The following is a 71,757-nucleotide window of genomic DNA, read 5'->3' as shown; positions in this document are numbered from 1 at the left end:
GCAATGAAAATAATTTTATGGTTGTGGCTCACCATAACATGAGGAACTGTATTAAAGGGTCGCGGCATTAGAAAGGTTGAGAACCTATCTCCATTTCTAAGTGTATACCTTAAACATTTTTACATATATGCACAGGGAGAATAAAAGGTTGAAAGCATTCCAGAGTCTATAGAGTCTATAGGCTTGCCTGCTCTGGACATCTCATATAAATGGACTCATTTGATATGTGGCCTTTTGTGAATGGCTTCTTAATGTTTTCAAGTTCAACAATGCTAAATACGATTCTATTTTATAGATATACCACATTTTTTTATTGCTTCTATTTTTAAGCAAAGATAATGAAGATAATTTAGTCTTTTTAAGCTGGCATCTGGACCTTATCTTTTTTTAGGATTGAGAGTAAACCTATTAAGAACAAACTCTGACTCTGACTATATATCATGGAAATTCCTCCCAATCACCAAAAGGTTTCTTTTTCTCCCTCTTTCAAAGCCAATGTTGAAGAGTTATTCTGCCCAATAAGTTCCTGTTTTCTGTCTGAGAGTAGTTTCAACCTTAAGCGAATTTTCAAAGGGCATGAGCTCTAGGCCATGGATGGAACCAGTACTATAATGTCTTCTTTCCTTCCAAGGGAATGGTTCTGTAGTCTGAGTGCTATGTGAAAATTACTTTACAGATTTTGTATACATGTTTTTGTAAATACTAGTACATAGAATATGTATGGAAATCCCATGTACATGGGAAACACAGAGACCCCCCCCCCCCACACACACACACATGCAGGACAGATTCAGAGATAGAAAGGGGGATTAAATTATATAAGGGGGATGAGTTTGGGATGAAGTAAAGTGCCTAGGGGCTTCAAAGGGTCATTGCAAGATAAGAAGAACAGATATCTATATATATAAAAAGCCAGCGACTGTAACAGCCATAACGACCATAATGACCGGTCGCTATGACACCACTGTGGCCAGTGAACAGGGGGTGGGGTTGGCCGGCCAACCTCTCGGCCCCTCCCCCTTGCTGGCCTGCCCCTGATCAGACTCTCCCACCCCAATCAAGAGTTGGCCTCCAGCCAAACACACCCTCCCTTCCCCCGGGCCAGCCCTGCCCCCTATCAGCCTGCCCCACCACAATAGGCCTTCAGCACCTCCCTCTGGCCACCTGCCCCTGATCGCACCCCCCACACCAGTAGGGGGTGGGGCTGGCCCACCAACCTCCTGCAGCCCCTCCCCCCGCCCAGCCCCACCCCAGATCGGCCCCCCCACCCCATCAGGGGCAGGGCCAGCTGGCCAACCACCCCAGGCTGCTGACCTCCAATCGGCACCCCCTACCCCATTCGGAGGTGGGGCCGGCATGCCCACTGCCCCTCCCCATGGCCAGCCCTGCCCTGATCGGCTCCCCAACCCTAATTGGGGCCAGGCCGGCCGGACCCCACCAGTGCATGAATTCGTGCACTGGGCCTCTAGTTTAGTAAATAAAAGCTTCCCTGCCATATAGGTAGGATCAAAATGGTTACCACTGATAACATATTATGGATAAGCCCCTAATTCAAGCTCTTCTGGGTAAAGAAGTTTCTCCTGAGGCTGAAGCTAAAATTGCCTTTAGCTCAACAATCTGCATTCCACAGAAACACATCTTTAGGTAGCTCATTCTGAACCCCCACACTAGTTAATCTGAAATGTGCTCTTAATTTGGCTCAGGATAAACTGAGGATTAGTGCTCATGATATTGTCACATAATATGGTCTATACCTGCAGAGAGTTTTTATAAGAATTTGCGTCAAACTGATGCCATATGCCAGGGAGCAAGATCTCAAATGCTCCAGAGAATACGTTCCGTTTATGCATTTAATTAAGGAGGGAACTAAGAACAGTTACAAGGATGTAGGAGAAAGCAATGTAGGGATTGGATTACAGGGTAGTTAAGACTGTGTGCTCTCTTGAGGGTGACTACTGCTTATTTCAAAAGTGTGTTAACCTAGATGCACAGAAACAATGGGCAGGCTTGCTTAAAGCAAATACAAGCCTCTACTAAAAAGTTATATGCCTGGGGTGTGACTACCCACCTTGAGTCGCCCGGTTAGTAATGTACAATCAGATCACCCTATTAGTTACTTTCTTTTTTCCCTCCAAATATTAAGAATTGATTCCCAAGAAAGTAGGCTCCGCTAATACAAGCCTCTGCATTCCCCAGCAGCTGGAGGTTTCCTTGCTTGCACTTCTCCATCCCCTCTCCCTCACCAGCCCTCTCCTCCCTCCTGGGCTGGGGCCTAAGCGATGGATCCCTAGGTCCCAGGACCTCCAAGCCAGCCAGGACCCGGCTTCTGCTCTCAAGAAAGGAACAAGGAGCCCCGCTGGTGTGTGGCTCAGTGGTTGAGCGGCCACCTATGGACCAGAAGGTCTCGGCACACGCCCAGGTTGCAAGCGATCTCCAGTAGGGGGCATGCCAGAGGCAGCTGATCAATCATTGATGTTTCTTTCTCTCTCTCCCTCTCTAGAATCAATAAAAATATAAATAAGTAAAAGAAAGAAAGGAACAAGGAACAGGCCTGGAACCGGCCTCCACCTGGGCCCAGGGTGGCCACCTTGCCGCCTGCAAGGAGTGGTTTAGGGGCCTGAGCAGCAGCAGGACCAGAAGGGAGGGGGCTGCCCGGACTCAAGATGGCGGCCTTGGTGGGCGTGGCCAATCGCTCCGAACGCGGAGAGGCGCGGTATCGGCGGCCGCGGTGGGCGTGGCCAATCGCTCCGAATGCGGAGAGGCGTGGTATCGACGGCCGCGGTGGGCGTGGCCAGCCACTGGGGGCCGTGGGGGAGGGTGGGATCATGGCCGCTGCCGTGGAGCGGAGTCCCAGGGACGGGGAGGAGGAGGTAGGGGAAGCAGTGAGGGCTACGACGGAAGCCTGTGCGAGGGGCGGTGGCGGCGAGGGCTTCGCTGGCAGCGGGAGGGGAAGGGAATCGGGTGCGGAGGCGGCTCGGAGCCCCCACGGGCGCCTCCCCCGCTTCTTGCCCCTGGGGTTGCAGGCCGGGGGCTGGGGGCCGGAGGGAAGGGGTGGAGGGGGTCGGGGGAGCTGGCCTCAGCCCTGACTGCAGCAGTCTGGTCTGAAGGGGGAAGTGGAGGAAGTTGCTTTGGGAAAGGGCGCTCGCTTCCTCTCCTTGAAAGCAAGACCTAGTGTTCACGGAGGTGGGGTCGTTGCCATGGGGGTGTGGGGGTGCCTCTTCCTGCACAGCACCCGCGTGCTAGCATGTTAACCCCTCCTTCTCCCACCAGGAGCAGTTGGTTCTGGTGGAATTGTCAGGAATTATCGATTCAGACTTTCTCTCTAAATGTGAAAATAAATGCAAGATTTTGGTGAGTCTTCTGGAATTGGGGAGTGGTTGTAGATTTTCATAAACTTAGAACAAGAATGATTGGTGAACTTTGGGGACTGATACATTAATTCCACGTTACAAAGCAGGGAACTCTAAAGACTATCGTAGAGGTACCGGGGACTGGGGGAGCAGGTGGGAGAAGATGCCTAACTGCTTGAGTGTCTGGATGTATGGCCGCAGAGAGTTGAAGATTTGGAGGAAGTGGCATTTTGATAGATATTTTGAAAAAATGCATGGTTTTAGATAGTGAGGTGGGAGAGAGGATAAGGAGATATGCACACACAGGTGAAATGTGGAGAAGGGAGAGAAGGTACCTATCAAGAAAAGACTTCAAAGACCTCATACTCTGCTGTCTTGAGCTATGGTATTCTATGTTACCACCTGTTTTATCACTTCGCTTTAAAATCTTGGAGCAACTGTTGACCAAACTTCCTCTGTTCTTAGGCTGACTTGAAGAGCATGTTGACTGAAATAGACCTATTACTTGGGTAGTCTTCAGGCTGGGCCTGCTGGAGTCAGAGCAGTGTCAGTGTATCTTGTGCTTGCCAGGACAAGAAGCTCTCCAGGGGTGGGCAAACTTTTTGACTCAAGGGCCACAATGGGTTCTTAAACTGGACCGGAGGGCCGGAACAAAAGCATGGATGGAGTGTTTGTGTGAACTAATATAAATTCAAAGTAAAGGAGCGGAGGGGAGAGCAAGAGAACCGGATTCAACAGCCAGATCCGGCCTGTGGGCCATAGTTTGCCCACGGCTGCTCTAGACTCTAGCGCAGGCGTGGGGCACCTTTTTTCTGCCAAGGGCCATGTGGATATTTATAACATCATTCGGGGGCCATACAAAATTATCAACTTAAAAATTAGCCGGCTATATTTGGTCAAACATTTCACTAACTCACCCTAAGTCTTGGCAGGGCCAGATTTCGAGGGCCCACCATCTGGATGTTCCCTACCCCTGCTCTTGGTAGCAAGGTTACATGTGGAAGGCTTTTTCTTTCTTTTTTAAAAATTGAGATATAATTAACATACAACTTTATATTAGTTTCAGGAGTATGGCATAATCCTATGTAATAAAACCCTAATATGCAAATCGACCAAACAGCAGAATGACTGGATGCTATGATGTGCACTCACCACAAGGGGGCACGCTCTCAATGCAAGAGCTACCCCCAGCCCACAGGCCCCGACCAGCGGGGGGACACTGGGGGACGGGGCCAGCAAGCAGGCGGCTCCAGGCCAGCAAGGATCACCCCAGTGGTCGCCCCACAGATTGGCCCTGATCGCTGGCCAGGCCTAGGGACTCTACCCATGCAAGAATTTCGTGCACTGGGCCTCTAGTGATTCAATATTTGTACGTATTGCGAAATAATGATCACCCCCACTAAGTCTAGTTAACATCCGTCATCACACATAGTTATAAATTTTACTTTTTTGTAATAACTTTTAAGATTTATTCTCTTAGCAAGTTTCAAAGAAACAATAGAATATTATTAACTGCAGTCATTATGCTGTACATTACATCCCCAGGATTTATTTATTTCATAATTGGAAATTTGTATCTTTTGACCACCTTCCCACATTTTACCCAACCTCTAAGGCTTTTTCTAATGATCTTTTATAATCCTGTATTCTGATGTAGGGAATTGACACTGAGAGGCCCATTCTGCAAGTGGACAGCTATGTATTTGCTGGCGAGTATGAAGGTAGGAGGATGTCAGATAGATGAAACTCCTTTTTAAATATGCTTTTCAGAGAATGTAGCTCTGTTATTTCTTAACAAGTTATCTTTAAATTTTTCCACAGACACTCTTGGGACCTGTGTTATATTTGAAGAAAATGTTGAACATGGTAAGTGATTACTGTGGTAACTCTTTTTACGACGAAATACTTAAAACATATGTATGTACAGTGAATATTAAAATTAAACATTTTATATACTCATTTTCTAGCTGTATAAAATTCTACCATTTTGCCAGATAGTTAGAAAGCATTCCAGATACTCTTGAAGCCCCTTGTATACCCCTCTCCAAATTTATTCTCTCCCTTCTGTCCTCAGACAATCATTTACCTTAAGTTGGTGTTTTTCTTCCCTATACCTGATTTTATATTACATATGTATGTATGCACAAAAATAGCATTTTTTGTATATTTACAAACTTTATATAAATTATGCCATATTATGCATATCAGTCTATAATCTTTCAATTAGAGATATGTTTTGAGACTTACACATACTGATATATATATATATATAACTCTGTTTTCCTTGTTTCTTAGTATTCTATTTGTGACTATACCACAATTTATTCTCCAGTTAACAGACACATTGGTTGCTTCCATTATTATCAGTTATTATTAATAACTTATTGAATGCCTTCTCTATATATGTCAGGCACTATTCTAAACGTTACATGTGTTAACTCATTTAATCCTCACAAGTTTACGAGGTAGATCTCATTATTATCTTCATTTTATATTAAAAAAAAAAACACCCACAACAACCTGAAGCACAAAGAGATAAATAACATTCCCAAGGTCATATACAAAGAGGCAGAATCAGGATTTGAACCCAGATGGTCTGCTCCAGAGTCCATGTTCTTAATTATGCATATTAACTCACTACAAAAATGCTGCCATGAATATTTTTATTCTCCCTGTGCATATATGTAAAAATGTTTAAGGTATACACTTAGAAATGGAGATAGATTGATGACTGTGTTGGGTTCAACAATATGAAATGACTTATTTGGGCTGAATATTGACAATTTCATGTAGTTCCACTTACTGTCTTGCTTTCTAACACATGTCAGTTACACTTCTAGGAGCAGTGTATGGAAATTTGCAGTGTGTTTCACATCCTTAGCTCAGATCCTCATCCTCCCTCCTGCCTATGCCCACATCTATAAAGCTGTAACACCAGACAGTGGGGTTGGCAGCATGACTTTTCTCATCCTTCTCTCACGATTGATAATTTTGTGTGGTAGAATTTTATTGATTTTTAATATATATTTTTTATTGATTTCAGATGAAGGGAGATAGAAAGATAGAAACATCAATGATGAGAGAGAATCATTGATCAGCTGCCTCCTGCACACCCCTTACTGGGGATCGAGCCCGCAACCCGGGAATGTGCCCTTGGCTGGAATTGAACCCAGGATCCTTCAGTCTGCAGGCTGACGCTCTATCCACTGAGCCAAACCGGCTAGGGCAAGTGTGGTAGAACTTTAGACCTCGTTACCCTGTAAAGCCAAGTTTCTGGCTTCACTTTCTTACTCCAGGGCTGGAGCCTAGTAGGCCCATATCTTTAATTTCACTCATAGTTCTATCTGGCTGTCCCCTGGAGTTGTTTGTTGTTTTGAGTCCAGTTGTTATGTAAGTATTTTATCTGTCATTTCTCTATGCTTGGACAGGAGAGATGAGTTAAATCTTGAACTTATTCCACTATCTAGACAGGAGGTAGTGTAACTCACTAAATTGGAATTATTGAGGCTTAACATGATTATTTTATTTGTACTATTGTATTATAGTATAATAATTGAGTTTATTTTATGTTCTAGTGGATGCAGAAGGCAACAATAAAACAGTGCTAAAATATAAATGCCATACGATGAAGAAGCTCAGCATGACAAGAACTCTTCTGACAGAAAAGAAGGAAGGAGAAGAAAGCATAGGTTAGTTAACCTAGTTTTCTGAAAATGGGTGATTTAATATTGGTTTTGACAGTGACACATTGCTAGCAGGACATTTTTTGTACTTCGTAGTAATGACTATGTGACTATGTTAAGTATATTATTGAAGATGCTCCATGGAAAGTACCAAACATAGATTTAAAATTCTGTTGAACTCTTATGTAGCAGAGGGTGCTGGGGCAAACAAGAAATCTCTATCTGCTTTGCATTGGAAATAGTTGTGGGGAGTTTGTCAAGAAACCTGACATGATTTCTGATTCCTAGGGAAATCAGCAGTCTCCTTTTTCTTCCTTCCCCTTCCCCATCCCCTTCCCCATCCCCTCCCCCTCCCCCTCCCCCTCCCCCTCCCCCTCCCCTCCCCCTCCCCCTCCCCCTCCCCCTTCCCCTCCCCCTCCCCCTTCCCCTTCCCCTTCCCCTTCCCCTCCCCCTTCCCTTCCCTTCCCCTTCCCCTTCCCCTCCCCCTTCCCCTTCCCCATCCCCTCCCCCTTCCCCTTCCCCTTCCCCTCCCCCTTCCCCTTCCTTATATTTTTATTGATTTCAGAGAGGAAGAGAGGGGGAGAGAGATAGAAATATCAATGGTGAGAGAGAATCATCGATCAGCTGTCTCCTGCATGCCCCCCACTGAGGATCAATCCCGTAACCCAGGCATGTGCCCTGATAGGAAATCAAACCATGACCTCCTGGTTCATAGGTCGACACTCAAACCACTAAGTGACACTGGCCAGGCTCTTGTTATTTATTTTTTTAATTAAAATTCTTTGTAGGTAGAGAAGGTATGATAATAGCTGTTCTGGATTCCCAAGGTGTAAGCTCAGAGGATTTACTGGAAACTTTTGGCAGCTGCAGCAATCTTTCCCAAGAAACTTACAGCTGGAAGAAGCTGGCTTTATATGTGAAGGAGGAACTGGAGGACTATAGTTGATATTCCTGAGTCTAGTTCCTAGTTAGCATTCATTTAGCCTTCTCTAGTTGCTGATTGTCCCAGACTAGACTTGAGACCAGTGCTTCTTGCACCTACAGCAGGCACATATTTGTAGAGATGAACAAATAACCACCTGATGGTTTAAAAGCTCATTGCTCAAAGACATATTTGAAACCCTTGTAAATATGACTCTAGTGATGAATATTCATGGCTTGATAGATTTATTATATTTTAAGGAATAAACATTTGAAGGTACACTAATCATGTAGAAATTAATTATATCAACTATCATAACTACAGAACAAATCTTTGTTCTTATCATGTATACCCCTAAACTATCCCCTTTTTTAGGCACTCTGAAAATAACGGGAAGAAGGAGGTACTTGAAGTTCTAGGGAGAACTTGAAAAAGAGATACATATTAGAGAAGCTTAGCTAGCATTTAGATACTCATTAAAGCAGATTATAAAATTTCCTCTCCTGTAGTCTTTAATAATCTGGTCTTTGAGAAGATTTTGGTGTTTTGTTTAATCAAATAAATTAGTAACCAAGTATTAGTTATCTATTGCTGCTTAAGAAATTACCTGGAACTTAATGGCTCAAAACAACAACAAAAACCCCCAACTCTCTTACACAGTCTCTGTGAATACAGATTTTGGGAGTAGCTTAGCCACGTGGTTCTGGCTTGGAACTCCTCATGAGGTTGCAGTCAGTATGTTGGCTGGGCTGCAGTGTCTGAAGACTTGAGCAAGGCTGGAAGATCTAATTAGATAAGATAGCTCAGTCACATGGCTGGCAAGTTCGTGCAGGATATTAGCATGAGGCCTCAGGTCCTTGCCTCCTTATAGTACTGTTGGAGTGCCCTCCTGAAATGGCAGCTGGCTTCTCCCAGATCACATGGTCCATGATGTCGTTTATGAATAGCCTCAGAAGTCATTCTGTCATTTCTGCAGTATCTTATTCAGTGTGGGAGGGGACTACACAGGGGCTTGAATACCAGGAAGGCGAGGATCATTGGGGACCATCTGGAGGCTGGCCACCAAACACGGCAATATGCTGGAGGCAGAACCGAATAGATAGGAGGTGTGGCCCCTACTTTTTAGGAACTTGCATTCTAAAAGTAAGTCACATTGAAACATATGGCTCAGTGTAACAACACCCATTTCATTCACCTTATTTTAAGTATCTGTTAGGTGGCAAGTATCATACAAAGTAGGAGTAAAGAATGGCTTCAATACTTGCCTGGCAGGGGAGATACCATGATCACGAAGGTGGTTTTTCCAGGGTGAGGCTTATTTATTGCACTCTGGATGTGCTGACCCCTTGTGATTTCCTCAAATGTGGGAAATTCTACTGCATAATTTGTGGTAGTGGGGGACTGCGTGATCTCCCGTGGGGGTGGACTGGGGCGGTGCGGGGGGGATGGCTTCAAGGTTTTGAACCTGGGTGAGTGGTAGAACAGTGCTCTTGCAGAAAAAAATATAAAAGCCAGTAGTTGAAATTGAACTGTAGAGAAAAGGACTAACAAATTTTTGATGGAGACTTTATAGACATAACGTATAAGAAGACATGGGATCAGTAATTAGGAAGTGTCAACAAACAGTTACAAAAGAGTTAGTTATGGTGAGGAACAGAGCAGATGGAAGTGTGAATAGGTTGGGGTATCTTAATATCTATCAGAATTTTGAGGATGAGACTGAACAGCTTGGGCTTGCTATAGAAATTAATGAGGCTCCAATAAATTCAATAAAAAGGGGGGAAAAGAATGATGCAGATAACTGCAAAAAAACTGGATTTTGTTGCAATACTGGGGGGAAAAATCTTAAGCTTAAACTTTTTCAAAACAACTCAGAATACTGTTATAACTATCAAAGATTTTAAGCATTAAATATTAACCATGAAACTATAAAAGAAGAAATGAAAGAGGATCCATTGAAAATATTTGCCTGAAAGGGTAATAAGAATAAAAAAAGTTACCATTATTGGAGTAATTTTTTTTTAGATTTTAAGCATTTTTTTTTAATTGTTTAAAGTATTACATATGTCTTCTTTTTTCCCTGATCGACCCCTCCCCTGCCAAGGCTGACCAGCAGACCCTGAGCGATGGATAAATGGATTACTCTGACATATGTTTCTGTGAAAGAGAGGGCTAAAGGTTTGCTTGGCTATAGCAACCAAGCAGCCCCGTTTGCCTGCCTCCTTAGGCTTTTATTGTAACAACAGCTTGAACTAAAATTAACTATTAGATACTATCAGCAGGGTAAGCATCCTTGAGAAGACACATGCGTCTGTAGTGTCCTTTAAGCAAGGGCGTTTTAAAGTCTAAATATAAAGATTCCAGTGAAACACCCGGGGGCTTAGACTTGTTTGGAAAAGGCAAGGCAGGGTTTGCTGCCTTCAGCAAGGTCTTCCTAGAGGTCCCCAACCTTTCAGAGATTCCTCCTTACAGACTTTCCAACCAAGTCCCATGCCTCCCCACACTCCCCGGCCACTCCCACCCCCCAGGATAAGCCCCTACCACCCCAGTGTCTGTGTCCATTGGTTATGCTAGTATGCATGTATACACGTCTTTTGGTTGATCTCTTACATCCCCCCACCCCCGCCTTCTCTCTGAGGTTGGACGGTCTGTTTGGTGTTTCTTTGTCTCTGGATCTATTTTTGTTCATCAGTTTATGTTGTTCATTATATTCCACAAATGAGTAAGATCATGTGATATTTATCTTTCTCCGACTGGCTTATTTCACTTAGCATAATGCTTTCCAGGTCCATCCATGCTGTTGCAAATGGTAAAAGTTTCTTCTTTTTTATAGCAGCGTAGTATTCCATTGTGTAGATGTACCACATTTTTTTAATCCAGTCATCTGCTGATGGGCACTTAGGCTGCTTCCAAATCTTAGCTATTGTAAATTGTGCTGCTATGAACATAGGGTTGTATTCTAGTATGTCCTTTCTGATTGGTATTTCTGATTTCTTAGGGTATATTCCTAGAAGTGGGATTACTGGGTCAAATGGGAGTTCCATTTTTAACTTTTTTAGGAAATTCCATACTGTTTTCCACAGTGGCTGCACCAATCTGGGAGCAATTCTTGATTGTAGGGGTTTATTGAGGGGTTAGGGCTTTGACTATGACTATGGAAAGGAACAAACATTTTTCAAGGTTTTCGTTTGTTTGTTTTTGAGAAGTGTTTTATTTGACAATTGGATGTCCCAACTCAGAGGACATATATGTGTTGATTTGAGATGATAGAGTAGAATCCTCCATGGTATTATGAAAACTAAGTGGGTAAGGAGAAAATGGTAGAGAAGTGATAGTTTTCTTTACTCTAAGGTATGAGATAGCAGTGAGAGCTCAAATTATCTCTCAGAATGAGTTGGGAATTGAACTGTGGGAAGAAAAGCTTGGAGCAGTAACTGAAGCAGATTTAGTGATTTTGATGATGCGTACCCTATAAGCATAACAAGGTCTCCATGTAAGATGGAAGTTTGGTGATTATCAGTAGTTATAGGAACCATGATCCTTGGTTTATGTTAGAGTTTCATTTTGACATATATTGATGGGATGACAATTTAAAGAAAAATATATTTAAGTAACTAAAATTTCTTTTTCATGTTTCTTTCTTGGTTTGTCTTCCCACCTTTAAACAACCCCTATACTCCCATTAGGTGGTGTGGAATGGCTGCAAATCGAGGATAATGATTTCTCCAATAGACCCAACATGATTTGTAACTTTCTACATGAAGATGAAGAGGTTGTAGCTCCAGCCCCAGATAAACCTTTGGAGTTGGAAGAGCAAGAGATTCAAATGAAATTTAATTCGAAACTGAGCTATGAACAGGAAAAACCACCGCATTTGGAAACAGAGGATTCTGGTCCTCTTATTGATACTCCTTCTGAAACAGAAAGTTCTGTGTTTATGGAAACTCAAGATGCTGCCTTAGAAACCACTCCTAGATAAAATGTTTTTAATACTAGTTAGAATTTTTTAAAGTTTTTATATAAAATAATTGACTGCTTAGCTTTTGTTTGTTCACTATTTTATTATTTTTATTGGTTGTATACATTTTCAATTACAGCTACAACTTAATATACCAGAATCATTAAGGACCAGATATAAATAGAATTTTTAAAAAATGTGGTTGTTTAAAAAAATATAGTTAGCCCTAGACGGTGTGGCTGAGTTGGTTGGAGTGTCCTCCTGTACACCAAAAGGTGACCAGGTTTGATTTCTGGTCAGGGCACATACCCTAGTTGTGCGTTCCATCCCTGGACAGGGCAGGTACAGGAGGCAACCAATGGATGTTTCTCACATCTATGTCTCTCTGTCTGTCTCTCTCTTCCTCCCTCCCTCCCCCCTTCCTTCCCTTCCTCTCTAAAAAATTGATATAAAAAATGTCCTCAGATGAGGATTAAAAGAAATATGGTTAAAATGACTATAGGGAACTTTCTCTGATGGTTCTTCATTTATTTTATTTTTTAAATATATTTTTATTGATTTCAGAGAGAAAGGGAGAGAGAGAGAGAAACATCAGTGTTGAGAGAGAATCATTGACCAGCTGCCTCCTGCACGCTCCACACTGGAGATCAAGCTCACAACTCAAGCATATGTCCTGACTGGGAATTGAACCATGACCTCCTGGTTCATAGGTGGATGCTCAACCACTGAACCATGTTGGCTGGGCTCCGAGGAGTCCTTTAAACTGGAGGTTTTACTAAGGTAGGTGTATAAGTTTTCTGTTGCGGTCATCACAGATTACTACAACTTAGTAGATCAAAACAATAAAACTTATTTTCTTACAGTTTTGTGCGTCTGTCTGACGTGGGTCCCAACTGGACTAAAATCAAGGTGTTGGTAGGACTTCATTTTTTAAAAAAATATATTCTTATTGATTTCAGAGAGGAAGGGAGAGCGAGAGAGAGATAGAAACATCAATGATGAGAGAAAATCACTGATCGGCTGCCTCTTGCACGCCCCCCACTGGGGATCGAGCCTGCAACCGGGCATGTGCCCTTGACCGGGATCGAACCCGGGACCCTTCATTTCATTCCGCAGGTCGATGCTCTATCCACTGAGCCAAACTGGTTAGGGCAGGACTTCATTCTTTTCTGGAGTGGGAGGTAAGAGGTAAGGGTGGAGGATATTTCCTTGCTCATTCATTTATTGGCAGAATTCAGTTCCTTGGAATGAAGGAGCAGAGTCTCCTTTCCTTGCTCTCAGCTAAGGGTCATTCCCAGCCTAGAGGCTGCCTGCATTCCTTGGCTCATGGTCACCTTCTCTTCAAAGCCAGCAATGGCAGGTCAAGTTTCCTCTCCTGCTTAACATCTGTTCTGCTTCTATTCTTTTGTGTGTGTGTTAATTCTCACCCGAAGATATTTTTCAATTGATTTTTTTTTTTTTAGAAGAATGGAAGGGAGGAGGAGAGAGAGAAACATCAATGTGAGAGAGACACATTGATTGGTTGCCTCCAGCATGCACTTGGACCAGGGCCAGGGATTGAGCCTGCAACCAAGGTATGATGTGCCCTTGACTGGAATCGAATCTACGACCCTTCAGTCCTCAGGCCGATGTTCTATCCACTGAGCAAAACTGGCTAGGGCTTGCTGCTTCTATTATCTCTGACCAACCTTTCTTGCCTTCCGCCTTTAGTGGTCCATTTGATTACATTGGTTCCACCTGGATGACCTCACTATTTTAAGGTGTGTAACCTTACTGATCTGCAAAGTCCCTTTTGCTATGTAATTTAACATAAACAAGTATAGAACTGAGCAGTAGAGCATGAGAACCTTTGAGGGGTGGCATTTTCCAGTCTACCCCAGTAATTATACATCTGGGAAAAGAAAAATAATTCAGAAGTGCTTAAGGATAAAAGTAAGATTCCTGCTTTTTCAGCTGTAATTCCATTCCTTTCCCACTTGACTCAATTATTGGAATTCAGTTGTAACAGCCATTCTGTTGTGATGACCTAGATCTGCTCTAATTTGTATTTTTTTACATAAAATATTCACAAACTTTAATACATTGTTATAGATCATACTGTATGAAATTGCCAATATTTGATTGTTTCTAAGTATAAAAAGGAGACAATTTCATGTGGTACTAATAAGTTAAAACACATCTTATAACTTGGATATAATTTTATGTTATGACAGGTTAGATAACTAATGTTATATAATGAGGAATTTTTCTTCAATAAGTTTTGTAATTTAAAAAACACACACCAGTTTATCTTGATTTAAAACATTTCCAAACCCTAAGCATGTATATCTTCCCAATTTTTATATGACTTTGGTCTCAGCTTTTGTTTAATAAAAAGCTTATTTCCCCATCATATGTATCTGTAGGAGAGACTGCTAATTACCTGACCCAGTATCTGTTCTTCCTTTTCTTCTTTGTAATAGAACACCAGAATTTATTCAGGTTATCAGTGTGCCCAGCTTTTCTTGGTATATACATGGCCATATCACTAAGCTCTGGCCAATGATATGGAATTAGAAGTGTTGAGTGATGAATGATTCTGGGAAGTTTCCTTAAACCTTAAGGTGTAAAAGGAAATGGGCCCAGTCATCTTTCTTGCTGCTACAACCTGATTGTGATGGCTAGAGCTCCAGCAGGCTTCTTGGACTATAAAGTAACATTGGAAATAAAAGCCATGAGCGGCAGAGCAAGAAGATAGAATATTGGGTCTTAATTTTATGATGCTACCCTAGATTGCTTTGAATAGAGTTAATCAAACTCTCCAATAAAACGACCTCAAGTTTACCTTTCAGCATGGTTTTCTCTGGAAACAGACAAAATATTAAAAGAACATCAGCTGTGATGCTAGGCAATATTTATGATTAAAAATGACCCTTTACTAGTAAATTGTACCTGGGCTAGGAAGACTCTGACAAGAACTATAAATTGGAAAACATGGGCTTTGGGCTTTCTTACGTGCTGTGTTTCTTATTACAAAGACCCCTGGAAGCTACACTCATGGGCTATTTCAAGAGAGACTGGTTCTTAGGCAACATGAAGCTTCTATGCCAGCATGGCTTCTGTACCCACCCAATGATCTTGTTCCCTTGCCACGTTGCTGACACTTGGGCAGCTGGAGGAAAGACTCCTGCTGAAATAAGGCACATGCTGTTGTGCCGTTTCCTAGCTCTCGGCTGGGTCCCACAGGCTGAGTCCTGTCAGTGTGAATGTCATTCCAAACCGGGACTACTGCTGCTGTTCATTGCAACTGCCCGCCTCTCATCTTTACCTGAGAGAAACGACTTGTTTAAATCACTCTGTAGTAGCCACATTTATTTATTTTTAAATATATTTTACTGATTTTTTACAGAGAGGAAGGGAGAGGGATAGAGAGTTAGAAACATCGATGAGAGAGAAACATCGATCAGCTGTCTCCTGCATGCCCCCCACTGGGGATCAAGCCCACAACCAAGGTACATGCCCTTGACCGGAATCGAACCTGGGACCTTTCAGTTCGAGGCCTGACGCTCTATCCACTGAGCCAAACCAGTCAGGGCAATAGCCACATTTAATCCTAATTGACACATGCATTTCGGCAAACTTGAAATATTTAGAAAAGTATAAAGAAGTTGAGTGGAAGATTCCCGAGATTTGTAATCTTGTAAAGGAACGTCTAGAATATGAGGTAAGTTATACCTTAAATTGAGGGAAATGAAGTCATAAGTTCTGAAGAGAACATGGTGTGTTTAGCTCCATATCTGTTAATAAGATTAAATGTTTCAAATTTAGTAAAATAAAATCTTATTTTTCAACTATGAAATATTTTGTAAAAATAGGATTTCTACACCATTGATCTGCCTTACTAACTTACTATGATTACTTAAAAACTAATCTTGGAATCAGTCTCTATGTAGCTGTCACATTTAATACTACTGACAATGAATGCAATGGTTGGGTTTTGCTTACAAATAATGATATTCTACTCAAAAGGACCGTATTGTTTTTGTTTGTTTTTAAATATATTTTATTGATCTTTTACAGAGAGGAAGGGAGAGGGATAGAGAGTTAGAAACATCGAGGAGAGAGAAGCATCGATCAGCTGCCTCCTGCACACCCCCTATTGGGGATGTGCCTGCAACCAAGGCACATGCCCTTGACCGGAATCGAACCTGCGACCCTTCAGTCCCCAGGCCGATGCTCTGTCCAGTGAGCCAAACCAGCTAGGGCAGGACCATATTGTTAAGCTGCCTTAAGGGGCATTATTCCTTCAGGCCATTATTGAAATGTTTGAAAATCTACCCATTTGTTCTTTATGTAATACATGACTGATCATAATTTATTGACAGTTTAGTGAAACAGTAGATATATGTTTTTCTATTTATTCAGCAGCAATTTAACATTTTTAAGAATTTACTGTTCATTTCCTTTTGTTCCATCAGCTTATGTGAAACTGAACATGCTTCTCAATGTGTCAGGCTCACCTAGAGTAAGTAGTCTTTCAGAAATGCTTTTATTGATTTTGGAAATAGATTTCATGACTCTCTTTTATGATTTCTACCAATATTTTCTTGCAGAATAAGAAAATCCTGTTTATAAAATTGTCTAGAAGTACACTTTACATTATTAATTCAATGCAGAGTGAATATACCTTTTTTTTTTTAAATCCTCACTTGAGGATATTTTTCCATTGATTTTTAGTGAGAGTGGAAAGGAAAGGGAAAGACAGAGAAAAACACATCAGTTGGTTGCCTCTTGCCTGGGGCTGGGGAGGAGCCTGCAACCAAGACAGGTGTCCTTGACCGGAATCGAACCCAGGACCCTTTGGTTTGTAGGCTGATGCTCTCTTCACTGAGCCAAACTGGCTAGGGCGAAGATACCTTTTTAATGACAATTTGTAGTTTCTTGGTACTGTTTTTTTTTTTTTTTTCAAATTTTTATTAAGGTATTATATGTGTACATATCTTACCATTGCCCCCCCACCCCACTCCCATACCTGCCCTCACCCCCCAATGTTTTGCATCTGTTGGTTACTCTTATATACATGCATACAAGTCCTTCAGTTGATCTCTTATTTCCCCCACCTCTCCCTAACCTTACCGCTGTAATTAGACACTCTGTTTGATGCTTTACTGCCTCTGTAACTATCTTTTGGTTCATCAGTTTATAATGTTTTTCATTATCCCTAAATGAGTGAGATCATGTGGTATTTTTCTTTCATTGACTGGCTTATTTCACTTAGCATAATGTTCTCTAATTCCATCCAGGTGCCTACAAATGGTAGTAATTCCTTCTTTTTTATGGCAGCATAGTATTCCATTGTGTAGATGTACCATAGTTTTCTGATCCAGTCATCTGCTGACGGGCACCTAGGCTGTTTCCAAATCTTAGCTATTGTAAATTGTGCTGCTATGAACATAGGGGTGCATATATCCTTTCTGATTGGTGTTTCTGGTTTCTTAGGATATATTCCTAGGAGTGGGATTACTGGGTCAAATGGGAGTTCCATTTTCAGTTTTTTGAGGAAACTCCATACTGTTCTCCATAGTGGCTGCACCAGTCTGCATTCCCACCAGCAGTGCACGAGGGTTCCTTTTTCTCCGCATCCTCGCCAACACTTGTCGTTTGTTGATTTGTTGATGATAGCCATTCTGACAGGTGTGAGATGGTATCGCATTGTCGTTTTGATTTGCGTCTCTCGGATAATTAGTGACTTTGAGCATGTTTTCATGTGTCTCTTGGCCTTCCTTCTGTCTTCTTTCGAAAAGATTCTATTTAGGTCCGTTGCCCATTTTTTTATTGGATCATTTATCTTCCTTTTATTAAGTTGTATAAGCTGCCTGTAGATGTTGGAAATTAAACCTTTATCAGTGATACCATTTGCAAATATGTTCTCCCATACAGTGGGGTTTCTTGTTGTTTTGTTGATGGTTTCTTTTGCTGTGCAAAAGCTTTTTATTTTGATGTAGTCCCATTTGTTTATTTTCTCTTTGGCTTCCATTGCCTTAGGGGCAGTATCACTGAAAAAGTTCTTTTGGCATATGTCTGAGATTTTGCTGCCTGTGGATTCCTCTAGTATTTTTATGGTTTCCCGTCTTATATTTAAGTCCTGTATCCATTTTGAGTTTATTTTTGTGTGTGGTGTAAGTTGGTGATCTAGTTTCATTTTTTTGCATGTATCTGTCCAATTTTCCCAACACCATTTATTGAAGAGACTGTCTTGACTCCATTGTATGTTCATGCCTCCTTTGTCAAATATTAATTGCGCATATTGGTTTGGGTCGATATCTGGATTCTCTATTCTATTCCATTGATCTATATGTCTGTTCTTGTGCCAGTACCAGGCTGTTTTGAGGACAGTGGCTTTGTAATACAGCTTGAAATCTGGTATTGAGATCCCTCCTACTTTATTCTTCTTTCTCAGGATTGCTGTGGCTATTCGGGGTCTTTTTTTTATTCCAGATGAATTTTTGGAGAGTTCTTTCTAGGTCTGTGAAATATGCTGTTGGTATTTTAATGGGGAGTGCATTGACTCTATAGATTGCTTTGGGTAGTATGGACATTTTGATGATGTTGATTCTACCAATCCATGAACATGGTATGTTCTTCCATCTGTTTACATCTTCCTCTATCTCTTTTTTCAGTGTCCTGTAGTTTTCCGCATATAGGTCTTTTACCTCCTTGGTTAGGTTTATCCCTAAGTATCTTAATTTTTTTGGTGCGATGGAAAATGGGATTGCTTTTTTAGTCTCTCTTTCTGTAAGTTCACTGTTGGTGTATAGAAATGCCATAGATTTCTTGGCGTTAATTTTGTATCCTGCTACCTTGCCAAATTCATTTATTAAGTCTGTTAGTTTTTTGATAGAGTCTTTCGGGTTTTTTATGTACAATATCATGTCATCTGCAAATAAGGACAGCTTTACTTCTTCTTTTCCAATTTGGATGCCTTTTATTTCTTCTTCTTGTCTAATTGCAATGGCTAATACTTCCAGTACTATGTCGAATAGGAGTGGTGAGAGTGGGCATCCTTGTCTTGTTCCTGTTCTTAGGGGAAATGGTTTTAGTTTTTGCCCATTGAGTATGATGTTAGCTGTGGGTTTATCATATATAGCTTTTATTATGTTGAGGTATGATCCTTCTATTCCCACCTTGTTGAGAGTTTTTATCAAGAAAGGGTGTTGGATTTTGTCAAATGCTTTTTCTGCATCAATTGATATGACTATGTGATTTTTATCTTTCAATTTGTTTATGTGATGTATCACATTTATTGATTTTCGGATATTGAACCATCCTTGCATTCCTGGGATAAACCCTACTTGGTCATGGTGTATGATCTTTCTGATGTACTGCTGGATCCGATTTGCTAGAATTTTGTTGAGGATTTTGGCATCTACATTCATGAGGGATATTGGCCTGTAATTCTCTTTCATTGTGTTGTCTTTATCTGGTTTTGGTATTAGGGTGATGCTGGCTTCATAGAAGGAGCTTGGAAGTGTTCCTTCCTCTTGAATTTTTTGGAATAGTCTGAGGAGGATAGGTTTTAGTTCTTCCTTGAATGTTTGGTAAAACTCTCCTGTGAAGCCGTCTGGCCCCGGGCTTTTGTTTGCCGGAAGCTCTTTGATGACTGCTTCAATTTCTTCCATAGTTACTGGCATATTGAGCTGTTTAAATTCTTCCTGATTGAGTTTTGGAAGGTTATATTTTTCTAGGAATATGTCCATTTCCTCCAGGTTGTCCAGTTTGTTGGAATAGAGTTGTTCGTAGTATTTTTTAACAATCCTTTGTATTTCGGCGGGATCTGTTGTTATTTCACCTCTTTCATTTCTGATTTTGTTTATTTGGGTCCTCTCTCTTTGCTTCTTGGTGAGCCTGGCTAGAGGTTCATCAATCTTGTTTATCCTTTCAAAGAACCAGCTCTTGGTTTTGTTGATCTTTTGTATTGTTTCTTTGGTCTCTATGTCGTTTATCTCCGCTCTGATCTTTATTATTTCCTTCCTTCTGCTTACACTGGGCTTTTCTTGTTGCTCTTTTTCTAACTCTTTGAGTTGTTGGGTTAGGTAATTTATTACCCCTGTTTCTTGTTTTTTGCAGTAGGCTTGTAGAGCTATGAACTTCCCTCTCAAGACTGCTTTCGCTGTGTCCCATAGATTTTGGATTGTAGTGTTTTCATTGTCATTTGTTGTCATGATGTTTTTTATTTCTTCTTTGATCTCTCTGGTAACCCAGTCATGGTTTAATAGCATGCTGTTTAGTCTCCATGTGTTTGATTTCTTTGGGTTGTTTTATTGTAGTTGATTTCCAGTTTTATGCCACTGTGGTCTGAGAAGATGCTTGATATGATTTCTATCTTCTTGAATTTGAAGAGACTTTGCCTATGTCCCAACATATGGTCTATCTTTGAAAATGACCCATGTGCACTTGAGAAGAATGTATATTCTGTGGCTTTGGGGTGAAATGTTCTGAAGATGTCAATTAATTCCATCTGGTCTAGTGAGTCATTTAGGATTGATGTTTCTTTGCTGATTTTTTGTTTAGAGGATTTGTCCAATGGTGATAGTGGGGTATTAAAGTCTCCTACTACGATTGTATTGCTGTCAATCTCTCCCTTGATATCCTCCAGGAGTTTTTTTATGTATTTGGGTGCTCCTGTATTGGGTGCATATATGTTTACCAGAGTTATTTCTTCTTGTTGGATTGCTCCCTTTAGTATTATGAAGTGGCCTTCCTTATGTCTTGTTATGTCCTTCAGTTTGAGATCTAATTTGTCAGATATAAGTATTGCTACCCCAGCTTTTTTTTCAGTTCCATTTGCCTGGAAAACCTTTTTCCATCCCTTCACCCTCAGTCTGTGTGCGTCTTTTTTTCTGAGGTGGGTTTCTTGTAGACAGCAGATATATGGGTCATGTTTTCTTATCCAATCCATTACCCTATGTCTTTTGATTGGGGCATTTAATCCGTTTACATTTAAAGTTATTATTGATAGGTACTTATTTGTCGCCATTCCTATTCTTTACACCTGTGTTCCTTCTTCGCTTCCTATTTCTTTTTTTTTTTTTTTACAGCAGACCCTTTAGCATTTCTTGCATTGCTGGTTTGGTGGTAATAAATTCCCTTAGTCCTTTTTTGTCTGTGAAGCTCCTGACTTCACCTTCAATTTTGATTGACAGCCTTGCTGGGTACAGTATTCTTGGATTCAGACCCTTCCTTTGCATGACTTTGTATATTTCATTCCATTCCCTTCTGGCCTGATGAGTTTCTGTTGAGAAATCAGTTGCTAGTCTGATGGGGGTTCCTTTGTATGTAACTTTCTGTCTCTCTCTGGCTGCTTTTAAGATTCTTACTTTGTCGTTGGTGTTTGCCAATTTAATTATAATGTGCCTTGGCGTCGGTCTTTTGGGGTTCATTTTGCTTGGGACTCTGTGAGCTTCTTGGATTTGTGTGGGTTTTTTCTTCTCTATATCAGGGAAATTTTCTGTCATTATTTCTTCAAATAGGTTTTCTATTCCTTGCTCAGCTTCCTTTCCTTCTGGAACCCCTATTATGCGGATGTTGTTTTGTTTCGTGTTGTCCCAAAGTTCCCTTAGGCTCTCCTCCTGCCTTTTAATTTTTTTTTCTAGAAGTTGCTCTACGTGGGTATTTTTTCCCATCTTGTCTTCTAGCTCACTGATGCGGTCCTCTGCTTCTTCTAGTCTACTCTTGATGCTTTCTATTGAGTTCTTTACAGCAGCGATGTCATTTTTCATTTCTTCTTGGTTCTTCTTCATTTCCTCTTGGTTCTTGCTCATATTGTCGAATTTGTCTTCCATTCTTTTCAGCCACCTTATGACCATTTCTCTGAATTCTTTTTCTGGAAGGTTGCTTGCTTCCATTTCGTTTACTTCCTTTTCTGGTGATGCCTGCTTTTCTTTCATATGCGGGCTGTGTCTTTGTCTCCCCATGGTCTCTCTTCTCTGGGTGTCTGGTTATGTAGTTCTCTCTCTCCTGCGTCGATTTAAAGGCACAAAATACAGCACTACCAGGTACAACACACAAGGCACTGAACAGAAATGTATTCACGATATTAATAACCTCCAATAAAGGTGACCACCAGAGAAAGGCAAATTAGGGGATAGTAGAGAAAGAAGAAGAGGAAAAAGAAAGAAAGAAGAAGAAGAAAAAAAAGGGGTGTCAAAATGAAATTGGGAAAAGGGAAAAAAAGAAGAAAAAAAAGTAAGAGAGACAAGAAAGAGACTAAGAGAGAAAGGGAAACAGACTATATATATTGGGGATAAAACTCCAATAGAACAATCACTTATCCCAGCAAATGCCAGCAATAAGTACCTGGGGATTAATACAAACTACAACACCAACTAATATTGAGTGAGGCAAGGGAAAACAGAAGCACTAAACAAACAAAAAAATAAACAAAAGAAGAATAAGCAAAACAATCTCACAAAAAAGCATAAAAATTCGATATAATCTACATTCAAGCAAACAACAACAAAAGGACAGAGAGAAAAACAATTTTTTGGATAGTTAATACAGCGAAGAGAGAGGTGTATGGACTTGGAGCACGGGATTGGAGATTAGATATATAAGTAGGGTGAAATTTTAAAAGGGGGTAAACAGAAAGAATAGGGAAAATCTAAAGCAGGAAAGGGGTAAGATAAACAGGACACTGAAAAGGGAAAAGTGAGGAAGAGAGTGATGGCATAAAGGTAGATTTGAGATAGAGTAAAATGATGCTAAAGGAAAGATAAAAATAGAATGTAGAACATTAATCCCAAAACAAAATGAAGAGAAAATAAAATGACACTTAAAAAAAAAAAAAAGATAAAATAGCAGTAGTAATAATACGGATTGAAAATAAAAATGTAATAATTAAAAAGGTAAAATCAAATGAGGAAAAAAATTAGTTTCTTGAGTAAAAGATGCAAAAAATGAAAATAAAAAAATAAAAAATAAAAATAAAATGTGGAGTAGTGAAGGTCATTCACTTCCTCTGTTGTTCTGTTTGGCACGCCTGTTTCTCAGTCCGGACAGTATTGCAGTTCCCTGCGTTCCACTGCTCTTCAGTGATGTAAGCCAGTCCTGATTTTAAGCAGGCGGTGTGTCTTAATTCGTATTCCTTTATTTTTGATTACACAAGAGTCAATTTGTGATTCAGCCCCTGGGTGGCAGTGTTTCTGGATTGACTTCCGGGTTTATCTATGGCCTCTCTAGGGAGTGTTAGAGCCTTCTTTCCCTGTGGCACTCACTACCGGTTTGTGGGAGTGGGCTGCCTCAGAGCTGGCTCTCCGATGGTCACTCCCCGCTCCGATCCCCAGGTTCCAGAAAAACAACTTTCCCCTGCAGTCTCCCAGGGTGTCCCCAACTGGGTGAACCTATGAATTGTGCTTAGTAATCAGAAGCAAGAATTTCAAGAGGAAAAAGCCCAAGTGTGCGCACTCCGTGGCTGCGCGCAAGTCCAGCACACCCCTGAAATTCTTAGGGTGTCCCTGTACTTCAGATCAAAATGGGTTGCTTTCTAGAGAGCCCTTCCGTTAGCAGCTCTGAGGACCCCCTTCCACATTCACAGATCACGCCAGCCCCAGCAGCCACCGATTTTTCTAGGCACAGACTTCCCTGGTCCTCCAGCTCCCGCAAAACGCGCGCTCCTCTCTCGCGCTGGGACCAGAGACCTCACCTTATCCTAGGCGAAATCTGACCTTTCCGTGGTGGAGTGTAGAGCTCCTCTGAACCCGTGTGTTTGCGCCAATTGGGGAGCGTTGTTCTGGGGCTCGCAGCTGTTCCGTGGGTGTCGCAGTTGTGGGTTCTCAGGCTTCCTATAAGCTCCACTTTCCGGTTCCAGATGGCGGCGACTCCGTGTCCAAGCCCGCAGCTCCGGGAGGGGACCCAGCCGCAGTGGGAGCTGCCAGGTCAGGGGAACCCCGTCTAGCAGTCTCCCACCTTCTTCTGGAGTTCAGCCGTCCCCCAACTTGCCAACAAACACTCCTAGTGCGACCCTCAGCTGTTCTTTCTTTCTGCTCCGGGACAAGGCTCGGAACACGTCCGTCTATTCCGCCGCCATTTTTCTCCCCCCCTCTTGGTACTGTTTTTTGTTTAAAAATGTTTTTCTGTTGTTTATATTTGGGGGGGGGGGAGTGGTTACTGGTATTTTGTATCTGGGTTTAATATAGCCATACTCGCATATCATTAATAAAAATGTCCAGTATGCCTCAGTTGATTGAGCATTGTCCTATGCAACAAAAGGTTTCTGGTTTGATTCCCAGTCAGGGCACATGCCCAGATTGTGGGTTCCATCTCAGTTGAGGTAAATACCGGAGGCAGTCAGTGTTGCTCTCTCACACCGATATTCCTCTCTCTCTCTCTCTCCCCACCTTCCCTCCCTCTCTCTCTAAAAAAATCAATAAAAACATATCCTCAGGTGAGGGTTAAAATTTTTTTTAATATCAAGGTAGTAGAGGTCCTAGTCTTCTCAAACTCAAAATAAGATTTTCACTCTCATGTCTTAAAAGCTCTTATTTCCTATTCATATTCCATGCTCCCAATTTATTTATTATTAAATATATTTTTTTTTATTAATTTCAGAGATGAAAGGAGAGGGAGAGATAGAAACATCAATGATGAATCATTGACTGGCTACCTCCTGCACACGCCCCACTGGGGATCGAGCCCACAACCCAGGCATGTGCCCTGACCAGGAATCAGACTGTGACCTCCTGGTTCATAGGTTGATGATCAACCACTGAGCTATGCTGGCGAGTGCAAGAATGGCATAATTTTTAAAAAATGATGGACAATAGCCCTAACCTGTTTGGCTTAGTGGATAGAGCGTTGGTCTGCGGACTCAAGGGTCCCAGGTTTGATTCCAGTCAAGGGCATGTACCTTGGTTGCGGGCACATCCCCAGTAGGGGGCGTGCAGGAGGCAGCTGATTGATGTTTCTCTCTCATCGATGTTTCTAACTCTCTATCCCTCTCCCTTCCTCTCTGTAAAAAATCAATAAAATATATTTAAAAAATTAAAAAAAAATGATGGACAATAGCAAATTTTGGTGAGAAATTGGAATCTGTGGTTGATAGACTAAAGTTCCCCTCAAAAGAGGTCCATTCCTAAACTCAGGAATCTCTGAATATGTTACCTTGCATGGCCAAAGAAAATTTGCTGCATGAGATGGGTTCATTATCATGAATTATCAGGTGTGCCCCATATAATCACAGTGGTCTGATAAGAGGGAATCAGTAGTGTCAGAGCCAAAGAAAAATAAGATGTGACTATGGAAATAGGCTCAAGTGATGCCCTTTGGAGATGGAAGAATATGAAGGAGTGCAGACAGCAAGAATCTAGAAAAGGCAAGGAAACAGATTATCCCTTGGAGCTTTCAGGGGGAATGCAGCCCTACTGACATCTTCATTTTTGAACTGCAAAACTAAATTCAGACTTTTGACTTTCAGAACGGTAACATAATAAATTTGTGTTATTTAAGCCAGTAAATTTATGGTAATTTATTACAGCAGCAATAGAAAAACCAATACCAAACACATTACTAATGGAAATGTAAAATGGTGCAGGTTAAAATAGTTTGCTAGTTCCTCAGAATGTTAAGTACAGAGTTCCATATGACCCAGCAATTGTATTCTTAGGGAAGTGAAGATAAAAGTTTACTAAAAAAAACCACACTTGTACAGGAATGTTTAAAACAGCGTAATTCATAATATAGGTACTCAAAAAATGGAGACAATCCAAATGTCCATACAGTTTTTTGAGAATTTTATGAGTTTATTTGTGCCAAACTGACATGATGGAAGCAATATCTCAAATGCTCCCCAATAACTTTTTGAGTGGATATACAAATGTGGAATATCCATAGAATGAAATATTATTCAGTCCTCAAAAAAAAAGTGGATTACTGGTACACACTACAACATGTATGAACCTTACACATGAACACATATGATCATGCAAAATGAAACAAGCCAGACACAAAAGGCCGCATGTTATATGAATCCATTGATATGACATGCTCAGAATATGCAAATCCATGGAGACAGAGATTACTGGTTGCTAGAGGATGGCAGGAGGGGAAAAGGGAGAGTGCTACTGGTTTACAAAGGTGAGTGTTGCCTTTTGGGGAGATAACACATTCTGGAGTTAGTGTTTAGTGGTGATGGTTGCACATCCTTTTGAGTATACTAAAAACCACTGAATTTACCACTTTACAGGGGCAAATTCAATGGGACGTTACGTATATGGCAATTCAAAAATTGGGGAGAAATAATCAGCAGTATGATTTTAGGCACACCTTTTATGTGGCTGGTAGTTATAAACTTGTCTCACTGATCTCACAGTGGAGTCAATAGCGCACATTTCACATTGATATTTTTAGTGACCACCTGAGTACCTGGAGGGTTCCTAGAAGAAAAACACCTGCTCCCCGAATATGTGACTCAGGTTACACACACAGGTATGCACGTGAAGCTGCTAGACGCCTTGTTACTTAGAGCTTTAATTTCCGGGACAGAGGCGCCGCAAAATCCCGCAACCAAGGAAACAACGCGATTCCATCCCCAAAGCCCGCCAGCGCCTTCCGGCGTCCATGGAGCGGCGGCCGCGGGAAGTGACGTCACCGCAAGTTCCGGTCCCGCCTCTTCCGGGCACCGACCTGTCTTACGGAAATCACACGGTGCACGTGTGTTCGCGCAGCTCCGGGTGCGGTAGCGATGGACGCTCTGGATCGGGTTGTGTAAGTTCGCCGACTCCCTGCTGCGGGGAGCGCAGGGTAGAAGGGCCCCTGCGGAGGGTGGGGTGCTCTGGTCACTGCACCCCGCTTCTGGTACCCCTCTCCATCCTCACACCGCTGCCGATGGGACCCGCGCGGAGGCCGATCCGCCCGCTAGTCTGGGTCTCCCGGGTAGTGCCTGGCGGGGAGCGGGAAGCCCGCCGTGGCAGCCGCGGGGGGAGGCTGCACAGTGGAGTCGCCGCTTTTTATCCTAGCGGGTTAGCAAGGCTCTGGTTTCCGAAGTGCGAGCGAGGTGGGAGAAGGGGGGTGACGAGCACAGGCCTCCGAGTCTGACAGATCTAGATGACAAACGGGGCGCGCCAACTGAAGCGTTGTGACATTGGGCCACTTAATTTCCCTAAGTCTCACTTTCTAAAATAGAGTTCATAGTCGTACCCCGTGGAGCTGTGAGGATTATTTGCGAGAATGTATGTAAAGCCTGTGCTACAGCACGTAAAAATGCTCATTAGCGTTTTCTTGTCCTCCCACCCTTGTACACTTCTGAGTTATCATTGAGTGATGTCTGTTTTAGATCCATTGGAGCAATATTTGTTTGTCTCTTACATAGCCCTGCTATTATTTGCTGTGGTTTTCTTACAATTTACCTGGGTTAACATGTAAACAAAATAGTTTTCTTTTAGTCATTAATTTAGAGACTTCTTAAATGCATATACCTCTAGATTTAGGAACAGCAGAGATGAGTAAGACTAGTTTACAGTCTGATTGGGGGACAAATAGCAAATAAAACATATAAGGTGTTACTTACATTCTTGCTGTTTAGTGAGAAGTAACAGTCCACATTGAATGTAGAGCATATAGCATTTATATTGCTATATAGACACACCAAATATCTCTTGATTTGATTTAATAAGTAATGTGTATGTCGTTATAAACCAGTAAAAAATTAGAAGCTTTATACGTGCTTGACATTTAGCTGGAGGAGAATTTTTAAAATATGCATGGTAAAAGAAAGTGTGTTCCTCCTTCCTGAAGAGTCCATGGGCCTGGAAGAAGGAGGGAAGGTCAGTTATTTAAGAGAGGAGGAATTCTTTCAGTAGATGACAGAGAACTGTTGGGAAAGCAAGATCTCACTGTAGTGGAAGCAGAGGAGAAGCCCCTTTTCTGAACAGAAAAGTATAAAAGCATTCTACTTATGTCACATCATAAAATCAGAATAATGGATTTGTTTTCCCTTTGTATTTTGCAGGGTGATTGGTCTAGATGAGTTTTAAAATCTAACCCATTTTGAAGACTTGCCTACTTATAAGCTGTGTGATTCTGGGCAGACAACCTCCCTGGCCAACTTGCCTCATTTATAAATTGAAGATTATAATTGTACTTGTCGCATAGGGTCTTGGTGAAGATTAAGCCTTAATAGAATGACTCTATAAAAGTGTTAATCATTATTCCCCTTTGGTGACCATAATGTGTGACATTTCAGTAGTGAAGTTGAAGTGGGATAATGTATACTTCCTGGCAGGTATTGTGGTCTTAAACCTAGAGGAAAGATAAGCAATAATTAGCCTCCTTGTATTTAGTAACAGCCCACACGTTGACCAGCAGTTGGTGTGCAAATCTTTGTGTTAGGTTACAAGTTATAGTTTGACTGTTTTAATATTGAAAAAAAAAATGGAGTAAAAATAGCAACAGTATTCACTTGAGCCCCTCTTTCCCCTTTAATAAAAAAAGGTTTGATAGAAGTAGTAATAAAATAATGCTGGAAATATTAAAATGAATGCCTTTAAAAAAAAACAAAAGCAGGGCGGTGGAGATGGGCTAGAAGGGGTCAGTGGGGGGAAAAGGGGCATAAGTAATACTTTCAACAATAATTATTTAATTTTTAAAAAAGAACAAAAGCTAATAAAATTAACTTATTTAACATTAATAAATGAATATTTTTTACTAATTATTTCCCTAAAAAATGAGATTTTGTTTAAGGGTGGAATCCTAACTGATAAATGTCATATAATGTTTCTTTTGACTTCTAAGATTTTGCACATTAGTCAAGTTACAGATTTATAATAGGAAAATGTTTTAAGTTGTTATAAATTGTGATTTTTCTGAACAGAAAGCCCAAAACGAAAAGGGCCAAGAGATTCCTTGAGAAGAGAGAACCGAAACTCAGTGAAAATATTAAAAATGCCATGCTTATTAAAGGGGGAAATGCAAATTCAGCAGTCACACAAGTACTTAGAGATGTGGTACGTATATAAACTTATATTTAAAATAGTTTTGAGCCTTGGCCAGTATGTCTCAGTAGGTAGAGTGTCGAAGTTGGCCCAAACACCGAAGGGTCCAAATAAATACATGGATAAGTTAGCCTTAAGAATGATTAGCATTAGAGAAAAGCTCAAATTGGAGGTTATTTGCCTTGCCAAAGCACTGAATATTGGTTTTCCTTAAAGCAGCTGGTTTCAATTACTAAAATTTGGTTTACTCACATTTAAGGAACATACTGATCTAATTTGTAAAGTGCAATAACTGTATATTCCTTCACCAACACCAGTTATCATGTTAGATGCTGGGGATTTATCTATAATAATAAAAGTGCAATATGCTAACTGACAGCCGAATGACCTTCCGGACGAAGCCAGGGCTGCGAGGGCCGAACTCCTTGCACGAATTTCGTGCATCGGGCCTCTAGTAGTTAGATTAAAACACTGAGCTCCCTTCAGTGAGCTTAGTGGGAGACAGACAAGTAAAAGATTATAGCACTGTGAATTGAGTGCTATGCTAGAGCCATGCACAGGGTGGGACGGGAAGCAGAGTTGGAGCAAGATCGGGGAGGCAGGAGAATGGCTTCCAAGGCTGAGAAAAAGCTTGTTCAAAGAAGTGTGAAGGAACAGGATGCATTGGGGAACTGCAAAAATTGGGATGGCGAAAGAAGAGTGGGCTAGATGAAACTAGAATAGGCAAGATAAAATAATAACATGGAGTTTGAGCTTTATTCTGAAAGCTCAGTGCAACAGTGGAACCATTGAAAGATTTTAAGGGAGAGATGATCCTTTTAATCAACTTGACTAGAGAGGGTTGAAGCAAATGTAAGAAACTATTGAAGTCTTTGCTGTCAGCAAGTAAAGAGCATTTGGAATCCTGTGGTGGCAATGAAAAAGAGGATCAGAGAGAATAGATGTTAAGAGTAGAAGATTTTGGGCATGAGTAAGAAGTAAGACTTACCAGGTTTCTGGCTTGGATGTCTGATGAGCAATAATGCCAATTAAAAATGTATCATGTGGAGCATATTTTGGGGGTGGTGGGGAAAGTGATATGTTCAGTTTAGGACATATAATTTAAGTAGTGAAGTTAAAAGCTTTATGTACCTCTATAGCTTGGTGTCTAGCCCAGTGTTTAGGCACATAGTAGGTGCTCAATAAATAATAAATGTTTAACAGTGAATGAAAGGCATAGTCTCTATGGATGTATAGTAGGTAGTTGAATATTTAGGCCTTGAGTACAACAGATAGATTCTTTGCATTAAATCAAGTAAATAATTGAGTAGATCTTAAACTTGACTAAACTCCCTGTGCTTGTTAAATACAACAGTCAATTCAGGTATCTGAATGTCATTGTGTTAATGGGTTACTGTTCCTGTCCTTTCCAAATCCTTTCAACACAATAACCTAATTTTAAGTAATCTCTACGAACAGCACAATATTGCAAATTATTACAATAGTTAACACTCATACTGATAACTCTTGAGTTGCCAAGAATGGGTAGTAATATCTGTTCCACCAAGGCAGGGAAAAGTGGTCAAGAATCATAAGTGTTAGTGCTTACAAACATAAATTTTGCTGGTGAATTTCTTTTGTTTGCCAGCTCAAATAGTTAATGAATGATCATTTCACCTTATTTTTTATTGTTTTCCTTCATTTACCCTTTCCTCTGATGCAAGATAATGCCTTAGATCTTTGCTATTCCCTATGGTAGAGCAGTAATGATCATGTAGGTAATAAATGACTATTAGTGAATGGGTGAAAAGTAGGAAAAAAATGAAGAGAATTGAGTAACAGGAACTTTTCATGTTTTGTTGTTGTTTTTGTTAATCCTCACTTGCAGATATTTTTTTCCATTAATTTTTAGAGTAGAAGAGAGAGGGAGAGACACAGAGAGAGAAACATCAAAGTGAGATAGACACATTAACTGGTTGCCTCCAGTTAGCATTTGCCACCGAGGTACATGTCCCTGACTGGAATCGAACTAGTGACCCTTTAGTCTGAGGGCTGATGCTCTAACCACCGAACCAAACAAACTAGAGCTAACAGGAACTTTTTCTTTTTAACAGGAAATTTTTAAAGGGCTATGTTTTAACCCGCTAATATTCTGATTGTCGTCATTATGACTTTTAGTTCTCTTATCTCCAGACATTATTTCAATTTTATCAGTATTTCCTCATAGGATGTATTTTTTTGGTTTTCTGCTCTTCTTTCTATTCTCAAATTATTTCCTGGAAAGAACATAGTAGAATTTAAAGGAATAAAGAGAGCCAATTAATTTGGGTAGACTATTGAAAGGGCATATAAAATTGTAATTAGGATGGTTCAGTCTAAATTAGAATATTAAGCTTATGTTGAAAGTTGTTATAAGTGATCAAAAGGTAGCCAAGCAGAAGACATCAGAATAGGATTTAGGGACTAGAATAATCCTGTATAATGACTGTCTTAATGCTTTATTTTTACCTCTGTTCTTCAGAAAGAGTTTTGTTTTGAAATCCTTAAATTATTTTCTTTTACAGTATGCATTGAAAAAACCATATGGTGTTCTGTATAAAAAGTAAGTCATGATTTCTTTTTTTTAAACTATATTTTTATTGATTTCAGAGAGGAAGGGCGAGGGAGAGAGATAGAAACATCAATGATGAGAGAGATTCATTGATGGGCTGCCTCCAGCATGTCTCCTACTGGGGATCAAGCCTGCAACTCGGGCATGTGCCCTTTACCGGAATCGAATCTGGGACCCTTCTGTCTGCAGGCCGATGCTCTTATCCACTGAGCCAAACCAGCTAGGGTAGTCATGATTTCTTTTACTTTATATTATACTAGAGGCCTGGTGCACAAATTCATGCATGGGTGGGGTCCCTTGGGGTGACCTGCAGAGATCGGGCCCCAGCTCACGCCCCCAGCCTTGCAGTCACAGCTTGCACCCGCAGTCCCGCCTGGCACCCCGCCTTGGCCTGGTGCTGCCTCCTTACCTGCTCCACCATCCTGCTTGTAGGACCATCGGCCAGGGCCAGGCCCCCCGCCCGGCTCCCTCAGCGCCTGGGAGCTGGGCTGTGGCCCTCCCCTTCTCCCCCAACCCCCCCATCCCCGCACTGGTCACTGTCTGCGGGGTGATTGGTGGGGTGATTGGGCCCCTGCTTGCACCTGCCTTGGTCTGGTGCCATCCTCTCACCTGCTCCACTATCCCGCTGTGGTCCCGTCTCGTCCGGGCCCATTGGGGTCAGCAGCGCCTCCACTGCCGCCCACTGCCAGCGCCGCATCGCTGATGCCTGCCATGTTCCGCGCCACCTCCTGGTGGTCAGCACACATCATAGTGAGCAGTCGAACTCGTGGTCTCCTGGTTGAACTCCCAGTTGAACAGTCACCCGAGGGGACAATTTGCATATTAGGCTTTTATTATATAAGGATTACTCTGTCCCTTCACTCTCAACCTGTGTGTGTCTTTTGTTTTGAGGTGGGTCTCTTGTAGAAAGCATATAGTTGGGTCATGTTTTTGTATCCATTCAGCTACCCTGTGCCTTTTGATTGGAGCATTTAGTCCATTACATTTAGGGTTATAATTGAGAGGTACTTATTTATTGCATTTTAATTCTGTATGGCTAGGTTTCTCTCTCTCTCTTCTTTTCATTACAGCAATCCCTTTAGCATTTCTTATAATGCTGGATTGGTGGTGATGAACTCCTTTAGCCTTTTTTTGTCTGGGAAGCTCTTTATTTGACCATCTGTTTTGAATGATAGCCTTGCTGGATATAGTAACCTTGGTCTCAGATCCTTGCTTTCCATTACCTTGAGTACTTCATGCCATTCCCTTCCGGCCTGTAGAGTTTCTGATGAGAAATCAGGTGTCGGCCTTATCGGAACTCCTTTATAGGTAACGGTTTTCTTTTCTCTTGCTGCCTTTAAGATTCTTTGTCTTTAATTTTTGGCATTTTAATTATGATGTGTCTGGGCATGGGTCTGTTTGGGTTCTTCTTGTTTGAGCTTCTCTGTGCCTCCTGAACTTGTGTGACTTTTTCCTTTACCAGGTTAGGGAAGTTTTCTGCCATTATTTCTTCAAACACCTTCTCTATGCCTTTCTCCCTTTCTGCCTCTTCTGACACACCTGCTATTCTAATAGGAATCAAAACCTGACCTGATTCCTAGGTTGACGCTCAGCAATCCTTAGGTTACGTCGGAGATCCGTTCCTACGGCGCGATGTAACTCGATTAACTCAATTTTTGCCGTAAGTCGGAACCCACCTACATAAGCACCTACATCACTCACATAGAGCACATACACAGCAGTAATGAAGTGAAACAGAAAAAAAAATTTAAAAGATAACAATTCCTGACCTTTACTTGTGGTAAATAAATAATAAAAAACATAAAGCACATATGTACATACATCAAAGTGACGGAACTCCCCCCCCCCCATAAATACTGTAAATGGGAGATGGCGACATAACCACGAAACAATGTAAGTCGAGTCCCACGTAACCCGAGGACTGCCTGTATTAGGTAGATCCTCAATCTCTAGTGCAGGACAGTGTTAAAGGCTGTTTCTGACTAATTGGATCAGGCATAGATTCAGAGCCTCCAGAGACCACCTCTGCCTACAGTCTGATAGGATTCCTTTGTGAATTGCCCCCCAGGCGATTGTCCTCAGATATGGCCAGAGTTTTTTCAACAGGGTGGGGTGGTTGCTTTTGCCTGGAGTCTAATTGTTACTTTTAATCTCTTAAGTGACCTCAGGGCAAGGTGTTTTCCAGTAGGGACATCTGTCCAGGCGAGGCAGATGTCTATGTGGGAAAGATGTCCTGCTGCGTGAGGGAATGACTCAGCCCAGGAAACTTGGGTATCTGCCTTCTGAGCTCTAACCCCCAAGTTCCCAATCCTGGCTTCTGCTCTCACAGCTCCAGTCCACTTCTCCCTCCCTCTGCCAGAGCACAAGGTGGGTGGCTCCACGGGGAATTTTGTGCATTGGCCCTTTAAGAGGGTGCCTGAGTTTTCAACTGTTACTCCCTGGCAGACAGCACCCCACTGCTTTTCACAGCCAGATGTTATGTGGGTACCCTCCTCAGTTTTGGTGCTTTCTGCTCGGGAGCCCAGCTTCAGGATTAAATCCCAGAATTCTCAGTGGCACCCTCCACAGCTGAGATATCTCTCCGGGACTTGGGTTGCTGTCTGGGGCGCCCAGCCAGCCTTTTCTCGCCTCCACTACTCCTTCCAATCTCTATGCGGTCTCCATTTTCAGTCCTTGGGTGTCAGGATTCTCTCCTGTGAGTTTTCTGTTGATTATTCAGAAAGTTTTTCTGTATTTTAGTTGTAATACCAGTTTGTTCCTGGGAGCATGTTCATTATATTACCTTACTCTGGTATGAAAGTAACAAGCAACCACTCTATGAAAGATTTAGAAAATTAAAAAACAACAACAACACTATAAGGAACTACATGTAGCTATTTGTATTTTTAAATTTCTTTCCATTCTGTCTTTATTTGTATTGAATATTCTTACATCGTTGTAATAGTAGCATGTATATTATTTTGAAATAATTATAGACTTACAGAAAAGTTGCAAAAATTGTAGCATTTCTATATGTCCTTTACCCTGCTTCTTTCTCTTTCTCTCTTTTTAAAAATAAGTTTGTATTGATTTTAGAGAGGGAGGGAGGGAGAGAGAAACATCAATGTGAGAGAGAAACATCCATCAGCTACCTCCTGCATGCCCCCTGAAACCCTGGCATGTGCCCTGACCTTGAATCGAACTGTGACCTCCTGGTTCATGGGTCGACACTCAACCACTGAGCCCCACTGGTCAGGCTGTGTCTACATCTTTAGCCACCTTTATCCTTTGCTCTTTAAGCTCCAGTGACACTTGCTTCTTTCTGTTTCTTGAGTAGTCTAAGCTTGTTTCCATCTCAGAATCTTTGCTTATTCTATTCTCTCTTTCTGCAGCATTCTTTTTTTTTTTTTAATTGATTTCAGAGAGGAAGGGAGAGGGAGAGAGCGTTAGAAACATCAATGATGAGAGAGAATCATTGATCTGCTACTCCTGTACGCCCCCAACTGGACATCAAGCCTGCAACCCAAGTATGTGCCCTGACCGAGAATCAAAACCTGACCTGATTCCTAGGTTGAAACTCAACCACTGAGACACACCAGCCAGGCTCCTGCAGTATTCTGAACCTGAAAACTTTTCTATGGCTAACTCCTCATTTTTCAGATCTCAGCTCAAATAGTCATTTTCCACTTTCACACTGACACAATACCCTATTTTATTTTTGTGGGGTTATTATTTTTTGAAATTGTTTAAAGTTTCCACTAGAATGTAAGATCCAAAAAAAGCAAGGCTCTTGTTTGACATGGTATTATAGTACCTCTAGCTCCTAGAACAGTGCCTGGCACATAATAGGCACTAAATAAATATTTGCATGAATGAATATCTGTCTAGCTTCTTTTTTTGATCATCTGAATGTAAAATTATATTTGCTTATATGTTAATTGTCATGGGCAAATTACTTATTAAGATTATTAAAATTAGTCTCACCTTTTAAAAATATTTGTAGGAAAAATATTACAAGACCATTTGAGGATCAGACATCATTGGTAAGTATGAAAATTGATTTAAGAGATGCTGTGATTACTCAGACTAATTTATTTGGTACTCATAGATGAGCTTTTAAAATTAGAAATCATCCTATATGAAAGAATTTTGATGTAAATGGAGGGGAAATAAGACTACTATACTCAATATGACTATAGATATTACATTTCACTATACCTAGTACATATTAACTTTTTGCCAGTCTGTTGATAGAATTTTAAAAAATGTAATTACATTTTAAGTGCATAATTCATGGATTGTCAAAAGCTTGTTATGAGTCTATTTTTATAAAGCAAGTTTGATTTTTTAAAAATCTGACTGGATATTTTTAGAACAAGGAACTCTACTTGAATTTCTATAAAGATCCTTAAATATTCACTCTCTGGCTTTTTGCACATAATTTGACAACCCTTGCTCTAGAACAGTGGTTCTCAACCTTTTAATGCCATGACCCTTTAATACAGTTCCTCATGTTGTGGTGACCCCCAACCATAAAATTATTTTTGTTGCTACTTCATAACTGTAATTTTGCTACTGTTAATGAATTATAATGTAAATATCTGTGTTTTCCGATGGTCTTAGGCTCTACAGCAGCAGTTCTCAACCTGTGGGTTGCGACCCACAGGTTGAGAACCGCTAGCGACCCACAGGTTGAGAACCACTAGCAGGGTCACCTAAGACCATCGGAGAACACAGATATTTACATTACAATTCATAACAGTAGCAAAATTACAGTTATGAAGTAGCAACGAAAATAATTTTATGGTTGGGGGTCACCACAACATGAAGAAATATTAAAGGGTCGTGGCATTAGAAAGGTTGAGAACCACTGCTCTAGAATTTTAACAAAAAGTGGGTTTTATGGAGAAGAATAGTAGCGGTATTATATGTATGTAAAGGTAATTATGGAAAGCTTGGGGTGTTAGTCATAACATAAGAATATTAAGAAATATTTTAAGAATGCATTTATTTCGACTTGGCCTTTATTTTATTTTTAATATATTTTATTTATTTTTTTACAGAGAGGAAGGGAGAGGGAGAGAGAGTTAGAAACATCGATGAGAGAGAAACATTGATCAGCTGCCTCCTGCACACACCCTACTGGGGATGTGCCTGCAACCAAGGTACATGCCCTTGACTGGAATCGAACCTGGGACCCTTCAGTCCACAGGCCGACGCTGTATCCACTGAGCCAAACCAGTTAGGGCTCGACTTAGCCTTTAAAAAACATTTTTGAATACCTACTTTGTTCCAGACATAGTATAAGGTACTTTGACATCTGACAAATCATGTAGTCCTTGCAGATTTTTGCAGGAGGCGTTACTGTCCCTGATGTATACATGATAAGAGTAATTCTCAGAAAGGTGACCAGATCCCACTGAAAATGGCAGAGCTAGAATTCCTGGACTTTCTGACTCCATCCTCCACATGGGGAGTGGATAGGTAATAAACACTGGAATGAATGATAAAGTAGGGGCCCACATCTTTGGGAGTCTTGCAACCAATAAAGAAAAGCTGAGATCGTTGGAAACGCCTCATAGAGTAAATACATGTTGCTTACTTTATTCACAGAACTGTGTGTTAGATCTGTGGAAAGGAATTACAAGACAGCTGCTAAAACTGTGAAAGACCTAGTAATCTAATTTTTTTTAATCTTAGGTACTTTGTATATCCCGAAGATCTGTACTATTCTAGGGCAATGGTCGGCAAACTGTGGCTCGTGAGCCACATGTGGCTCGCGAGCCGCAATTTGCCGACCACTGTAATCTAGGGGGTGATAGCTTAGGAGTGAAAATGATTTGAACTTAATATTTAGAGGGTGTCTGAAATGAAAAAACCAGGCAGATCCATCTGCTCCGACCCTAACCATGGCCCTAAAGTAAATTGCTTGAAGAAATTGGTTCCCAACGATTATAGGTGGAGAGTTTTTGCAGTATGTCCATATTCAAGTGTAGATCAAAGAAGCTCAACTAGAAGGATTGTGGACTGACTGAAATGACAACTGTATTGTGCAAAAAAAAGGGATTAAGACTCAAACTCAGTAGGAACTAAGGCAGTGGAAGGACTCAGAACATGTGAAATTCCTTAAATAAAAATTTATTAATTTTAAATAATTGTGCCTATGTTACAAATAATAAAAGCCCTTTATACTTAAAAAAAAAACACACGTTGAGGATTATCATTGTTTTATCTGTTCTTTAATGTTTTGTCATTAAGAAGGTTTTCCCACTATACTAGACCACAGTGAATCTAATTTTTGTGCTGAGATTAGGCATCTCAGTAATCAGTCAAACTATGTGAGATGTAATGAGCATGTGTATCAGTCAGTATAAAAGGAGCTGTCTAGGATAATTGTTTCCACTCCTCTCAAATCTGTAATGAAGTCAATATTTTGGAGAGCCAAATGGGAGAGAGATTTCTTACTGGCAGGAGCAACATAGGTTTGTCAGTCAGCCCTTGCCGGGTACACAAAAGGGAACTAGTCACAGTTGGGGTGGGGTGGAGAATCTAGGGCAAGATTCCTGTGTGGATGAAGTTTGTAATAAAAAGTAGATATATACATTGTAAGCTCATGAGTCCAATTATAAATACCTAAAAACACCATGCTGATTTATGATAGTAGTAATGTCCTATGAGTAAAGGCATTTCTTTAGCAAATGAAATACTCGGTGTGCTATTTCAAAATAACTGTATAGCTAAAAATATAAATGGTCTCTATTTATTAACTTAATAGTTTTTATATATTTTTAGTTTTGAACCTACATCTTTCCCCTACAAGCCCCAAATCAGAAAATTTGACGTTAAAGGTAGAAATAAAGTCCTTTTCATTTGTTTATTCCCATATAGTTCATTAAATCTCCATTAACTTCTACTGAAAAAAACAACAAAAAACAAAACACAAAACTGATACTTTTTTTTAGTTCAGAGGTATAATTCTTAAGTTTCTTATACTTATTCATTGATTAAATGGGATTTCTTTGGTTTCATAGGAATTTTTTTCAAAGAAGTCAGATTGTTCTTTATTTATGTTTGGCTCCCATAATAAGAAGCGGCCAAATAATCTAGTAATAGGTAAGTATCATTTACTTTTTAGTATTTTTATTTATAGAGTTATTTCTGTGACAGTTAATTGATGATGTTGAGGATTCAGGAGTAACTAGTAAGCTCTACACTAGTATTTTTCCCATGTAATTTTGAATAAAAATGTTTTGTCTGCCAGTCCTCAGGTAAAGAAAGAATGGGCATATAAATATTACCCTACCTCAAGTTGTAGATATTTCTCTAATATAAAACTTAGAAATCCTAAGTCAGTATTAGAGTTAGAAAAAGAAAACACTAAGTAGTATTCCTAGCTGCATAGATTAACCCTTTCCTAATAAATATCTGTTTAATGGACACATTTGGGAAAAAAAACCCTTGCCTGGCTTCTTTTTTTTTTTTTTTTTGGCCTGGCTGTTTTGAGACTTGGTTTGGCATGCTCAGTGGCTTAGGCAAGCAAACCCTCTGTGGGTCTTTATTTACTCTTCTGTAAAAGATCCCTTCCAGAACTAAGATTGCAACAATCTATCCTAGGTAGCCTTGAAAATTTAAAGAGGGGACGTGTTTGAAGGGTATAAGAAGTAAGATAAGAAGCCGATATTAGGATGTTTTGAACATTGAAGATAAGCTGTTTGGGAAAAATAAATGCTCAAAAAAATGTGTTTTCTTTCTAGGTCGTATGTATGACTACCATGTGCTAGATATGATTGAATTAGGTATTGAGAAATTTGTCTCTCTAAAAGATATTAAGGTAAGATACTGATAAAAATAAGAAACATTTTGGCCAAAACCGGTTTGGCTCAGTGGATAGAGCGTCGGCCTGCGGACTGAGGGGTCCCGGGTTCGATTCCGGTCAAGGGCATGTACATTGGTTGCGGGCACATCCCCGGTGGGAGGTGTGCAGGAGGCAGCTGATCGATGTTTCTCTCTCATCGATGTTTCTAGCTCTCTATCCCTCTCCCTTCCTCTCTGTAAAATATCAATAAAATATATTTAAAAAAAAAAAAAAAAGAAAGAAAATGTTTAAAAAAAACAAAAAACATTTTGTAATGTTTCTTTTGGGCAATAGTGACATCTTGTGGTGAAGAGTGTTGATAATAGTTTGGTAGCTTAAGTAAGAAAGAACTTTGTTTTTATACTAGTGTGGTCTAAGATAAAAGTACAATTTCATTTTACCTTTATTTTAAACAGTGGGATATATTTAAAGTATATAACACATGTGGGTCTTCTAGTAATTAGCCTTCAGAGTGGTTACTAACTCTTGTCTACGCCCATGGTTTAAATGCTGTCTCCTCTCTCTGCATTATCACAGCATTTATTTTATAGAACTACAGAAATACTGGAATTTTTAAAGTGAGCCCTGTTCCAAACCTAGGAAGCTTTAACTGATCCTACAGTATTTTGGTTCCTAACTAACAAATTGCTAGTTAAGTCCTCCCCTTAAGGACTTGCATCTTTGTGTCTCTTTTATTTGAATGGGATTAAAAAACAGAAAATATTAAGTAGTCTTAGAGAGGCAAGAGAACTGTCCTAGTTCAGCTCCTGGGTCCAAATTGGGCTTCTGTCCCCTCAGAACTCTCCTTTCTTGGCGTAATCTATTCCATCAAATGCATGATTTACTTAGACCTCATAGCTACCCATGGAAGGCTGAAATTATTTTCCCTAATGTAGAGATTTAGAGATTGAAGCCGAGAAGAATTCCATTGGTGACTTAGAGTCATATATAGTAAATGTATAACCAATTAGAACTCAAGGACTTTGGAAGAAAGGATATTGAAGTTTGTAATTGGAAGTTATATAATTATTCTCAGTTTTTGCGTCTTTGATGGTCATGGTATACTGAAAGAATTATAGCAAATATATAATAAATACTTTCCCCAACCTCCTCTGAAAAAAGGACATGCCTTCCAGGTTTCCTGTGGGTTTGAGAAAAGGCTCTTACCAGATCCCCCCATAGCTATACAAGTGTCTTCAGGTACAGTGTAGAACAGTGGCCTGAGATTGGATTTAGAGGCAGAACACTTGGCTCTGAGGCCTGTCATAGCCATTAGGATGATTTGTGACCTGACACAGTCAGTTACTTCCCTGACCCTCAATTGCAATCAAGTACTAAATAGGTATAACAACACCAAGTGAGAGAATATATGTGAAAATGCTTATCATTGAAAATAACGTATTGGAAGGCATTTTGGAAAGTGTATAAACAATGATGTTTATTATGGTGGAAACCATGGCTTTTTACAGTTTCTTTTTGGGGATATGCACAAATCCCTGGAGATGAGCAGCATGTCCCCATTTTACCTTTGCCACTGCTGCTAGCTTTCTGGCTTGGTCACCAGTTAGTGGGCTTGAGCATTGGCTATTGCATGCATGCCAACTCCTCTACTCTTTCCACTTCACTTCCAAAGCAAAGAACTACTTCTGTCACTGTGCAGCTTGTGAACTGGACCACAACTTGTTTTTCAGGTCTCTCTCTCTCTTTTTTAAATATAATTTTATTGATTTTCTTTCTTTAAATATTTTATTGATTTTTTACAGAGAGGAAGGGAGAGGGAGAGAGAAGAGAGTTAGAAACATCGAAGAGAGAGAAGCATCGATCAGCTGCCTTTTGCACACCCCCTACTGGGGATGTGCCCGCAACCAAGGTACATGCCCTTGACCGGAATCGAACCAGGGACCCTTCAGTCCGCAGGCTGACGCTCTATCCACTGAGCCAAACCGGTTAGGGTTAATTTTATTGATTTTAGAGAGGAAGGGAAAGGGAGAGATAGAAACATCAATGATGAGAGAGAATCATGGCTTGGCTGCCTCCTGCATGCTCCACAATGGGGATAAAGCCCACAATCCGGGCATGTGCCCTGACCGGGAATGGAACCCAGGACCCTTGGGTCCACAGGCCGACATCGACGCTCTTATCCACTGACCAATACCAGCCAGGGCTTCGGGTCTCCTTTTTAAAAAATATTCTCACCCAAGGATATTTTTCCCATTGATTTTTAGAGAGTGGAAGGGAGGGAGTGGGAGAGAGAGAGAGAGCTATCAATGTGAGGGAGACACATTGACTGGTTGCCTCCTGCATGTGCCCTGACTGGTGCTGGGGATCAAATCTGCAACCAAGGCACCCTTTGACTGGGTATCAGGCCCGTGACCCTTTAGTCTGTGGGCCCACGCTCTAACCATTGAGCAAGGGCTCAGGTGTCATTCTTAACAAGAACCATTTAAACTGAATACTAAATTTTTATTCATGGAGCATATCAATAATTACAAAATTCATTAATTGCTGAGTGTATGCTTATATTGGTAATCCTGCACAGACTGTTAGTCAGCCCTTCACTTTTTACCCCATTATTTGGTTACAAGCTTATATTTTTAGTCCGTTTTGGATTGCATGCTTTGTTCTACTTTGTCTTCATGTTTATTTTTTCTTTACTCTGACTCCTCATTTTTAAGGCATCTTCACCAGGTATTTCTTTTCTCACTTGCTTACTTTTATTGCCAAGCCTCATTCCTCTGTTAACTCTTAAGCAACATTAGATTAGACTTTACCAGGAAATAGAGTGATTATTCTAGGTGCCTGTTTTCTAAGATGGCCAAACTGCTAGGTGTGGTGTTTCTGCATAAAATAAACCTTAATGAGTGAGATGTTTAAAATTTAAGGCTAGTTGATTTTATATTAGGTAGTATAAAATATATCACAATTTCCTGGGATATTTTACTTGAAAAATTTGTGTGTAATTTATAAGAATTATTTTTTTATTTTTTTCTTTGTTTAAAAACACTTAAAAGGTTATTCAAGGACTTCATAATTATAGTATTTTTAGTATACTATATCATAGAATTTATATATTACTTAGAATTTTAGTACCTTTCAGGCTATTGGAATAAAGCTCTTTTGTTGTAGTTTCTTCTAGTTCAGGGTTTTCACATTGTGAAAAATATCAGTGATCTACATGACAAGTACTGTTTTACATAACTTGTTTAGTTATATTTTTATGATGTGTATACTGGGTCATGGCTTCAAATAATATTTTTTATTACTATGCATTGTGGTCAGAATGGTTTGAAAGCCAAAGTTGTACTTGGGTTGCCTCACTTTCTCTTAGTACTTGATAGCCCCCGTGGCCCTAGGGGTAGCAGTAGGAGGGTCAGGTAGGACAGTTGGAGCACAGCGGAGTCTTGGGATCTGGAAAGTCCATTTAGGCCCTGGATCAGACAGACAGCTTAGGCACATTTCCTAAGTGTAGACAGTTAAGTCTCAGGATTTGGAAGCAGAGAATGCCTACTAGAGTGGTCATGGTGAACAGGGAAGTAGCAGGTGACTGCTGATCCTACAACAGAGGATGTTTGTTTTTTTTGTCCTATTTTGTTTTGTGGGGTTTTTTTCCTGCTAAATTTGGATAATCTTGATTGATGTCAGAGCAGTGGTATTAGAATCAGTGGGAAGCTCAGACCAATAACCATTTACCTTCCTCTATAAATTAATCCTTCAAGTTAAAGAATTTTTTTCTATTTGATTTTCTTTAACTTTAGTGGCTTTTAAATGTAAATCCTCTTATTACTTACATCACATTCTTCTTGGTATAAAACATCTAGAACTGGACAAAATAATTTTTCCAGTAAGAGCTTGAACCCTGCTGAGTAAGGATTAGCACATACTTTCTATAGCTTGTATACAATTATTGGTTCCCATGTAAATGTTTAGTTGGTAGTTTAATTGAACTTTCATTTAAAAACACTGTTTATGTGATACAGTAGGAAAGGCACAGCAGGACAAAAAAATTCAAAGAAATTTAATTTATTTTGAATCTGGCTGTTAGAGGGCTATGTTTGTTTTTGTTTTTTTAGCAAGTTTAGATTTTTATTTTATTCTTACATAGAATAATGTTAACAAGTAGCTTATATCATTCTTTGACCACATATTAATTTGGTAGTGTGAGAGAGTGGAATGAAAAAAATAATTTTTAATATAAAAATCTCTAAGTTTAAAAATCCTAACTCTGGTTTTAAGTCTAAAATTAGCATGCATAGAGAGTTTTAGGACAGTTTAGAAAATCTAAAAATGAATTAATTACATATTAAGTATCAGTTACTTTAAAATCAGCATATAAACAATTTAGACTTGATAATTATATAATTACATTTTTTTCATTTCATAGAATAGTAAATGCCCCGAGGGAACAAAACCTATGTTAATATTTGCTGGTAATGATTTTGATGTAACAGAAGACTACAGGAGGCTAAAAAGTCTTCTTATTGGTAAGTGTTTTAATACTTAATATCTGCAGAATAGCTCAGGTAGGTAATACAAGACTGTCATTGGTGGCACTTTGCCACTTAACTAGGTAAACAGCTTTTTAAAAAAAATCTCCTTTCTTTTTTTCCTTTTCATTATTTTCTCTATTCCCCACTAGCAGAGGAGAGTTAAAGGGATGTTATATTCTATTGAGCATAATTATTTTCTTGATGCTATATTAACTTTGGTATCAACCTATTTATATAGCATTTTACACTTAATAAAATACCCACACCTATCTCCTGTCATTATTGACATCATCAAATTCAATTTTGAAAATTGAAGTTTTCAAGATGGTTATACATCATTCACTTCCATTCAAAACCTCTACTAGTTTTTCTTAATCTGATATACAAGGCTTTTCATACTATAACTTGCTTTCTTGATCTCCCCCAATTTTCTTTCTTCCTTTTCCATTAAAAGTGGTTTATTGAAAATATGTTATAAATATTCCTATTGTTTTTTTTTCTGATTCTATTCTTATTTATCTGTTTTCTTCTATTCTTGCAAATCTCATTTCTTTCCCAGGAAATCCTCAGTGACCTTCCAGCTCCTTTTATTTCATGATCATTATCATAAACACCAAGCATACTAGTATACTAGGTACTTTTTATATAGTGCTTCATTCTCACAATAACATTATAAGACTGTTTTATAGATGACTTATTCTTAGTGAAGTATGCTAGTTCCTAATTATTTATGTAATGACTACATTCTTTCCTATGTGTTCACAAGTTACCTTCTTAAAATCTAATACACATTTATTGTCATCATCTAGGATTGACATTAATTTTACCAGTTTTAAACCACTTTTTCTCCCCTTTTTAAAAAGCTGGCATAATTGTTCTCCATGATTTCTTAAATGGTACTAATACTTAATATTATGCAATCACATCTGCCAGCTCTTATCTAATTCTGGAAAGAAATTTAGTTGTAACTAGAGGTACAAATGCTTCTGATACTCAGCATTATCTCAGGTTTACATTGATTTCATTTGAGCTTTTCTTGCATCATTCTTACTAGCTTACGGGCTAGGCCATATACGTTTTTGGTTGCCCTTCTTTTGGATTTTTACATACTTTGCCCTAGATCACTTTGGAAAAGTTTGTGGGGTATATATTATGAACAAACTGTATACATACTCTTTACAGATGAGCTGACCAGAAAAGGGTGCTTTCATTTTCCTTATCAGGATTATTTATGGTCTTAGTGCTGGGTTTACAATTTTCATAATTTCTCATTTAAAAAAATATATATTTTTATTGATTTCAGAGAGGAAAGTAGAGGAAGAGAGAGAAACATCAGTGATGAGAAAGAATCATTGATCGGCTGTCTCCTGCACGCCCCCTCCTGGGGACGGAGCCCACAACCCAGGCATGTGCCCTGACTGGGAATGGAACCATGACCACCTGGTTTATTGATCAACGCCTAACCACTGAGCAATACCAGCAAGGCCTTTATTTTTATAAGAACTTCTCACTTTTAATAAACGACTATTTTTAGAAAACCCAGTACTACTATAACCTCCTTAATCCTTTCTAGAGTTCTTGAGTTTGGTAACATTCCATTTTATAGATGGGAAAATAGAGGCTTAGAGAGGTTAAGAGCTATTAAGTAGGTGAGCCAGGATCAAAACCCAAAGCCTGAGTTTTTCTGCCTCTACTGTCCATCATGTGATAATGAACATTTCCTTTGCAGAGTCTTTGCCACTTTTTATGTCTTAAAAAATCATGCATGAAAGACAATGACCAGAATTTATTTCTTTCAATATTACGTACCCCAAAGTAAAAAGGTTGTTTTTCCAGCTAAGATTGCTATTGGACTGGATTGGCCCAGATTTCCTGCCTTTTGTCCTCTAGTTCTTCCAATTAATTATTAATAGTCGGTGACGGTAGTACTTATAATTTGTTATAACAGAGTGCTTTTGTTTGCTTTTGTTTAAATGGTTTTTATAAAAAACGATCTCATTGTTTTGTGCTTCTACTAGGTGGCAATAATAACCACATATTGCAGTGATGAGGGGGAGGGAGTGAAAACCATAAAGGAATCTGGGGAAAGAAGAAAGGTAGAGTAATGGAGTGAGATTGTTGGGTACCAAGGGAAGTTGAGTTTTTAATACTCAACTGCAGCTGCAGACTTCTGGTTTATATTTTGTGTTCAAATGAAATAAAGTAGAGCAGTAAGGAAAGAGACTTTTATCAAGGATTTTCTTCCTTCTAGGAAGAGAGAGAGAGAGAGAGAGAGAGAGAGAGAGAGAGAGAGAGAGAGAGAGAGAGTGTGTGTGTGTGTGTGTGTGTGTGTGTGTGTGTGTGTGTGTAATTGGCCAGAAAGAAAAGTTAATTTCTTAACTTCAGTATTTTCATGGCAGGTACCCATTTTGTTCATCCTGAGTTTTGCTTTTTAAAAATATTATGTAGATTTGTGGTTAATCTTAGTGGGTCCTACCTTGTTTATAAAAAAACAGTAAATATCTATACCACTTTTAGATTCAGTCCATCCTAATTTTTTTTTCTTTTTAACAATAAACAACGTTTATTACATGAGCTAAGAGAGGAGAGAGGAGGATTTATTTGACTTTCTGGGCCTTGATTTTCCTCCGCTAGAACTCCAGCTTCTTGCCCTTGAGCATGTAGCCATCTGTCAGCCACATTGGCCTGGTCTTGGAGTGATGCATGCAAGAAACGTGCCCCACTAGAACTGCTACCTTAGAGGACTGCTGATGTTGGAATTATTTTTTTCTTTCATCATATTCTATATAATAAAGAGTTAATATGCTAATTAGACTGAATAGCCAAATGGCCTTCAGGAGGAAGCTGGGGCTTCAAGGGCCAGCCGGGGCTGAGAGGGCCGGCTGAGGCTGCGAGGGCCAAGCCCCTTGCACGAATTTCGTGCATCAGGCCTCTAGTTTCTTCTGAATTTTCTTTTAAAATGTTTTTATTGCCCTAGCTGGTTGGCTCAGTGGATAGAGCGTTGGCCTGCAGACTGAAGGGTCCTGAGTTCGATTCCTGTCAAGGGCACATGCTTGGGTTGCGGGCTTGATCCCTAGTAGGAGGCGTGCAGGAGGCAGCCAGTCAATGATTCTCTCTCATTATTGATGTTTTGTTTTTTGGTTTTTTTTTAATATATTTTATTGATTTTTTACAGAGAGGAAGGGAGAAGGATAGAGAGTCAGAAACATCGATCAGCTGCCTTCTGCACACTCCCCACTTGGTATGTGCCTGCAACCAAGGTACATGCCCTTGGCCGGAATCGAACCTGGGACCCTTGAGTCCGCAGGCCGACGCTCTATCCACTGAGCCAAACCGGTTAGGGCTCATTATTGATGTTTTTATCTCCCCCTGTCTCGCTTCCTCTAAAATCAATAAAATATATATGTGTGTGTGTGTGTGTGTGTGTGTGTGTGTATTATTTATATATATACATATATACTAGTGACCCGGTGCATGAAATTTGTGCACATTAAGAGGGGATTAATTAGAGGAAATAATTTAATATTGCTGTTTGCCCTTTCTCTATAATAGAAGTGTCAGAGATGAAAGAAAATTAGTAAAATGTGTATGAAAACCTTCCTCCTGTCAGAGTCTGGGGCAAACCATGGGACCCAGAGTCAAGTCCCCGCCCACCCACATGCACCTTAAAATCGCGTGAGACCCAGACCCGGCTGGACCCCCCCATTGGGCTAGATGTAGATCTGGCCAGTCCCACCCTTGTCAAGCCCTGCTGGGCAGAGGGCGTAGCCTCAGGTCCCTTGGCCCGGCCCCAGGATGGGGTGTGGCCTGAGGTCCCCCAGACCGGGGCGGGGGTGTGCCTTGAGGTCCTCCATCAAGTCCTGCCAGGTGGGGAACACGGCCTGAGGTCCCCCGTCAAGCCCCACCAGGAGGGGGAGGGGGCACAGCCTCAGGTCCCTGCTGATTGCTTGTTAAGGCTCCTTATGGGAACTTGGCCTCAGCTGTGGGTGTAGCCATCTTTGTGACGAAGTGATGGTCAATTAGCATATGCCCTCTTTATTAGATAGGATATAAATGTTTTTATTGATTTTTAGAGAAATAGGAAGGGAGAGGGAGAGAGATATAGAAACATTTATGAGAGAGAAACATCATCGATCGGCTGCCTCCTGCAAATCCCCCACCAGGGATTGAGCCTGCAATCCAGGCATATCCCCTGACTGGGAATCGAACCAGCAACCTTTTGGTTTCATGGGTCAACATTAAACCACTGAGCCACACTGGCTGGAGTAACATGAATTTTGAGGAACACAAACATTCAGTTCATTATGGGAATAGTTAGTATTCCCATGTTGTAGACAAAGAGATTCAGGCCAGCTAATTTACTTGATGAGAGTGAAGAAGGTAGTAAGTGGTAGAATCAGGATCTGATCTGTTCTACTCAGATCCCCGGCCCTTTTCCAATGTATTTACTTAATGGACACAGGCACATATCAGATCTTATTTTTGCTTAGAATTGACCCATTGGCAAAAATGTCCAAACTGGTGCTTTTCTTCTGACTATAACCAATTTATCTTCTACCTCTTCCACTTCCTTAGTTATACCTAACTTTTTTTTTTAATTCCTATACTCATAATATCTCCCATTTTAATTCAGCCATCATTTTTGCCCATTTTAGGGTGAGCCTTTTCAGCAGTATCCTGAGGTTCAATATACTGTAATCCATCACCCCTTTTGATGTTTCAAACTTTTCTTATACTTTGATTGCCCCAATCCTGGGATCAGCTATTTCTCTAAGATACCCTGGTATTTTTGGTTTTGTTGTGTTTTTTAAGTTTGGAATTATCTTAGAAATCACAGTCTGGGTGCTCTGGACTGTGTCTGGGTTGGTCATTGTTTCTAGGCTTTTTTAGTGGGCAGAAGTATGAAATATGTTTGATGAGATAAAATAGATCTTGAGTTCATACTGAAACTTCTAACTCAAATTTAGGACAAAACGATCTTAACTTCATTGACTTCACATTGTCACCTTGCATTCATGACAAAAATTCAGGTTCTCAGTGTCTTCAACATAATTATACATTTACTTTATATTGTACTACACACACAACAGTATCAGCATAAAATGCCAATATTAGCAATGCTATTGAGTGCAGGTGAAGTTTTTTTGGTTTGTTTTGCAGTTGTCTTTCTAAGATACATTGTGTTGGGAAGATATGGTCAAATTCCTGTGTTTTTATTTTATTTTAAATACTAGAGGCCTGGTGCACGACATTCGTGCACTGTAGGGGGAGGGTCCCTCAGCCCGGCCTGCTCCTTCTCGCAGTCCAGGAGCCCTCTTGCTGTCTGGGACCCCTCACTCCTTCCTGCCTGCCTGCTCGCTGCTCCTTACATTGCCTCGGAGGCTGTAGAGGCTCCCGCTCCTGCCGCTGCGCTTGCCAGCCGTGACCCTGGCTTCTGGCTGAGCAGTGCTCCCTCTGTGGGAGCGCACTGACCACCAGAGGGCAGCTCCTGTGTTGAGTCTCTGCCCCCTAATGGTCAGTGCGTGTCATAGTGACCGGTCGATTTGCATCTTATCCTTTCATTATATAGGATATATTTTTATTGATTTCAGAGAGGAAAGGAGAGGGAGAGAGAGAGAGAGAAACATCAATGATGAGAGAGAATCATTGATTGGCTGCCTTCTGCACACTGGGGATTGAGCCCACAACCTGGGCATGTGCCCTTGACTGGAATCGAACCCGGGACCCTTCAGTCCTCAGGCTAATGCTGTATCCACTGAGCCAAACTGGTTAGGGCAAATTTCTGTGTTTTGAAGTCACTTGAAATAGTTCCTTTCTGTATGATTATGCCTGTAGGTCAAAACACAGGTTCATTTCTTTTTGCTTTCAATATTTAGAGGTTACTTTAAATTTCTTCATTTTAAATTATTTTTAAACAACTTTTTTTTTTAAGATTTTCTTTTTTTAATTTTAGAGAGAGAGGAAGGGAGAGAGAGATAGAAACATCAATGAGAGAGAAACATCATTCGGCTGCCTCCTGTATGCCTCCTATTGGGGATCGAGCCTGGAACCTGAGTATGTGCCCTGATCCTGAATTGAACTGGCAACCTTGTGGTGCATGGGGTCACACCCAACCAACTGAGCCATACTGGCCAGGGCATTAAACAGCTTTTGAGGTATAAGTTACAGTCAAGTACACATTTGAAGTTTAAAAATTTGATGGATTTTGACTTACGTATACACCTGTGAAAACCATTGCAGTCAAGATACAGAACGTTTCTTTCCATCACCTCCCAAAATTTCTCTGCACCCCTTTGAAGTCCACCCTTTTTCTCTATTTTAAGCCAACACTGATGTGCTTTCTGTCATTATAGATTAATTTGTGTTTTCTAGAATTTTAGATAAAAGGAATCCTATAGTGTGAACTTTTCTTGGCCTGGCTTCTTTACCTAATTGTTTTTCAGTTTCATCCATGTTGTTGTATCTGTAATCATTTCTTTTTATTGCCAAGTAGTATTCTATTTATAGCTGTTTCATAATTTGTTTATCCCTTAATCTGTCATTAGCCATTTATGTTCATTCCAGCTTTGAACTATTATCAGTAGAGCTGTTATGAATATTTATATACAAACTAGAGGCCCGGTACATGAAATTCGTGCACGGATAGGGTCCCTAGGCTTGGCCAGTGATCAGGGCCTGTCGGGGCATTCTTTCCCCAGGTTGCCAGCTGCCGTCCAGGGCCTTCCTTAGTTCTGGGCCATGGTCAGTGCACGTCATAGTGAGTGGTCAAACTCCCGGTCAATCGAACTCCTGAGGGGACAATTTGCATATTAGCCTTTTATTATATAGGATTTTTGTAAGGTCATATGCTTTCATTTCTATTAGGTAAATAGCTAGGAATAGAATGGTAGTCATTTGAGTAGTCCGTGTTTAACATTTTAAGAAACTGCCAAACTGCTTTCCAATGAGGTTATCCCATTTTACGTTCCCATCAGCGGTTTATGAGAGCTCCAGTTGCCCCACTACTTGCCAATACTTGGTAGACCATTGGGTGTTGTATACTGATAGTAATGTGTTTCCAAAGTTAGACCTACAAAATAAAGTATTGGTATCATTGTAACTTTAATTTGCATTTTCTAATCACTAATGATGTTGAACATCTTTTTATGTGCTTATTGGCCGTTCATATATCTTTGGTGAAGTGTCCATTCAAATCTTTTCCTGTTTTTTTAAATTCGGTATTTAGACTTATTATCTCTATATACAAAAACCTAAGCTACTGGAACAACTGGAACAACTGGAACAACCTGTTGTTATGACGCGCACTGACCACCAGGGGGCAGACGCTCAATGCAGGAGCTGCCCCCTGGTGGTCAGTGTGCTCCCACAGCCAACCTCCCCCAGCCGGCCAACCTCCTGTGGTCCCTCCCCCTGGCCGGGCCCCAGACTGGGACAAGGAACTGGTGGTGGCTGGCAGCGGACGCAGCCCCTTTCCCAAGGGGGCCCAACCTCCCATACCCCGTCCCTCTCCCCAGCAGGCCCTAATTGGCCTGCCGCCCGCCCGCATGGTGGTGAGGTGGAGGGGGCGGGGGGGGGGGGGACTGCGAGGTGGCAGGGCATCGGCATCTGGCGTCCATTCCTTTCGCACCTGGCCCAGCGACTGTCACCTCTTCTCTGGTCTGGCCCTGATCAGCCTGGCCCCATTGGCCCTGATTGCTGGCCAGGCCTAGGGACCCCACCTGTGCATGAATTTCGTGCACTGGGCCTCTAGTTATTGAATAATAAGGTAGGAGTGTGTGTGTCTGTGAGAGAGAGGAGAGAAAGAGAAATTTTTTGTCTATGTGTGATATGTAGTCTTTGAATATTTTTCTCCCAGTCTATGGCTTGCCTTTTTTTGTTTTAACAATATCTTTCAAAGAGCAGATGTATTTCATTTTTGTGAAGTCTCATAAATTTTTTCCTCTACTGGTATGTTCTTACTGTGTTTTGTTTAAGAAATGTTTGCTTATCCAAGATTGCAAAGATTCTTCTCTTATATTTTCTTCTTGAAGTCTTAATTTTAGATTTAGGTTTATGATCCTTTGGAATTAATTTTAGTATGTGGTGTATAAGGGTCAGTGTTTTTAAAACTTTCTACCTTCAGCCGAAACCGGTTTGGCTCAGTGGATAGAGCGTCGGCCTGCTGAGTGAAGGGTCCCAGGTTCGTTTCCGGTCAAGGGCATGTACCTTGGTTGCGGGCACATCCCCAGTGGGAGGTGTGCAGGAGGCAGCTGATCGATGTTTCTCTCTCATCGATGTTTCTAACTCTCTATCCCTCTCCCTTCCTCTCTGTAAAATATCAATAAAATATATTTAAAAAAAACCAAAAAACTTTCTACCTTCATTTCTTCTCCCTCCCCCCACCCCCTGCCCTTTCATTCTTAAAAGCTTATGGAGAAAATAGCTCTGGCCATTGTGGCTCAGTTGGTTGAGTGTCGTCCCATGCATCAAGAGGTTGCTGGTTCGATTCCCAGTCCAGGCACATGTCTGGGTTGCTGGCTTGATTCCCAGTAGGAAGTGTGTTGGAGGCAGCCTGTTGATGTATCTCTCTCCCTCTCTCCCAAATCAATTTAAAAAGATGTATTAAGAAAAAAAGAAGCTTATGGAAAAAACACATATGCCTGTAACTTTTGCATTACAAAAGCTACTTCAGCGGAGACTGAAATGTACATATCTTCTTCCCCATAACAACTCTGACTTCAGTATTGCCTCCACAGCAAGGAATGGGGCTTTATTAATTTGGCTACTGCAGGAGAGTCAGGTTTTGGTGAAAACTATTCATTATGATCAAATTTTCATTATGATCGAAATTTAAATCAAATACCTTGGAAAAAGTACATACTTTATAAAAGTTTATGAAAGTATTCCTGAGGAATTTTTGTTTAGTGGAGTAGGGAAGAGTGGTGTATATATATACATGCATATTTTTTGTGTGTGCATGTTTTTTTAAATATATATATATATATTTTTTTATTGTTTAAAGTATTACAAATAGTAGTACATATGGCTCCTTTTTAACCTATCAGCTGCCTTCTGCACGCCCCCTCATGGTGATCAAGCCTGCAACCAAGGTACATGCCCTTGACTGGAATTGAACCCAGGACCCTTCAATCTGCAGGCCAACACTCTATCCACTGGACCAAACCAGTTAGGGCAAGTGCATGCATATTTGTGCTGTGGTTTTCTTTTAGTTAACCACAAGGAAGGAAAAGCAAATAAAAAAGATATTTATGTCCTTGCACATGGAAATAATTTCCATCTTATGAGCTAATGGGAAGGGAGAAGAAAAATACTGGGGCTACAGATTGGGAGAGTGAGATTTCCTGTTCACTCCATCAGCTGCCTTCGGGCAGCTCTTCCTAAGTAATTAAGCAGAGTAAACTTCTGTATAAGTTTTTCTTTCTTTTTTAAAAAAATATTTTTATTGATTTCAGAGAGGAGGGGAGAGAGAGATAGAAACATCGATGATGAGAGAGAATCACTAATTGGCTGCGTTCTGCACAACCTACACTGGGGATAAAGCCTGCAACCCAGGCATGTGCCCTGACTGGGTGACCATGACCTCCTGGTTCATAGGTCGACGCTCAACCACTGAGCCACACCGGCCGGGCAAGTTTTTCTTATTAAATGTTATTCGTATATTTCCATTTATACTCCTTGGGGTTTGATCCTCTTAGCAGTAAATGCAGGGACCAAACTTGATTGCTATTTTCCAGACTTCTTTCATTCATGTGCTTATCTTCGTAACTTTAGCCAAGTCCATATAGTTAGTATCCATAGTGCTGTTTGCTGGGGATTTTCTTTAAGTTAACTCCCCTTTTTAAAAAGAAACTTCATATTCCTACCACGAGTGAAAAGTGATATATGATAAAGTTAATAATACATAGTAAACTATATCTGCCTATATGTCATTTATAATCATCTTATGTGCCCCAGTGGTATGATTATCAATCTGTGGAAAAACCAGTCTAATCACTGATGTTGGTTATTTCCTGTCTTTAACAATTTAGTTAGTTATCCTTTGCTCATATAAGTGAGATTTCCTGTTAGAATTTTCTTGCTTGTTCACCTCCACTATAAAACAAAGCCTCGTTTGATTTAACAGTCACTGTTTTAACAGCCTTTTATAGAAATTTTCCATCTTTATGCCCTGGCCAGTATGGCTCAGTAGATAGAGTGCCAGCCCCTATACTGAGGGATTGTGGGTTTGATTCCTGGTCAAGGGCATGTACCTGGGTTGCAGGTTTGATTCCCCAGCCCTGATCAGGGCACATTTAGGAGGCAACCAATCAATGTGTCTCTCCCACATCTGTTTCTCTTCTTCTCTCCCTCTCCCTTCCTTCCTTCCTTCCACTCTCTAAAAATCATTGTAAAAAGTATCCTTGAGTGAGAATTTTTTAAAAAAAGAGAAATTTGCCGTCTTAACCTACTTGTCTAATAGGTTAAAATTTTATGCTATGATAGTTAATGTCCATGGTAAATATGACACACTTCTATGCTGAGCATTGATTTAGAGGAAGAACTTCAAAACTGAAAAATAAAAATGGCTTAGTAAACTAAAGAGAAAATAAAGTCGTGAGATTAGTAGAGGGGTTGGATGGAACAGTCAGACATTTTTTAGGGATCGCTTTATGCTATCTTATCTTTTTAGAAAAGTATTGGTACAAAACAGAGCATTTAGAATGCAGCTCTTTATAACTGAATTTTAAAAGCATGTTAGTCTTATAGAAGTATGTAACAGACTGTGGAATCTCAGAGGGAAGGCGGGGGTACGGGATGGGTGGAAGAGATCAACCAAAGAACTTGTATGCATAGATGCATAACGCGTGGACATAGACAATAGGCGGTGATGGCGTGGGATGGGGCATGGTGGTAGGCTACAAGGAGTCACTGGGAGGAGGGGAAAAGGGGACATACTAGTATGTAATACTTGCAACAATAAAGATTTCATTAGAAAAAAAAAACATGTTAGTCTTTTTTAACAATCTAATATGTGTTTTTAGATTTTTTCAGAGGCCCCACAGTATCAAATATACGCCTGGCTGGTTTAGAGTATGTCCTACACTTCACTGCACTGAATGGGAAGATTTACTTTCGAAGCTATAAGTAAGTGTATTTCTTAGCATGTTTTTGTTAATTCCCATGGTTAGTATTTTAGTGTGACTGTTCTTTAGAGCTCGGATGTAGAATTGATGTTGGGCCAAATGTGTGTTTAGAGAGCTTGCAGTCGCTCTGTGCTGAGCCTTAATTTTGTCATTCTCCTTCCTGCTCACTTCTGTCTGAAGCCTACTTATCCAGGGCCCTGTCGCTGCACTCCTTCTGAGCTAAGAGCACTAATTTTTGCAGTATTTTTTTTAAAATATATATTTTATTGACTTCAGAGAGGAAGGGAGAGAGAACCATTGATTGGCTGCCTCCTGCACACCCCACACTAGGGATCATGCCTGCAACCCAGGCTTGTGCCTTGACCAGGAATCGAACCGTGATCTGGTTCATAAATTGACGCTCAACCACTGAGCCACGCCAGCCAGGCTACTAATGCAGTCTTGACCCTCCCTACCTTTAAGCAGTATCTCTTTAATTTTCTTGATTAGATTTAGAGCACCAAGCCCCAAGATCTAGGCCAGGCAAAGCAGATATCAAAACCCTGAGTCTATAAAATAGAGTCTGAAAGGAATAAGATTCAGTGCCTACATTCATTTTACCCTCTTTCTTCAGCCTAGGCCTTCTGCCCTTACCCCACCACAGTATAAATCCTACCAAGCTCATTTTGTTTTTATTAAAAAGCTTAATGACATGGTACAATTGTGCTTTTGAGTTGATAGAGCCCAGGCTTTCCTAGAGAGTACATTGACTCCAACAGACTGCCTTCCTTTGAACACCAACTTCAGAGTGATGTTTACTGTGAACTGTGGCCTGGCAGGGCATCCTGAAAGCCAGCAGCTTAGAGTTGATATGTGATTTACCAGCTTATGTCCAGTGAGCATACAAATGAAACTAAATATTCATGTCTTTTGTTAGTAATTTCCATCTTTGTCTCAACTGTATTAAGTCAGAGATATTTAGTTCTTAACATATGACTAATGCTACCACCACTTGTTTTTCCATTTTCCTTTCCTTTAAGTAATAATAGAAGGAAATGCAATAAAATGTCCACATGACTATAAAATATAATTAGGGATTTTATAATCATTTTTGGCTTGTTAAACTTGAAAGCCCCTTAAATCTGTTATTTGAGTTTCCCAACTTGATTTTGGGGCTTTTAAGAGTATATTTTATTATAAAGTTGTTGTCCCCTATTTAGCAAACAAGAAATAAAAGATGAATAATCACTGACATAAAATTTTTTTTGAAAACTTGTGTTAAATGAGACTAAGAGGATACAAATGAAATTAATAATAATAATAACTGAAAAACTCTCTCATAGTGAACAATTTCAAAGAAAGTATCAGAACTTGTATTTAGTGAAAAGAAAAAGCACAGCCCTAACCGGTTTGGCTTAGTGGATAGAGTGTTGGCCTGCGGACTGAAGGGTCCCAGGTTCGATTCCGGTCAAGGGCATGTACCTTGGTTGCAGGCACATCCCCAGTGGGGAGTGTGCAGGAGGCAGCTGATCAATGTTTCTCTCTCATTGATGTTTCTAACTCTCTATCCCTCTCCCTTCTTCTCTGTAAAAAATCAATAAAATGTATTTTTTTTAAAAAGCACAAAACATTTAAGAAATAGAAAAATAGCAAATCAGACTTCTGAATAAGGATAAATAACCAGTATAACTGTACACATTCACTTACCTGTTTATTTTAAGAAGAATATAATTTGTGGAATCAGCATTAGGTTAGCATGGCAGTCCTGTAATGGAAAAAAAAAAGTTTAAATTTATTTTTGCCCTGGCTGGTGTGTCTCAATGGTTAGACTTTCTGCCTGTGGACAGGGGGGAGGGAGGTGCATGCAGGAGGCAAACAAATGATGTGTCTCTCTCACATTGATGTTTCTCTCTCCCTCTCCCTCCCTTCCATTTTCTCTAAATATCAGTAGAAAAATATCTTTGGTTGAGGATTAACAAAACAAAAGTTTGAATTTTTAAAATCAAGAGACCCTAGTGTAACATTTTAATTCCAGATATGCTCTATAAGGCCTATTAGCTATTGATTTGAAATGGAAAATGGACAGGGTGATTGACAGCTAACTGCTTATTGGGAAAATTACTGAACATGTGGATTAGTTTAGCCTCCAGGGGCTGTGCCACGCTTGGATTGGGAAGGAAGAGGTGTTCCCAGGAATGAGCACACCTCTGACCTGTCTCTGGGCTGGAACTCAGCCACATGATATGGGCAGTCTCTTCTTAGGGCCTCTGTTTTTCTTTTGCAAAGTGTAGCAATACCATTTAGGTAATTCTGAGGTCCTGCTGAGATATTTTATAAGAGGGAGAGAGGAAGCAGATAGAGGTGGGAATATGACAAACTTATAATTGGATTTTTGCCTTGTTCAATTGGGTCTAAATTACAGCAGTGACTTAGTGTGGCTCCTTGGACATTTGTGTAGGCTGCACTGCATCCTGACCTCTCTCCTTTCTTTATTGATTTTAGACCTACTGTGGGAATAAATCAGTGTTACTGACCTCTTCCTGTATACCCTATAATAATTACTTCATTATGTATAAATGACAGTTTGTATTCATTGGAGAACTTGATTCAGTATAGGTCCAGAGCCATTCATACTAGGTGTACTGGTTAATAATAGCGGATTTTGTAATCAAAGTAATGTCCATCGCTAGCTACACATTTCCCCCATCTTTCAGGTACTTTGTGGATACCGTCCCAATAGAACTTTTCTTGTTTTGAGGCAAACCATTCAGAGACCCATTTTTCCATTTCTTCATACATTTTGAAGTGCTGCTCAGAAAGTGCGTGTGCCATCGATTGGAACAAGTGGTAATCTGAAGGAGCAAGGTCTGCTTAATATGGCGGGTGGGTTAATACTCCCCAGGCAAGATCTCTTACGTGTCTTTAACTGGTTTTGAAGTGTGTGATGGTGCGTTATCATGAAGCAAAATTACTTTACCGTGTCTTCTGGCCCATTCTGGTTGTTTCACGATCAAAGTGTGGTTCAAATAGATTATTTGTTGTCGGTAGCGATCAGTATTAACGGGTTCACCTTGTTTTAGAAGCTCATAATACACCACACCTTGCTGATCCCACCAAACAGAGAGCATTGTCCTCTTTCCGCAGCAATTTGGCCTTGCAGTCGATGTTGATGGCTGACCTGGATCAACCCATGATTTTGTGCATTTGGGATTCTCACAATAAATCCACTTTTCATCGCCAGTCACAATTCGATGCAAAAAAGGCTTTCTTTCGTGCCGTTGAAGCAACATTTTATTGATGACTTTTCGGTTTTCCATTTGTCTTTCATTCAGTTGATGTGGCACCCATTTTCCTTCCTTTAAAATCCTTCCCATTGCTTGTAAATGATCGGAAATGGTTTGCAGAGCAACATTTAATCTTTCTGCAAGTTGTTTTTGAGTTTGACATGCATCTTCATCCAATAATGCTTGTAATTGTTGGTCTTCAAACTTTTTCGGTTGACCTGGACGTCTTAGTCTTTCACATCAAAATCATCCTTTTAAAGCGTTTAAACCAGCGTTCACAAGTATCTTGAGATGGAGCATGTTCACAATAAGCTTCCTGAAGTATTCAGCAGCACTTTTCTTCAAAGTAATGAATTAAAATGTCCCACAAATGCTCTTTTTTTGGCACGAAATTCCACATTTTTAAGTGTAAAAATATCTATGCTATTAACACCTTCAGCAAATTCAACATATGAAGTTTTGAAGCTTGTTGTCAATACAACAAAATAGCATACATATCAAATCACATATATATATCAACATATGTGTAACTCCATCTATTGAAAAATTCACGTTATTAACCAGTACACCTAGTATGAAATAAAATCTTTAATAACTTCCACACGTGTCTTTGCAATGGCATTGGTTTTGTTTTATGGGGATAAATACTGTAAGCAAAACAGGAAGTGTTAGCATACCTTTACAAGCAAACATTACTTATTAGACAAGAGGTTTAAATAATGAGAACAGAACCTCAGCAGAAGAGGGATATGCAAGGCAGAACAATAAGGAAATTATGATTTGAACAAGAGTGGTAATGCCAGTCTTTCTCAAGAAGTATGCAAATAATATTTAAAAGCTTATGGAAATGATCAATTAGCATGTCTAATAGCTGGAGCCCATTTGAGAGGGAAGGAACTGAATTCTGTTTGTCTTTGTGTCCCTTTATCTTATACCATATGGTCTTGCAAAACTGAATGTCACTTTTGATTTAGAGCTTATAGGGAAAACAAAACAAAACTTGAGGTTAGGATCTGAGGTTAGGCATATGATGTAAAAGTTCTGGGCAATAGATATTTGGTTGGAGGTAGGAAAGCCTGGAATTGAAATGTGTACAGTAGTCCTCCCTTATCCATGGGTCATATGTTCCAATACCCTCCAAGTAGGTGCCTGAAACCAAGGATAGTAAGTATTGAACCCTATTCAACTTCTTCAGTTCGTTAGTTTTTTCATCAACAGATGTGCCTCTCCAGTAATTTTTATATTTTCAGTGCAAACCTATTCCTGAATCTGTAACCACCCCTTACTTGAAGTAAATGGTTTGGTGTACTTGTTTTAGAGGATCCCTTGCTGAAGTCTTCATATAGGCTCAATTCTTTGTGGTGCGACACATTGCTGTCAATCAGAACACATGTTCTGTTCATGTCTTCCACCCATGAATTTAATGTCTCTTTTCATCTTAACTTACATATTTTTTTTAGTTTTTTAAATAAATCTTTATTGTTCAGATTATTACAGTTGTTCCTCTTTTTTCCCCCCATAGCTCCCCTCCACCCCGTTCTCACCCCACCCTCTGCCCTTACCCCACCCCCAGCTGTGCTCATCCATAGGTGTATGATTTTTGTACAGTCTCTTCCCACACCCCCCACACCCCTTACCCCTAAGAATTGTCAGTCCACTCCCTTTCTATGCCCCTGATTCTATTATATTCACCAGTTTATTCTGTTCATCAGATTTTTTATTCACTTGATTTTTAGATTCACTTTTTGATAGATATGTATTTGTTGTTCATAGTTTTTATCTTTACCTTTTTCTTCTTCTTCCTCTTCTTAAAGAATACCCTTCAGCATTTCATATAATCCTGGTTTGGTGGTGATGAACTCCTTTAGCTTTTTCTTATCTGTGAAGTTCTTTATCTGCCCTTCAACTCTGAATGATAGCTTTGCTGGGTAGAGTAATCTTGGTTATAGGTTCTTGCTATTCATCACTTTGAATATTTCTTGCCACTCCCATCTGGCCTGCATAGTTTCTGTTGAGAAATCAGCTGACAGTTGTATGGATGCTCCCTTGTAGGTAACTAACTGTTTTTCTCTTGCTGCTTTCAAGATTCTCTCTTTGTCTTTTGCTCTTGGCATTTTAATTATGATGTGTCTTGGTGTGGTCCTCTTTAGAGTCCTCTTGTTTGGGGTTCTCTGCGCTTCCTGGACTCGTAAGTCTATTTCTTTCACCAGGTGGGGGAAGTTTTCTGTCATTATTTCTTCAAATAGGTTTTCAATATCTTGCTCTCTCTCTTCTGGCACCCCAATAATTCGGATGTTGGTACGCTTGAAGTTGTCCCAGAGGCTCCTTACACTATCTTCATATTTTTGGATTCTTTTTTCTTTTTGCTTTTCCGGTTGGGTGTTTTTTTGCTTCTTCGTATTTCAAATCTTTGACTTGATTCTTGTGATCCTCTAGTCTGCTGTTGGATCTCTGTATATTATTCTTTATTTCAGTCAGTGTATGCTTAATTTCTAGTTGGTCCTTTTTCATATCCTCAAGGGTCTCACTAAATTTCTCAGAAGTTTCTAGAAGATTCTTGAAAAACCTTACAACCATGGTTTTGAACTCTATATCTTGTCGTTTGCTTTCCTCCATTTATTTCATTTGTGATCTGTTTCTTTGTCTCCGCATTTTGGCTTCTTCCCTGTGTTAATAGAGGGACTTTGTGTGCTAGGTGTCCTATAAGGCCCAGTGGCTCAGCCTCCCCAATTACCTGAGGTGGACATTTTGGTGCACCCCTTTGTGGGCTGTGTGCACAGTCCTGTTGTAGTTAAGCCTTGATTGTTGTTGGTATCACTGGGAGGAATTGACCTCCAGGCCAATTGGCTGTGATGAGGACCAGCTGTGTCTATGCTGGGAGAACTTCTGTATTGGAGACACTCTTATGGAGACTTGCTTCTGTGGGGCTTTGGTGCTCACTGAGTCTGCCCCCTGAGTGTGTCCCAGTGGATCTGAGGAGTTGTAATCTGGTATGGTCTCACACTGACCACTGGGTACACTGGCTCTTGGATCTCCAAGGAGGTGCAAATTTAGCCTCTGCCTGAGGCCACCCAGCAGAAGCTACAGAGAGATATGCAGATTCCTCTTCTTTGTTTGGGGTTTGAAGGTGCCCAGATGAGGCCCAGCTGCGAAGCAATGCAAGCTGCTGTGGGGCCTTGGGCCTTCTTTTAGAAGTTCTGGAGCTCTCTGACCCAGCTGCAGTTTGTTAGATAACTTTAGATTGCAAAGGGCCAGGCCATTCATATGCAAAAGCCTCTGCGCACAGCTTGGGTGGGGCGGGGTCTCCGGGAATCAACAGGGTGGAGCAAACAGCTATGGCTGATCCTCATCCCTGCCCTAAGAGGCCCCCGGGTCTCAGTGTCCTGCAGTAATCACTGCAAGCACCTCTAAGAGAAAGGCACCCTCAAATTTTGCCCGAAGCCAGACAGTCCAGTTTCTCCCCGTATGAGTCTGGGTCCCCAGAGTCTCACCCGGAACTGGAGTTCAGAGCAGTCAGGAGCTTGTGTCTCCCTCCCAATTGATAAAGACAACTGCGTCCTCAGTTGCCAGCCCTTTCCATGTGCACGCGTGCCTCCGTACCTCTGCACTTTACTTCTGCAGCTCCTCTGAGTCTCATTGTGCTTTTCTCTTCCCTTCTAGTTGTAGAATTTCCACTCAGCCAGCCTTCCTGTGGTTCTGGATGATGTCCTTTTTGTCTTTTAGTTGTAGTTTTGAAGTGGTTGTGCAAGGCAGGAGTTTTAGGTGTTTACCTATGCTGCCATCTTGGTTTCTCTCTGTGACCTTATCTTTTACAGTTTGAGGTAAGACAGCAAAACTACCACAGATTTCCTTTTCCTTCTTCATAATTTCATGGATAGAAGATTCATTCTTACCATAGATCTTAGCAACCTCAGTGTATGACTTTTTCCTTCTCCAAGTAAATGGAGAACTTTCATCTTTTCACTTAAAGGAAGCACTTAACGCTTCTCTTTGGCATATCTCAGTTGTCAGTATCACTACTCTTGCACTTTGGGCCATTATTAAGTAAAATAAGGGTAACGTGAACACAAGTATTCAATACCTCAACAGCTGATCTGATCCTGAGGTGGCTACTCTGTGAAGGTCAGGAAGCTTGTACAGCATGGAGATGCTGGGCAAAGGGATGATTCACATCCTGGGCCCTGACAGAGCAGGACGGTGGGAGCTTTCATGAGGCTACTCAGAACAGTGCATGGTTTAAAACTTAGGAATAGTTTATTTCTGGAATTTTCCATTTAATATTTTCAGGCCACTGTTGACCATGGGTAACTGAAACCGTGGACAATGAAACCACGGATTGGGGGAACTATGCTATCTTTAAAAAAAACAACAAACCTGCCATGTGTATAATGGGATGAAAGCAAAGGGAATGGTTTTGATTTTGTTTGTGTTTAATGAATAAACCATAGTCTTTTCTTTTTTTAAAATATATTTTTATTGATTTCAGAGGGAGGAGAGGGAGAAAGAATAGAAATATCAATGATCAGAATCATTGATTTGCTGCCTCCCACACGCCTCACACTGGGGATCAAGCCCGCAACCTGGGCATGTGCCCTGACAGGGAATAGAACCGTGACCTCCTGGTTCATAGGTCAAAGCTCAACCACTGAGCCACACCAGTCAGGTGGTCGTCTTCATTTTTCTTAGCATAATCACAAAAATCATTTATAAATTCTCTATTAATATATTGCCTTTGAGAAAGAGTGAAGAGGTTGTTAAAGGATTAACAAGTGATAATTTTAGATTCTAGATATCACTATCTAAAGCAGGGGTGGGCAAACTTTTTTTTTTTTTTTTTAATATATTTTATTGATATTTTACAGAGAGGAAGGGAGAGGGACAGAGAGCCAGAAACATCGATGAGAGAGAAACATCGATCAGCTGCCTCCTGCACACCTCCCACTGGGGATGTGCCCGCAACCAAGGTACACGCCCTTGACCGGAATCGAACCCGGGACCCTTCAGTCCGCAGGCCGACGCTCTATCCACTGAGCCAAACCGGTTTCGGCGTGGGCAAACTTTTTGACTCGAGGACCACAATGGGTTCTTAAACTGGACCGGAGGGCCGGAACAAAAGCATGGATGGAGTGTTTGTGTGAACTAATATAAATTCAAAGTAAAGGAGCGGAGGGGAGAGCAAGAGAACCCTCTGCTCTTTTGGCTCTGCGGGCCGGATAGAACAGCCGAACGGGCCGGATCCGGCCCGTGGGCCGTAGTTTGCCCACAGCTGATCTAAAGCTTCATAGGCCTATCACCAGAAACCATGGGCAGGGGACTGAAAACTAGAGAGCATTTCCTTCTGTTTTTGAGCAGTACTCATGCTTGGTAAAGTGATTAAGATTAGGTCATTTACATAGACAGGATGGCACTATAACTTCTTTGAAAAATAGCAACATATATAGTTAATTGGAAACTAGAGGCCCAGTGCACAAAATTCGTGCATGGGTAGGGTCCCTAGGCCTGGCCAATGATCAGGGCCGATCAGGGCCTTCTGCCTGTTGCCTGGGGCCTTCCTTTCCCCAGCTGCTGGCTGCCAGCTGGGGCCTTCCTTTGTTCCATGCCACCCCTGGTGGTCAGTGTATGTCATAGCAAGTGATCAAACTCCCAGTCGAACTCCCAAGGGGACACCTTGCATATTAGCCTTTTATATATAGAGAAGATAATCAATTAGAATACCATTTAAAAATTACTTTATTAGGCTCTCGCCAGTTTGGCTCAGTGGATAGAGCATCGACCTGCAGACTAAAGGGTCCCAGGTTGGATTCCGGTCAAGGGCACATGCCGAGGTTGCGGGCTCGCTCCCCATGTGCAGGGAACGTGCAGGAGGCAGCCAGTCAATGAATCTCATCATTGATGTTTCTATCTCTCTCTCCCTCTTCCTTCCTCTCTGAAATTAATAAAAATATATTTCTAAAAAATTACTTTGTTAGGAGCACGCTTCTATAAATAAAAAGGTGCTTTAAAGCAGTCTTGCCACACCTAGTGGTACTCGGGGAACCTGAATTCATCAGGCATGCCATGAGTTGTTCTGGATCAACAGGTTTTCCATTTATTTGAAAATGAGCATCTTAAGCAGTAGAAAACTTAAAAAAAATTTTTTTTAATTGATTTGGTATTTTTTAGAAAGAGAGGAAGAGAGAGAGAAACATCGACCAGCTGCCTCTTGCACACCCTCAACTAGAGATGGAGCCCACAGCACAGGCATGTACCCTGACTGGGAATGGAACTGACAGCCATTCGGTGCATGGGGCGCTGCCCAACCACCTGAGCGGCACCTGAGCTGCATTAGGGCAGTGGTAGAAAACTTTTTAATTGAAATTTTCTATGTAATTTCCCTGATTTCTTAGTCAACTGAACACATTTTTTCTTGATGTATTCATCAAGATACTAATCTTGATATGAGTTCAGCATTATACATATGGTTTATTTGGAGGTACTGAAAATGTGGATGTAAATGCAGAAGTATGTGTGATATGACAGTCAAATGATCGCTGCTCCTGTATGCTTGGTATTAGCTCTTTGGGAAGTTGCCCTAAACCAGCCAACTTTAGCTTCTAAAACTATTTTCCCTTTAGTGAGCCTGAGACATGCATTCTCTCTCTCTCCTCTTGGAACCATATAAAGAGAATGGCTGCCTAAGGACTCTCTTTTAGGCTCTTTTTCCCTGTGTTTGCTCCCTTCAAGTCCCATACTAATATTCATTTATCTTTTTATATTCATTTCTTTTTAATATCTATTTATCTTTTAATGTCAGTATAGCTTAAAAAAACACACATTTCAGCTCTTTACAAATCCTAGGGCTAGGGACCCTAAGCTTACAATACCTAGGGGTATTTTTCTTCTTCTTCTTTGGCTTTGTTCAATTAGTTGTAAATTGCTGTGTCTTATACAGCATATTTATCACTGTGACTCCTACTGTGGCCAGTAAATGCACCCCCATGGGTGGACTGTGTAGGCTATCTGCATGTGACGCACTTAAGGCCCAAAGGGCTGGTAATGAGTTTTTGCACACGCACTTCCTGGTGTTTGCTGCTCTCTTGGGTATTCCTTACTATGCTTCCCTCTTTTTTCTTCTCGTCATTTTGTAGACCTGTAATTCTCTTGGACAAAGATATTGGGTAGGGATAGGATGTTTATCAAAGTCGGAGCAACATTTTCTTTTTCCTATTTACGAAGGCTGCTGTTGAAGAAGTCTGGTTGCAGAACACCACGGATTGAATTGGAAGAGATGGGACCCTCATTGGACCTGGTGCTGAGGAGGACACATCTGGCCTCAGATGACCTTTATAAATTATCCATGAAAATGCCAAAAGCCCTCAAGGTACATGACTGGTGGATTGTATATTCCACTCTTTCCAAAAAGGATTTGTGGCATACATTAAAGGGCATACCTAAAGAGATCAATATAACAGATAAAATCAGACTCCCAGAGCCAAGAAAAGGAGGAAGATGCAAATAAGCAAACTACAAAGGATAATAAACGAGTTGCAGAAACCAGGATCGAGTGTGGCTGAGAACTTTCTGGTAGCCAAGATTGCTGCCAGTTTTCAGCCAAAAAGAAAATTGTTTTGGGTATTGTGAAGACTGGGGAATTAGAGCACAGGATGTGCTTGCATAAAAAGTGTTCTGGCTTTTGAATGGTTTTAAAAGACAAGTAGAGATGACATCTCTGGAATGCCAATAAAGATATGATAGTCACAATTCTTGAAGCTAAACACAGGAAATTCTCTCAATGCATGTTAAAGGTTAGTGTAGTCTCTTATGTTGTGTACCAAAGTGTGGGGTCTGACAATTTACCAGGGAATTGTTAAAAATACTGAATCTCAGGTCCCGCCCTAGACTTACTGAATTATAATCTGCATTTTAACAAGATCTGCAAGTGATTTCTATGTACACTTATATTTGAGAAGAAAGGTTGATAAGGACTCTATAGCATTGAAGGGATGCTCACTAGTGGAAATTAGTAAGGTAGTTGTACATTAGATTTTTTTTTGCCAGTTCATGATAGTAGAGACCATTAAATATATATATTCTCTTCCATAGCCAAAGAAAAAGAAAAATATCTCCCATGATACTTTTGGTACAACTTATGGAAGGATTCATATGCAGAAGCAAGACCTAAGCAAACTACAAACCAGAAAAATGAAGGGGCTGAAGAAGCGACCTGTAGAAAGGATAACAGAAGACCAGGAGAGAAAGTCAAAGAGAATTAAAAAAAATTGATGGAACTTAGCCAAAAACTGGTTTCATTGTAGTCTGTTGACATAAAGAGAATTATCAAGCATCAGTCATTTCTAAGTTTCTTTCTTACAAGATTTTGTATATTTTTATAACATAGTTTACCTAAAGTATATTATATACTAGACGCCCGGTGCATAAAATTCATGCACGGGGGCTGGGGGGTGTCCCGCAGCCTAGCCTGCACCCTCTCCAATCTGGGACCCCTCGAGGGATGTCCGACTGGCTAAACGGGCAGTCGGACATCCCTCTCACAATCCAGGACTGCTGGCTCCCAACTGCTCGCCTGCCTGCCTTCCTGATTGCCCTTAACCGCTTCTGCGTGCCAGCCTGATCAGCCCCTAACCACTCCTCTGCCAGCCTGATTGATGTCTAACTGCTCCCCTGCCAGCCTGTTTGCCCCCAACTTCCCTCCTCTGCCGGCCTGGTCACTCCCAACTGCCCTCCCCTGCTGGCCATCTTGTGGTGGCTATCTTGTGTCCACATGGGGGCAGCCATCTTGTGTGTTGGAGTGATGGTCAATCTGCATATTACTCTTTTATTAGGATAGAGGCCTGGTGCATGGGTAGGGGCCAGCTGGTTTGCCCTGAAGGGTGTCCCAGATCAGGGTGGGGGTTCTCTTAGGGTGTGGGGCGGCCTGGGCGAGGGGCCTGTGGTAGTTTGCAGGCCGGCCCCGCCCCCTGGTGACCCAAGCAGGGGCCCTGGTATCTGGGGTTTATTTATCTTCTACAATTGAAACTTTGTAGCCTGGAGTGGAGCCAAGCCTTCTGCTCGCTCCGTGGCGGCAGCCATTTCTGTTGGGGTTTATGTATCTTCTATAATTGAAACTTTGTAGCCTTAAGCAGAGGCCAAAGCAGGCCAGGGCTGCAGAAGCTTGCTTCCTCCATCGCCACGGGCAACCCTAGCCTCCTCTCTCCAGCTCCATGGCTGCCGCCATTTCTGTTGGGATTTATTTATCTTCTATAATTGAAACTTTGTAGCATTGAGTGGAGGCCTGGGCCAGCAAGGGCAGGCGGAAAGCTTGTCTTCCTCCATTGCCAGGGAAACCCAAGCCTCCCTCCTGCTCTCTGTGGCCGTAGCCATCTTGGTTGGGTTTATTTGCATATTCCCTCCTGATTGGCTGGTGGGCGTGGCTGGTGGGTGTAGCAGAGGTACGGTCAATTTGCATATTACTCTCTTATTAGATAGGATATTATGAACAGTAATAATCTCACTTTAGATATTACACTCTGGTGTGCCATATTTTTCTCTATGGTATATTTCCATCTGTCCATTGCCCTGCAAAGTCCCCTATGTAATTGGGTGAGTGACTGAGGAGGGGTCTCCAGAACAGCCATGGTATCTTGAGAGAGTTTCTGAGTTAAGCTTTAGATAAAAGGAGGAAGCCATGAAAAGCAGAATTGGCTCAGTAAGGCCTACCTGGAAAGTTAACCCCATCTGACAACATACACCTACAACCTGGCTTTTTATTTTTTATTTTTCAGTTATTTTGCCTGAAATTCTACCAGTTAGAGATTAATTTGAGATTTTAAACTTTGTGTCATAGAACACAAGTCTCTAAGATGTCTACTACCTGATCATGGACATATCACCTTACTGGTATTCTTGAGATTCAACTACTAAGTGGTCCTCTAACCCCCCTTCCCTGAGAGAAAGGAGTTTTTTTATATTTTTATTTATTTCAGAGTGGAAGGAGAAGGAGAGAGAAATATAAATGATGAAAGAATCATCGACTGGCTGCCTCCTGCACACCTGCGTGTGTGCGCGCATGTGTGCACACACACACACACACTGGGCATTGAGCCCAAAACCTGGGCATGTTCCCTGACCAGGAATTGAATTGTGACTTCCTGGTTCATAGATCAATGCTCAACCACTGGGCTACGCCAGCCGGGGTGAAAGGAAGTTTTGTAAGGTGTAGACTGAGAAAGAAAGGGTAGGATTTAGGACATGGCACTTTAGGGTACTAGGCAGCTAAAGGTTACACAAAGGCCTTGGGTGTTTTCAGCTTGTTTTGAATTTTTATATTTTTACTAGTAGCCCTGTGCACGAATCCATGTGGCAGTAGCTCTCTGCGGGGCCTGGCCACTCTGCGCCCACTGCCCAGAGGCTCTCTGCAGCCCAGAGGCCCATCCGAGGCTGGGCGCGGGACGCTGCCCACTCTCAGTGGCTGCCCCCCCGGGACTGATGGACTCTGGCCGGGCTGAGAGGACTGGGCACTGCCATCTTTGTGACAGAGTGATGGTTAATTTGCATATTACCCTTTTTTTAGATAGGATTGAATTTATTGTGGTGGCATTGGTTAGTAAAATTATAGGTTTTAGGCATACAATTCTATAATACATCATTTGTGTATTTTATGTGTGTTGACGAAGTCTCCTTCCATCACCCATTTATCTCCCCTTTCCCTCTCCTACCTCTCGCCCCTCCCCCATAACTTCTGGAAATGTGTCTGTGAGGTTTTTTGTTTGTTTTTGCTTAATGCCTTCACCTTTTTTACCCAGCCTGCCAACCCTTTCCCCACTGACAGCTGTCAGTCTGTTCTCTGTATCTATGAGTCTGTTTCTATTTTGTTAGTTTATTTTGTTCATTAGATACCCCATATAAGTGAAATGGTACAGTCAAACCCGTTTCTCAAAGTCTCCCACTCAAAACAGTTCGGTTGTCAAGTTCACAGAAAAAATGTTTCAGTTACTTTGGTTTGAACTGACAACCCTTTCAAGCTGATATCTTAGCATGACAAAAAGCGTATCTCAGGCAACAGACTAAGGAGATAATGCTTTTGTTGCTGGCAAAATCAATGATTATCACAATTTTAAAACAAAGAGGCCATCAAGAGTGCTAAAGTTGCTAAGGGTGTGAAAGAAACAGTGCTCAGACAACAGTAGAAAAAGTGTTGATTTGGATAAATGAAAAGCAATTAGGCAGTGACAGCCATGCTGACTTGAAAGCCATCCCTCGACTGAATGCTACTAGTAAAAGTGATTCGTTTAAGGTTAATAAGGGGTGGTTCAATAAATTTTTTAAAAAGTGTTTAGATACTAAACAGTACATTAAATGGGTACTGTATGTAAGAAAGGTTAAAACAGGGAATCATCCCCAGCTGGTGTGGTTCAGTAGTTTAGCACCGACCTATGAACCAGGAGGTCATGGTTTAATTCCTGGTCAGGCCACATGCCCTGGTTGCAGGCTCGATCTCCAGTAGGGGGTGTACAGGAGGCAGCCAATCAATGATTCTCATTGATGTTTCTATCTCTCCCTCTCCCTCTCTGAAATAAATAAAAATACATTAAACAAAAAGCTGAATCATTTGGGGTCTGGAACAGATTAATTCAATTTACATTATTTCTAATGGGGGGAAAAATGATTCGGTTTTGGAACAAATGGCTTCTCCAACAGCCTTCAGAATGAATTTAAGTTCAAGAACCGAGGTTCTTGTCTTTCTCTAACTGGCTTTCACTTGACATAATACTCTCCAGGTCCATCCATGCTGTCGCAAAAGGTAAGCGTTCCTTTTCCCCCCCTTTTTAACAGCCAAGTAGTATTCCATTGTGTAAACCTACCCCAGTTTTTTTTATCCACTCATCTACTGATGGGCACTTGGGCTGTTTTCAAATCTTGACTATTGTAGGTAGTGCTGCAATGTACATAAGGGTGCATATGTTCTTTCGAATTAGTGTTTTGAGCTTTTTCAGATATATACCCAGAAGTGGAATCACTGGGTCAGAAAGCAGTTTGATTTTTAATTTATTTTTTAGTAAATTTTATTTTTAATAGGTTTTTTAGAGAGAGGAAGTGAGAGAGAGAGAACATTGATCGGTCGTCTCCCGTACATTCCCCGACTACAGATGGAACTTACAACCTAGGTTTGTGCCCTGACCAGGAATCAAACTGTGACCTCTGGTTCGTAGGTCGACGCTCAACCACCGAAACATGCCAGCCAGGCCTGAAATTTTCTTGAAGACTGGCCCTGTGCCTAGGAAAATGGGAAGAAACTTTCTATTTTCTCCTTTCAGTATTGTATACTTATTTTCCCTAAGTGTAGAATTTAGGTTCCTTGTTTGAGTCCCTGGCAAAGAAACTCCTATACTAGTAAAAGCCAATCATGTCATAAAAGTACAAGCATACATAAACATAACTTGTTACATGAAGTAGAGATGCTTTTGTTTTCAAGTCCATGTCAAGGAGCTCCTCCATTCCCAGATGTGCATATGCATTTGTGTGTTTGCTGACACTAAAAGCTAGAGCCTCAATTTTACCTTCTGTATTCTTTCCCTGCTCTGGTAAGTCCATTTCTTAGCCTTCCCTCTCCCCTTTCCAGATGGCTAATAATGTCTTCTCCATAAAAATGAGGGAATTGGAATCACTCATTTACCCTTGTTGCTTGATTATTCATTTAACCAAAAATCCATACAGTTTTAGATTTGAAGCAGACATTTGCATTTTATGTCTCAATAGGGAAAAGGGGCTAAAATGATTCATACCGTGCCATCTGCAATTAGATGGGCCATAGTTGGAGAGAAGGGAGCCATAAAGGGCATCAGAAATGAAGGATACATACTCCTTCCCCAATGCGTGAGCCCTGACTGGTCCAGCTAATGCTAATGGAGATAGTGTTTCAGAAGGCAAAGCAATGGGTCTCTCACTAGCCATTTACAGGGTGGGCCCTGTGACACCTTGACCCCTTTCCACCAGGAAGATCTACCTCAACAAATTTCAATATTAATGTAAAGATAGCCACGTTTCTGTATATGGGACATTGTCTGAAGAGTGGTTTTGTTTGTTTTAATCCAGTGGTCGGCAAACTGCGGCTCACGAGCCACATGCGGCTCTTTGGCCCCTTGAGTGTGGCTCTTCCACAAAATACCACGGCCTGGGCGAGTCTATTTTGAAGAAGTGGCGTTAGAAGAAGTTTAAGTTTAAAAAATTTGGCTCTCAAAAGAAATTTCAATCATTGTACTGTTGATACTTGGCTCTGTTGACTAATGAGTTTGCCGACCACTGTTTTAATCCATAACATTCTTGTTTGAGCTTTCCTTTGTAATTTTTATATTTGATAAGAGTGTCTAGTATTTGAACGCATCCTCTTCACTAAGAGAAGTATTATATAGTATTACTGAAATCTCATTCAAAGACATTATTAAAAAGTCTGTTGTAGTTGTAGAACTATCTGTAATCCTTGATCTCCATTCATATCACTGTTTTTGAGGGAAGTATATTTTGTCACTTGTTTTTGAGCTTTAGGACACAACATATATAAAATTGGAGAATGTGTATTTATTTCAATGGAGGTGGTAAAATTGCCT

At 40.7% G+C, this 71,757-nt stretch overlaps 2 protein-coding genes across 6 annotated transcripts; both read left to right on the top strand.

Annotated features, from left to right (window-relative positions):
* Positions 1-2,783: 2,783 nt before the first annotated feature.
* GTF3C6 (general transcription factor IIIC subunit 6) lies at positions 2,784-14,305 on the top strand. Its single transcript, XM_080664218.1, has 6 exons — positions 2,784-2,870; positions 3,271-3,351; positions 5,008-5,071; positions 5,172-5,216; positions 6,926-7,039; positions 11,642-14,305. Exons 1-6 carry the CDS (start codon positions 2,826-2,828, stop codon positions 11,932-11,934), a joined length of 642 nt encoding a protein of 213 aa, XP_080520344.1. The 5' UTR covers positions 2,784-2,825; the 3' UTR covers positions 11,935-14,305.
* A 12,235-nt stretch (positions 14,306-26,540) lies between these two features.
* Positions 26,541-66,500, top strand: RPF2 (ribosome production factor 2 homolog). 5 transcript variants are annotated; one of them, XM_080666860.1, is made up of 11 exons: positions 26,562-26,652; positions 28,757-28,889; positions 31,421-31,458; positions 32,538-32,775; positions 35,450-35,489; positions 38,478-38,559; positions 39,201-39,277; positions 43,683-43,782; positions 54,810-54,912; positions 65,390-65,534; positions 66,257-66,500. In XM_080666860.1, the coding sequence occupies exons 4-11, from the start codon at positions 32,735-32,737 to the stop codon at positions 66,434-66,436; spliced, it is 768 nt and encodes a 255-aa protein (XP_080522986.1). In that variant the 5' UTR covers positions 26,562-26,652; positions 28,757-28,889; positions 31,421-31,458; positions 32,538-32,734; the 3' UTR covers positions 66,437-66,500. The 5 variants fall into 5 exon arrangements, with proteins under 5 accessions (XP_080522987.1, XP_080522984.1, XP_080522988.1 ...); XM_080666858.1 differs by lacking the exon at positions 32,538-32,775 and having other exon boundaries at positions 26,559-26,652; XM_080666859.1 differs by lacking the exon at positions 32,538-32,775 and having other exon boundaries at positions 26,579-26,652; positions 35,425-35,489.
* The last annotated feature ends 5,257 nt before the right edge of the window (positions 66,501-71,757 follow it).

The sequence above is a fragment of the Plecotus auritus genome (assembly GCF_963455305.1).
Source record: "Plecotus auritus genome assembly, chromosome: 4".
NCBI lineage: Eukaryota > Metazoa > Chordata > Mammalia > Chiroptera > Vespertilionidae > Plecotus > Plecotus auritus.
This window is presented reverse-complemented; position numbering and strand designations above follow the sequence as displayed.

Coding starts and splice junctions, on each gene's coding strand:
- RPF2 (XM_080666858.1), top strand. CDS start 26,630: ATGGACGCTCTGGATCGGGTTGT. Junction 31,459..35,449: donor TATGGTGTTCTGTATAAAAA/GTAAGTCATGAT, acceptor AAATATTTGTAG/GAAAAATATTACAAGACCAT. Junction 35,490..38,477: donor TTGAGGATCAGACATCATTG/GTAAGTATGAAA, acceptor TTGGTTTCATAG/GAATTTTTTTCAAAGAAGTC.
- GTF3C6 (XM_080664218.1), top strand. CDS start 2,826: ATGGCCGCTGCCGTGGAGCGGAGTCCCAGGGACGGGGAGGAGGAG. Junction 2,871..3,270: donor CCAGGGACGGGGAGGAGGAG/GTAGGGGAAGCA, acceptor TTCTCCCACCAG/GAGCAGTTGGTTCTGGTGGA. Junction 5,217..6,925: donor TGAAGAAAATGTTGAACATG/GTAAGTGATTAC, acceptor TTTATGTTCTAG/TGGATGCAGAAGGCAACAAT.